This window comes from Amia ocellicauda, chromosome 1 (genome assembly GCF_036373705.1).
Source record: "Amia ocellicauda isolate fAmiCal2 chromosome 1, fAmiCal2.hap1, whole genome shotgun sequence".
NCBI lineage: Eukaryota > Metazoa > Chordata > Actinopteri > Amiiformes > Amiidae > Amia > Amia ocellicauda.
In genome coordinates this window covers 63,523,636-63,578,716 of record NC_089850.1, presented here as the reverse complement: position 1 = coordinate 63,578,716, position 55,081 = coordinate 63,523,636, and the positions used below count along the sequence as shown (strand labels likewise).

Here is a 55,081-nt window from a genome sequence, read left to right as displayed (position 1 = left end):
TCGCTTTGGAGAGGGAGAGGGGTTCGAACACGTCACGACCGTAACCGCCTGTCCTGCGGGGACCACCTCTCTCTTCCGCTTTGCTTCAATACTCCCGGCCGTTTCAAACACGACCCCCTGTCTGTCCGTCTGTCCGTTGCGCCCCTCTTACCCGGTCCCTCTTACTTCCGGAAGCCCAAATATGAAGCGCACAGGGCGGGAGGGGCGCGCAGGCCGCGCACTTAATGGCGTCCGGTGGGAAACAAACAGAGCGTCGGTTCCGGGCGCCGTACGGGGTGCAGTGTGTGACACCCTCGGTAATGCGTGTGCGATTAATGTAACACTGCTACTATACATTGTGATCTTGTTATTCCTGCTACTACTACTAGAAGCTGTTGTAGTGTTTATACAGTCATTACATCAATACAAAACAACACATAGATATAGTGCAGTGTATCCGTTTTGTCAGTGTGTCAGTTTTAGTCTCTACTCTGAAAAAATGCCATGCAGTTCCCATTTCTCACCGCAGGATGGAAGCGGAGAGAGTCGCTCATTACCACTCCCATGTACTGAGCACTGCCACTGTCATTGATTGATACTGTGTGATACACTATACTGCACTACACAACACTACACTACACTACACAATACTGCACTACACTACTACGCACTACACAAAAAACAAGGCCCAAGTCTAACACAAAGGTATGAGGCGGCACTTAGAAGAGGTAGACGGGAGCACATTGGATACAGAGTCAGTTGAAAATGGATGGTTATATTTTAAGAATATACTACTTGAGGCTCAGGAGCAATTTGTACCAAAACTTAGCAAACTGAGGACCAAAAAACAGTGGCCAAAATGGTTTAATAGAGGTATGCAAAAAAATATAAAGAGAAAGAAAATGTTGTATAGCACATACAAAAGGGACGGAGATTAAACAAAATACAAAGAATATGTTGAGCTGCAAAGAGATCTTAAGAAAGGGATCAGGAAAGCAAAGAGGGAAATGGAAAGAAACATAGCTCTGGAGCTAAAACCAATGCAAAGAGTTTTTTTTTCAATATTACAACAGCAAGCGGTCAATAAAGGAGGAAGTGAAACAGATAAAGGGCAAAAATTGAGGTATCTTGGAAAATGAACAAGATGTCGCAAATATTCTCAATGAGTATTTCACAGAGGTTTTTACAAAAGAAAAAACAGATTACATGCCACAGGTTGACAATCAGTCCAGTCAAACCCTAAGATAGATCAGGATAAATGAGGAGGAGGTACTAAAGGGACTAGCAGAATTAAAAACCAACAAATCTCCTGGGCCAGATGGTACATTTCCAACAGTACTTAAAGAAATGAGGGAAATTATTTATAGGCCGCTAACTCAAATATTCAACATTACACTTAGAACAGGGGATGTGCCGACTGACTGGAAGACAGCAAATGTCATATCAATCCACAAGAAAGGGGACAAAACTGAGCCAGGAAATTACAGACCAATCAGTCTCACCTGCATCACCTGTAAAATGTTGGAAAAAATGATTAGACAGAAAACAGAGGAGCATCTCAATGAAAACCATATTCTTGGAGATAGACGACATGGGTTTAGACGAGGCAGATCATGTCTTACTAATTTATTAGAATTTTTTGAACATGCAACTGCAGCTGTAGATCACGTGAAAGCATATGATATGATATACTTAGATTTTCAGAAAGCTTTTGATAAGGTTCCTCACCAAAGACTGATCCTCAAATTGGAAGCTGTAGGCATTCAGGGTAATGTAAGTAGATGATTATGAACTGGTTGATGTCTAGGAAACAGAGGGTGTCGATTAGAGGAGTCGCTTCTAACTGGAGTGAGGTTGTTAGTGGAGTTCCACAGGGATCAGTACTAGGGCCTGTGCTGTTTCTAATCTATATTAATGATCTGGACTCTGGGATAGTTAGCAAACTTGTCACATTTGCAGATGATACTAAAATAGGTGGCTCAGCAGATACAATATTGGCAGCACAAGCTATTCAGAGGGACACATTAACACTGACTGACTGACTGGACACTACAGCACATTAACACTGACTGACTGACTGGACACTACAGCACATTAACACTGACTGACTGACTGGACACTACAGCACATTAACACTGACTGACTGACTGGACACTACAGCACATTAACACTGACTGACTGACTGGACACTACAGTACATTAACACTGACTGACTGGACACTACAGTACATTAACACGGACTGACTGGACACTACAGCACATTAACACTGACTGACTGGACACTACAGCACGTTAACACTGACTGACTGACTGGACACTACAGTACATTAACACTGACTGACTGGACACTACAGTACATTAACACTGACTGGACACTACAGTGCATTAACACTGACTGACTGACTGGACACTACACTACATTAACACTGACTGACTGGACACTACAGTGCATTAACACTGACTGACTGACTGGACACTACACTACATTAACACTGACTGACTGGACACTACAGCACATTAACACTGACTGAATGACTGGACACTACAGTACATTAACACTGACTGACTGACTGGACACTACAGCACATTAACATTGACAGACTGGACACTACAGCACATTAACATTGACAGACTGGACACTACAGCACATTAACACTGACTGACTGACTGGACACTACAGTACATTAACACTGACTGACTGACTGGACACTACAGCACATTAACACTGACTGACTGACTGGACACTACAGTACATTAACACTGACTGACTGACTGGACACTACAGCACATTAACACTGACTGACTGACTGGACACTACAGCACATTAACAATGACTGGACACTACAGTACATTAACACTGACTGACTGGACACTACAGCACATTAACACTGACTGACTGACTGGACACTACAGCACATTAACACTGACTGACTGGACACTACAGTACATTAACACTGACTGACTGGACACTACAGTACATTAACACTGACTGACTGACTGGACACTACAGCACATTAACACTGACTGACTGACTGGACACTACAGTACATTAACACTGACTGACTGACTGGACACTACAGTACATTAACACTGACTGACTGACTGGACACTACAGTACATTAACACTGACTGACTGACTGGACACTACAGCACATTAACACTGACTGACTGGACACTACAGCACATTAACACTGACTGACTGGACACTACAGCACATTAACACTGACTGACTGACTGGACACTACAGCACATTAACACTGACTGACTGACTGGACACTACAGCACATTAACACTGACTGACTGACTGGACACTACAGTACATTAACACTGACTAACTGGACACTACAGTACATTAACACGGACTGACTGGACACTACAGCACATTAACACTGACTGACTGGACACTACAGCACGTTAACACTGACTGACTGACTGGACACTACAGCACATTAACATTGACTGACTGACTGGACACTACAGCACATTAACACTGACTGACTGACTGGACACTACAGCACATTAACACTGACTGACTGGACACTACAGCACATTAACACTGACTGACTGACTGGACACTACAGCACATTAACACTGACTGACTGACTGGACACTACAGTACATTAACACTGACTGACTGGACACTACAGTGCATTAACACTGACTGACTGACTGGACACTACACTACATTAACACTGACTGACTGGACACTACAGCACATTAACACTGACTGACTGACTGGACACTACAGTACATTAACACTGACTGACTGACTGGACACTACAGCACATTAACACTGACTGACTGACTGGACACTACAGCACATTAACACTGACTGACTGACTGGACACTACAGCACATTAACACTGACAGACTGGACACTACAGCACGTTAACACTGACTGACTGGACACTACAGCACATTGACACTGACTGACTGACTGGACACTACAGCACATTAACACTGACTGACTGACTGGACACTACACTACATTAACACTGACTGACTGGACACTACAGCACATTAACACTGACTGACTGACTGGACACTACAGCTCATTAACACTGACTGACTGACTGGACACTACAGTACATTAACAATGACTGGACACTACAGTACATTAACACTGACTGACTGGACACTACAGCACATTAACACTGACTGACTGACTGGACACTACAGCACATTAACACTGACTGACTGGACACTACAGTACATTAACACTGACTGACTGGACACTACAGTACATTAACACTGACTGACTGGACACTACAGTACATTAACACTGACTGACTGGACACTACAGTACATTAACACTGACTGACTGACTGGACACTACAGCACATTAACACTGACTGACTGGACACTACAGCACATTAACACTGACTGACTGGACACTACAGCACATTAACACTGACTGACTGGACACTACAGTACATTAACACTGACTGACTGACTGGACACTACAGCACATTAACACTGACTGACTGACTGGACACTACAGCACATTAACACTGACTGACTGACTGGACACTACAGCACATTAACACTGACTGACTGACTGGACACTACAGCACATTAACACTGACTGACTGACTGGACACTACAGCACATTAACACTGACTGACTGACTGGACACTACAGTACATTAACACTGACTGACTGGACACTACAGTACATTAACACGGACTGACTGGACACTACAGCACATTAACACTGACTGACTGGACACTACAGCACGTTAACACTGACTGACTGACTGGACACTACAGTACATTAACACTGACTGACTGACTGGACACTACAGTACATTAACACTGACTGACTGGACACTACAGCACATTAACACTGACTGACTGACTGGACACTACAGTACATTAACACTGACTGACTGACTGGACACTACAGCACATTAACACTGACTGACTGACTGGACACTACAGCTCATTAACACTGACTGACTGACTGGACACTACAGTACATTAACAATGACTGGACACTACAGTACATTAACACTGACTGACTGGACACTACAGCACATTAACACTGACTGACTGGACACTACAGTACATTAACACTGACTGACTGGACACTACAGTACATTAACACTGACTGACTGGACACTACAGCACATTAACACTGACTGACTGGACACTACAGTACATTAACACTGACTGACTGGACACTACAGCACATTAACACTGACTGACTGACTGGACACTACAGCACATTAACACTGACTGACTGGACACTACAGTACATTAACAATGACTGGACACTACAGTACATTAACACTGACTGACTGGACACTACAGCACATTAACACTGACTGACTGGACACTACAGTACATTAACACTGACTGACTGGACACTACAGTACATTAACACTGACTGACTGGACACTACAGCACATTAACACTGACTGACTGACTGGACACTACAGCACATTAACACTGACTGACTGACTGGACACTACAGCACATTAACACTGACTGACTGACTGGACACTACAGCACATTAACACTGACTGACTGACTGGACACTACAGCACATTAACACTGACTGACTGGACACTACAGTACATTAACACTGACTGACTGGACACTACAGAAACAGAGGGAGGGAGAGAAACGTTTAATTGTACTTAGATTCAAGATACTGCCAATGAGTTACGCGTAACGTAGGAGGTGTGTAGGGAGGGAGCGATGATAGTAAATATTTATATTGTGTTATGACACGAGAGAGAGAGGGAGAGAGAGAGATCGAGCGAGCGAGAGAGAGAGACGTTGCAATTGTTACAGCCAGTTAAGTTTTTAACATTCAACATGTGTCGCCTCTGACAGAGAGAGAGAGGCAGAGGGAGAGAGAGAGGGAGAGAGAGAGGGAGAGAGAGGTTGACGGTTGCTAGGCGACGGGGTGCATATACGGAATTTTAACAAAAGATCGGGGGGGAAAGGAGAGAGGGGGAGAGAGAGATAGGTAGGTAGAGAGAGAGAGAGAGAGAGAGAGAGAGAGAGAGAGAGAGACGCGAAATTGAAAAATAAATTAATACCTATCGGGCCTATATATTCGTCTATGGAGAAATAGGGAGAGAAGGAAGGAGAGACAGACGCTTAAGCGAGTGACAGGGGGACAGAAAGAGGAGAGAGAGGGAGAAAGGATGGGAGACCGCGGGGGACACCGAGAAAGATGCGTGACTGGCTGACCGGTGACAAGCCACAGTAAGTGATCATGTTTATATGATATTCTGTCTGTTTTGTCATCCCTCTCTCTCTATCTCCCTCTCTCCCTCCCTCTGTCTGCCTCTCTCTCCCCGTGTGGCAGTCTGTCTGTGTGTCTGTCTGTGTGTGTTGTGTCGCGTTGTGCATGGGGGCTCGGTGTTTACAGGACAGTGTGGTTGGCGTTGTGTTGGCGGAGGGTGGGAGGGAGAGAGAGAAGAAGCGGCCGTCGCGCGGGGCTTTGACCCCTCTGTCATTGCTGCGCGTGCACACACACACACACACACACACACACACACACACACACACACACACATACACACACACACAGACACACACACACACACACAGACACACACACACACACACACACACACACACACACACATACACACACACACACACACACACACACACACACACACACATACACACACACACAGACACACACACACACACACAGACACACACACACACACACACACACACACACACACCACACACACGCACACACATACACACATACACACACACACACACACACACACACACACACACACACAGACACACACACACACACACACACACACCACACACGCACACACACACACACACACACACACACACACACACACACACACACACACACACACAGACACACACACACACACACACACACACCACACACACACAGACACACACACACGGTTTTGTGTCAGCGCGAGGCTCGTCTCGCGGAAGATTAGCGCAGAAAATAGCGGTCGATCAGAGAGAGAGAGAGAGAGAAGGAGGGGGAAAAATGATAGATAGACGTACATATATATATATATATATATATAAAGAGATAGATGCATTCATAGAAATAGACACAGACACAAACACAAGGATAGATACACACACACAGATACACACTCTCTCTGTCTCTCTCACACACACACATACACACACATTCACACACAGATATGCACTCTCTCTCTCACACACACTCACACACACACACACATACTCTGTCTCTGACACACACACACTCGCACACAGAGATATGCACTCTCTCCCTCTCTCTCTCTCTCTCTTTCTCACACACACACAGTGACTGACACTACTAGTGATCAGTATAGGACAGTTTATCCTAACTGGTGTGATAGTGTGGAGTAATCTGGCAATCAATAGACAATCAATATTGATCGATCAGTAATTAGAGATCAATAGCAGACCATTGACTGTGATTTTTGTGCTCTGGTGTGAGCAGACTGGTAGTGGAAGAGTAGTATAGGAGCAGTTGTAAAGTTTGTAGTAGTAATACATTGCTAGTAGCTGTAGAGATATATATGCTTACTGTAGTAGTAGTACAGTGTTAGTAGTTGTAATAGTTTATATGATTGCTGTAGTAGAAGTACAGTGATTGCATTAGTTGCACAGTTGGCAGTGGTTATAATAGCAGTAGTAGTAACAGTTGCAGTAGTAGTAGTCAATGTTGTTATAGTAGTTTTATAGTAATATAGTATAAAGGATCATTTGTGATCTTTCTCTCCGTGTCCAGTGGAAGCAGTTGTGCTGTCCAGCTGGCTGTGTCTCTGTGTGTCAGACTGTTCACACACTGTCTGATAGCGCTGCCTGACTGGAGTGTGGGAGAGGAGAGGGATCGGAAAAATAATCTTTTACACAAATATGTTTGTTTATATAATGATTTCATCTTTTTCATCTCTCTCCCTCCCTCCCTCTCTCTATGTATCTCTCCCCCTTTCAATATCTCCTTTTCTCTCTTGCTCTCTCCTATAATTGTAAGCAGTAGGGAGGTCGTTAGAACATGATGGTAATTACCTCTAATTAGACTAGACAGGTAGTTGTCTGTAATATCAATGAGCTGTGAACAAGATACACATACAGTACAGTACAGTGCACACCTGTCTCTATAGCAACAGCACAGTGCACACCTGTCTCTATAGCAACAGTACAGCACAGTGCACACCTGTCTCTATAGCAACAGTGCAGCACAGTGCACACCTGTCGCTATAGCAACAGTGCAGCACAGTGCACACCTGTCTCTATAGCAACAGCACAATGCACACCTGTCTCTATAGCAACAGTACAGTACAGTACACACCTGTCTCTATAGCAACAGTGCAGCACAGTGCACACCTGTCGCTATAGCAACGGTGCAGCACAGTGCACACCTGTCTCTATAGCAACAGTGCAGCACAGTGCACACCTGTCTCTATAGCAACAGTGCACTGCACACCTGTCTCTATAGCAACAGCACAGTGCACACCTGTCTCTATAGCAACAGTACAGTACAGTACACACCTGTCTCTATAGCAACAGTGCAGCACAGTGCACACCTGTCGCTATAGCAACGGTGCAGCACAGTGCACACCTGTCTCTATAGCAACAGTGCAGCACAGTGCACACCTGTCTCTATAGCAACAGTGCACTGCACACCTGTCTCTATAGCAACAGCACAGTGCACACCTGTCTCTATAGCAACAGCGCAGTGCACACCTGTCTCTATAGCAGCAGTGCAGGCCTGCCCTCTGGGTGCAGCACAGTGTTTACAGAGTGTTTACAGAGTGATCTGTGCTGTTCAATTGTGTATTACATTGTATTGACCGACCTACATTGATTAGTGCATCAGTAGTAGTATTTAATGTGTGATTATGCTGCAATTTATGTATCTCTCTCCCTCCCTCTCCCACTACTCACCTCTCTCTCTTCTTTCTTTCTCCCCATCCACCTCTCCCACTCTCTCTCTCTCCCCTTCCCCCTCTCACTTCACCTTGGTTCCTCTCTCTCCCCCCTACCACTCCTGTTTCTCTCTCTCCCTCTCTCTCTCACTCTCTCTCTCCCTCTCTCACTCTCACCTTTTTTATAAATCATTTTCTCTAAGGACTCTTCAGGGTCAAAAGACCAGCTGAACAGAGAGAAAGAGAAGGAGAGAGAGAGGGGGAGAGAGGGAGAGGGAGGGTGAGGAGGTGGTACACACAGAAAGAGAGAAAGTGTGAGAGAGACAGAGAGCAGGGAGGGAGAGAGACACTTTGGGGATGAGCATTTACTTTATCTGTCTGTCTGTCTGTCTCCCTCTATCTGTGGTAATACTGCTATTGATAATATACTGTAGTGTCCAGTCAGTCAGTCAGTGTTCATGTACTGTACTAACCCTTTTTCTCTCTCCTTTCTTTACAGATTATATCAACTCTCCCTTACATGTAGACACACAGACACACACACTCTCTCTCTCTCTCTCTGCCTGTGTGTGTATTAAACTTCGCCCCTTCCCGTGGCTCCTTCAACAAACTCAAACCCTGGATCTCTCCACTTCTGCTATCCGGCTCTTCCCCTCTTCCCTCCCCCTCCCTCCATCGCCATGTCCACCAGCCAGGGCGCTTCCCCTCAGCCTGCCCACCCCTCCTCCTCCTCCGCCCCCTTCCTGGCTCGGCCCTTCCCAGCTCGGCTGCTCCTCCCTCTCCTGCTGCTGGCCCTGTGGCCTGGCTGGGGGGAGCGGCCGGGGGCTTGGCTGGCAGGTTCCTCCCCTGCGATATTAGGCAGGCCACGGGAGAGGGAGAGCCAGCGAGAGAGGGAGCGAGAGAGGGAGCGGGAGCGAGACCGAGACATCGCCAGCCCCAACACATTCATAAACATCGCTGTCGTCTACTCCTCCTCTTCCTCCTCCTCCTCCTCCCTCCATCCTGATGGCACAGCCACAGGAGGTGCAGGGACAGGAGCGGCAGGAGGAGGAGGAGGAGGAAGTGGAGGAGGAGGAGGAGCAGGAGGAGGTGGAGTGGTAGGAGGACGAATTCTCTACCCCAGTCTGGGCATCGGCAGCAGCAGCAACAGCCACCCTTCCAACAGCGGCGGCACCATCAGCCTGGGCCCGGGGCCCGGGCCTGGGGCGGGCCTGGGAGCGGGGCCCAGCACTGTGGTGACGCCTTGGGGCCCTGTGAACGTGCTGTGGGTGCCGGTGAATGACAGCAGCCCGCGCTCCCTCCTGCTTCAACTGTGCGGCCTGCTGGCGTCTCGGCCGCTGCAGGGGCTGGTCTACGAGGAGGAGCGCCCCCCCCCGCCCCCCCGCGGCCCCCTCGCCCCACTGCTGGAGTTCGTGTCCGCCCAGGCCGGGCTGCCAATCGCCGCCGTCGGGGGGGGAGGCGCGCTGGGCCGGGCGCCACAGGTGAGCACCTCTGGACAGATGTGTTCTGTGAGAGAGAGGGAGGAAGAGAGGGAGGGAAAGGGAGAGCGAAGGAGGTGTGCGTCTGTACTGTAACCACCATCTCTCTCCCCCTCCCTCTCCCTCTCCCTCTCCCTGTCTCCCTCCCTCTGCAGGAGACGGGCTCTGTGTTCCTGCAGTTCTCCTGCCCCACCCCCCTGCAGCTGCAGGTGATCTTCGAGGTGCTGGAGCAATACGATTGGACGGCCTTCTCGCTCGTCACCTCCCGTCACCACGGCTACCAGGACTTCCTGTCCAGCGCGGAGGGACTGACTGACGGCTCCTTCATCGGCTGGGAGAAGAAGAGCGTGGTGATGCTGAACCTGACAGACGACCCGGGGGGCGCGCGCACACGCAGGATGCTGAAGGACAATGAGGCCCAGGTATGGAGGGAGGAGGGGGTGAAAGAGAGGAGGGGCGAGAGAGGGAGTGAGGTGCGAGAGAGATAGTGGAGGGGGCGAGAGAGAGAGTGAGGGGCGTGAGAGAGTGATTTTAGGAATCTACTTGTGTTATTTATATTATTTATGTATTTAATTATGATTGACTTATTTCTCCAGTTATGTTTGTGTTTTAAATGTATTATTGTGAGCAGTTGAGTCTCAGGCTTTGGCAGCAGCAGCCCTGGGAGGTGGGGAAGGGGAAGAGAAGAAGGGAAGAGATACAGAGTAGAAGAGAGATAGAAAGTGACATAGAGAAGGGGAGAGAGAGTGAGATAGAGTAGGTGAGTCAGTCAGTGTTATTCACACCTCTCTCTTTCTCTCTCTCTCTCTCTCTCTCTCTCTCTCTCTCAGGTCAGGCTGCTGTACTGTTCCAGGGAGGAGGCGGAGCTTGTGTTCAAGGCGGCTTGGGGGGCGGGGCAGGCTGGCCCCTCCCATATGTGGTTTACCGTTGGCCCAGCCTTGGCAGGCATTGACTCCGACACCCTCCCTCGCTCACTGTTTGCTGTCAGACCTCAGGTGATCCCTCTGTCCCTCTCTTTCGTTCTCTTCCTTTATGTCTATCCCTTTATCTCTCTTTCTCTCCCTCTCACTCTCTCTCCCTCTTTCTCCCATTCTCTCTCTCTTTCATTTGACCTCTCTCTCCCTCCATGTCTCTCCCTTTATCTATCTCTCATTCGCTCTATGTTTCTCTCTCCCTCTGTCTTTCCCTCTCTAATTCTGTGTGTGTTTCAATGACAGGGCTGGCGTGACGAATCGCGTCGCCGCATTGCAAGGGGCGTGGCCATCTTGGCCCAGGGGGCGGCGGCCATGCGGAAGGACTATGGAGGGACGGAGGGGCCAAACTTTGGCTCGGGCAGCTGCCAGACAGACAGCAACCAGACTCAGAGACTGGGAGGAGGGCTAATCCGGTAAGAAAGAGAGAGACAGAGAGAGGGAGGGGGAGAGGAGAGAAGGGGAGGGACATAATAGATATTATTGATATACTTTATACTGTACTGTAATTTTGTTGCTTTTACATCATAAACCTCTATATACCACAGTACACCACACTACACTTTACTACCCTTTACAATGTTTTTACCATGACATGTCGCAACTACAAGTCCGATCGTATTACAACACACATAACCCAAAACACAGTGTGTGTGTGTGTGTCTGCTGTTATGATTCATGTCTGTGTATTAAGCGTGTGAACACGTCTCTCCCTGCGTCTGCTCTCCAGCCCCACGTGGATCCCACTTGGCCACAGTGCTGACACTGCACTGCTGTCACAGGGACAGAGGTGTCACAGCCTCATCTTGGATCCATATGCTCACCTTATCCATTGTCAGTGTTTCAGTGTTTGTCCATTGTCAGCTGTTTTGTTGTTGGAACAGAATAATACAAATAATAATAATAATAATAATAATAATAATAATAATAATAATAATAATAAGGTATTAGTAATAGTAATAGTAGTAAATTATAATAACATGAATCAAAATGTTTACTGATGACAAGATGAGGATCCTTACAGGGACAGTGTGAAGCCTTAGTTTATGACAAAGAAGTTTTGTAGCGCAAGAGCTGTGACAGAGTGATTGTTGAAACTTAAATAGTATAATAGTAAAATAAATAGTAAAATAAATAAATAATAATAATCGTTACTGAAGCTCCTTACATACTGATATTATTTCACATTGTGATATGTAGCGCAAGATTAAGGAGCTAGTAATTTTCCAAGTGGTGAAATTATAATAATTAAAAATAATTAAAATAGTCTTGCAAAAGATGAAGACTATGATCTCAAAGCAGACGAATAACTGAAAAAGAAACGGACAGCCCCCTGGTGTCCACACTGTCACTGCAGCCTGTAGTCAATAGACACACACAGCACTGCCCCCTGGTGTCCACACACTGTCACTGCAGCCTATAGTCAATAGACACACACAGCACTGCCCCCTGGTGTCCACACACTGTCACTGCAGCCTATAGTCAATAGACACACACAGCACTGCCCCCTGGTGTCCACACTGTCACTGGAGCCTATAGTCAATAGACACACACAGCACTGCCCCCTGGTGTCCACACACTGTCACTGCAGCCTATAGTCAATAGACACACACAGCACTGCCCCCTGGTGTCCACACACTGTCACTGCAGCCTATAGTCAATAGACACACACAGCACTGCCCCCTGGTGTCTACACTGTCACTGCAGCCTGTAGTCATAGACACACACAGCACTGCCCCCTGGTGTCCACACTGTCACTGGAGCCTATAGTCAATAGACACACACAGCACTGCCCCCTGGTGTCGACACACTGTCACTGCAGCCTGTAGTCAATAGACACACACAGCACTGCCCCCTGGTGTCCACACTGTCACTGGAGCCTGTAGTCAATAGACACACACAGCACTGCCCCCTGGTGTCCACACACTGTCACTGCAGCCTATATTCAATAGACACACACAGCACTGCCCCCTGGTGTCCACACTGTCACTGGAGCCTATAGTCAATAGACACACACAGCACTGCCCCCTGGTGTCCACACTGTCACTGGAGCCTATAGTCAATAGACACACACAGCACTGCCCCCTGGTGTCCACACACTGTCACTGCAGCCTGTAGTCAATAGACACACACACAGCACTGCCCCCTGGTGTCCACACTGTCACTGCAGCCTATAGTCAATAGACACACACAGCACTGCCCCCTGGTGACAGCAATTTGGGTATGTCTGCCTGAGTTTTTGAGTTTTTGTCAGTGTATTTGTGATGTATTTTGCTGTCTCTCCCCCTCCTTCTCCCTCTTCCCCTCTCTCCCCTCCACCACAATCTTGCTACTCCTCCCTCTCTTTTCCTCTCCCTCTCAATAATACTCAATAATAATACTGCAATAATAGACAAACTAATAAACAATAGTAGTAATAAAATAATAAATTTCAGTAATGATATATACTGTAATATATAGACACATCTCACCCCCTGCAGTTCCCCTGTGCTGAGGGTTCACCCCGTGTCTCTCAGGCTGTGACAGGCAGCTAGTGGGGCAGTGTGTCCCTCTCCCAGGAGCACAGCCAGTTTCTGTAGCTCTGTCTTGTTTGGGAAATGTGGGAGAGAGACATTGATTTTGCGGAAGAATATGTCTCTCGTTTCTTTGTATTTATTGCAGTGTAGTAGGAAGTGCATCTCTGTCTCCACTTCTCCTGTCTCTCAGTGACCACAGCGCCGCTCCTCTCTGGGCAGCCAGCTCTGCCTGTGTTGGCCCGTCTCTGTGGCCAGGCTGTGGTCACTGAGCCTGTACTTGGCCAGGATTCGCCTTTGTCTTAAATCATTTACCTCGGTTAGGTATTTTGCTGGGATGTATTTTCTGTTCAGGGCCCGATAGCACTCCATTTTGTTTTGTGTTTTGGTTTCATTAGTCCAATGTTGGCTTTGATTTGTCGTGTTTGTGCAGTGCTGTCCTGAAGCTGATTGATGTCCGTGTGGCTCAGTGCGGTGAGCTTCAGGACTAGTTGGCTGAGGGGACTCTTTAGTGAGCTGAGCTCTTGGCTTCGAAGGGCCTTGTAGTGGTATGAATCTGGGTTACTGTGTTGTAAGTGAAGCCAGTATTTTAGTGCATGCATTGTCTGGGGTGTTTCTGTGCACCTGGAGTACTGATTTACAGAATTCTGCATGCAGGACATCTGCTGGGTGATTGTCCCATTTTTGGTTTTCCTGGTCTGTGAGTGGACCACAGATTTCGGTACCACAGAGGGCAATTGGTTCGAATATTTTTACCCAGATTTTAATTGGGGGATTTATGTCATAGAATCTCCTCTTGATAGCACAGAATGCCCTTCGTGCTTTTTACTTTAGTGCCTTCACTGCCAGGTTAAAGCTCCCTGACGCACTGATGGTCAGACCCAGGTATGTGTATGTAGTGCTGTGCTCTAGGGGCATGTTTCCTACATTGAAGCGGTACCTGTTTGCCTGAGATCTGGGTTTCTTTTGGAAGATCATGACTTTGGTTTTGTCCAGATTAACTGCCAGGGCCCAGGTCTGACAGTGCTGCTCCAACAGAGCCAGGCTCTGCTGAAGCCCCTGTTCACTGGGCGACAGCAGCACCAGGTCCTCTGCATAGAGCAGGAATTTACTTTCTGTAGAGTGAGGTCAGGGGTGTCAGACTGCTCTGACACCATGGCCAATTCTCTATATCTTCCTCTGTTCGGCTTCCTCTCTATGAAATTTAAATTGAGATTGATAGTGCTACATTGGCCTGACCAGCATATGTGTTGCCAAAGCATCCGTGACAATTGCCAAACAACTTCACTTTTTTTTTTACCTTATATAACCACCAAATAGCAAATATAAACAGATCAATTTAAATAAAATAAATGCATTTAAAAAGATTAAAGGAATTATTGACTCTCTCTCTCTCTCTCTCTCTCTCAGGTATTTTAGTAACATCACTCTGGCTGGTCGAGATTATTCGTTCAACAGCGATGGCTTCCTGGCCAATCCCTCGCTCGATGTCATATCCTACAACCATGGGCGGGGCTGGGAGGAGGTCAGTGCCCTCCCTTCCCCCCTTCTCTCTCTCCCTCTCTGTCTTCCTCCCTCTCCCCCTCTCTCCCCGTCCCTTCCACAGTCAGTCAGTGTGTCAGTCAGTCAGTCAGTCTCTCTCTCTTGTAATCACTGACCTGTCCCCCTGCCCTCCTCTCTCTCTGCCTCTCCCTGCTCTAGGTGGGTACATGGGAGGGAGGCATGCTGCGGCTGCGGTACCCCCCCTGGTCGCGGTATGGGCCATTTCTGCGCCCCCCTGACGCGGCGCAGCACCTGCGAGTGGCCACCCTGGAGGAGCGGCCCTTCGTGGTGGTGGAGCCGGCTGACTCCCATGGCACCTGCATCCGCGACAGTGTGCCCTGCCGCCGGCCCCTGAACAGCAGGTCTGTGTGTGTGTGAGCCTGTCTGTCTGTGTCCCTGTGTTTCTGTGTCTCTGTGTCTCTGTGTCTGTGTGTCTCTGTGTGTCTCTGTCTGTGTGTCTGTGTGTCTCTGTGTGTCTCTGTGTCTCTGTCTATGTGTCTGTGTGTGTGTGTCTGTGTGTCTGTGTGTCTCTGTGTCTCTGTCTATGTGTCTCTGTGTGTCTGTGTGTCTCTGTGTGTCTCTGTGTCTCTGTCTATGTGTCTCTGTGTGTGTGTCTCTGTGTCTCTGTCTGTGTGTCTGTGTCTTTGTGTCTCTGTGTGTCTCTCTCTTTCAGTGAGTCAGTGCTAATGTCAGTCAGTCAGTGTGTGCATTAAGCCCCTCTCTCTCCTCTCCCCTGCAGTGTGGTGCTGGAGGGTCTGGTCCCGGTGAAGCAGTGCTGTAAGGGCTTCTGCATCGACATCCTGAAGCGCCTGGCCAAGATGGTGGGCTTCACCTACGACCTCTACCTGGTGACCAACGGGAAGCATGGCAAGAAGATTGATGGAGTGTGGAACGGGATGGTGGGCGAGGTCAGAAGTCACCTGTGCTGCCTCTCTCTGCCTCTCTCCCCCTCTCTCTCTCTCCCTCCCTCTCTTTCTCCCTCTCCCTCAAATTCAGAGGTTGCTTTATTGGTCTTTATTGGAGCTGTGCTGTTTTACACAAGAGCAGCAATAATTAAAATACATAAATATATAATATATATTTATTAACAACTTAACAGGTAGTGATACAATCCCATTGAGTGCCGGCCCGAGTGGACCAGGCCAGCCGATCACAGCCATCGCCTGCTCACCGAAACCCCAGTATTGTTATAGCTGAGCAGCTCCTCCCACAGAACCGCATTCATCCTCTCTGTGTGACATGGCTGTGTGGCTCAGAAATGTAAGTGCCTCACCCCACTGTGCACATGGCCCGCAGCACCCAGCCGTCAGCCTGGACTGGTTCTGACTGGTTTAGGGGGTCTGGACGGAGTGCAGCCTGGACTAGTTCTGATCAGGCGCGGCTCCTTCTTATGGGCAAGTGGGGCAGAGCCCCTCTAAAAAATGAATCCACCCAAAACCATAGTTGTTCATAAACTCATTATCCACAGTTTCTGTACAATCAATTAATCAAGTTAGACAAGAAGTATCGATATTTCAGAGATAAAATCGCTATCTCAGGGATTCGGTCTCAATCCAGCTCTTGCACAGCATTGGGGCGGGGGAGCTCAGCGCCCCACTCCAGTAGCCGGTTTATTATGGTGCTATGTGGTCAAATATGGGAACTGCAGGCAGCGCTAATAGAAGCTCGTAGGGGGAGCCGTGCGTCTGCCCCTCACACTGCACAACTCTGAGCCCTCCACCGGTCTCGTGTGTCAGTCTGCATGGATATGCGCCTGTAAAGCTATTGTGTGTAACTGTAGTTTCTTAAAATACACAACATTTGAACGAGTACAATTACAGTTAGTAATTAAGCAGCTTGGCCCCAACAGACCAGACATTCAAATTACTCAACAAACAAAGGACCAAGGGAAAACATAAAACAAGACATTTTCAAGTGTATGGTATGATGAGAAAACACGACTCTGTGGCTGTTCTACATGGAATACACTATTCCTGGTCATTGTTAGCAGCAGATATATGGACTAACACAGGGGTGAGAGATCTGAAACACTTTTCAAAACGTGCTAAGAAACATGAAACACAAGAATAAACTGAAAAAAGACCGGACCCTCTTTCTCCAGAAGGCTGATCCTATCTCTCGTCAATTTAAAAACTGACATATCCTTCTCATTGCTGTGAAAATAAGTTTAAATTAGAGTAGGCTATTTTTAGACTTTATTCTATCCTTGTGCCTTTTTTTGTCGGGGGCACTTGGGTTATATGATAAAGGAAATCCATCTTTTAAAATATATAGGCAACTTCAGCGTTTCGTGTGCTACTAGCTGCAATAGTCTCAGTGGGCTATTTACTGTCTATTCAATTCAGTTTTCATTTCAATTTCTGGAGCTTTATTGGCATGTCTAATTGAGACAATATTGCCAAAGCAATGATTGAACATTCTATCAACAATTAACATGTAAGACAGAAACAAATACAATAAATAACATTTACGACAACATCACAATATAAATAAACTAATCAACCACATTATAAGATATATATTGAATGAATATATAGTTGTGTGCGTGTATATACCACACTTGTAGTCAAGTCACCATGGTTCGAGTCCGAGTCCGAGTCACCATGATCCTTGATTTTTTTGACTCAAATCTAAAGTTGAATTTAATTTAGGGACAACAGCCCAGATGACAAAGATTAAAGCTTAGTTGGTCAGTTTTTGCTCTTCTGTTTATTGTTTAGTCATGTTTCATAACATTATCAATATGAAATAAAATAAACTCTGTAGGAGACCATTTCCACTGTCAGTTTTCCTAAAGATGTACTTAGCAGTAGTTAATAAAATTTATCAAAAGGATTTTTTCTATACAAACACAAAATTGTTGCATGTTGTATACTATTATGCAATTATATATTATATATCACCTTGTATTTTAGTGTTTGAGAAGCCTGTAAGCAGAGCTTAATTTGTGCCGGAACAACCCGGATCTCGGGTTTTGAGTGTCTCTGTATTTACGCCAATCCTGTCGCAACCTCCCTCCCCCCCGCTCTCAAGTTTTTTTTACCGTTGCTCCCACCCACCCCTGCTCTCACGTTTTGCATTGTTCCGGGACTAGTGCCTGCCTCGTCAAACCTCCGCTCTCATATACACTTTGCGTTCCGGCACCTTCGGATTTACAAATTGAGCACTGCCTGTAAGCTCTGGACTTCAGCCAAATAATAAACAAAAACAGTGATTTTTTCTTCAATTAACCCCTGTTGGCCCTCTTGGTACACTTAGTTATTAGTTGTGATCAGAGGCCACTTGCAGGTCTGGGGGTGAAAGATGCCTATTGTTCACAGCTTTTCTTCAATCTTTCTCCGGCAAAAATTGCATTCAGCACTTGATTTTAACAACGCTGCATTTGTAAAGTCATAAGTTAAGTTACCCTAATACAGGGATGGCAAACCTTTGTTTACGTCACTATGTTCCAAGGGTGTCAATGATAAATTAGGGAATACAATTTGTATACAGTTTTAAAAGTTTATAAAACTATATTTATATTTATTTATTGTTGTAATTAAATTATTTTGCAAACATGCCAACAAAACTAACAGCAATCCACAATACAAGATGTGTATAGATGAACCCCCCCCCCCCGATCACTCTGCTGTCTGGAGAGCACATGAGCTCCAGTCTGCTAATGGGACTAGAAAAATACTGCACAGAAAAATACTGACCAACAAGATAATAAATATGCAGGTTATTTTTGTCCCTCATTCAATTTTTGTTCACATGTCCCTTTTTATTTTGGGCAATGATTTAATCTGCATTCAAATAAGATTAATCAATTTTAATTGTATATAGTAGAACACCTTTGAGGCTTATAGTGCTAAAGTACATTGAAAATAAACAATCGCAATGCATTACACTGCAGCAGAGGGACCCATGGTTGGTGACATCACACACGTACACTCATCGCTAGCTTTCTATCACATGCACACCCCCTTGCGAGTCCAACACACAATGTCCCACAGATTTCCCATTGCCCTGCCGTTACAATACAATAAGTAGTTGTTCATTTGGTAACCCTTCCCAAGGTGTTACGAAGGATCCCGCCGCACATGTTGCAGGTGTGACACCTTTATTTAGCCAGACATCTCGGGGGTTCTAGTGGAACATGATTACATTTCATTATTATTATACACCGATCAGCCATAACATTATGACCACCTGCCTAATATTGTGTAGGTCCCCGTTTTGCAGCCAAAACAGCCCTGACCCGTCGAGGCATGGACTCCACTAGACCTCTGAAGGTGTGCTGTGGTATCTGGCACCAAGACGTTAGCAGCAGATCCTTTAAGTCCTGTAAGTTGAGAGGTGGGGCCTCCATGGATCGGACTTGTTTGTCCAGCACATCCCACAGATGCTCCATTGGATTGAGATCTGGGGAATTTGGAGGCCAACACCTTGAACTCGTGATTCATCAGACCAGGCCACCTTCCTCCATTGCTCCGTGGTCCAGTTCTGATGCTCACGTGCCCATTGTAGGCGCTTTCGGCAGTGGACAGGGGTCAGCATGGGCACCCTGACTGGTCTGCGGCTACGCAGCCCCAGACGCAACAAACTGCGATGTACTGTGTGTTCTGACACCTTTCTATCAGAACCAGCATTCACTTCTTCAGCAATTTGAGCTACAGTAGCTCGTCTGTTGGATCGGACCACACGGGCCAGCCTTCACTCCCCACGTGCATCAGTGAGCCTTGGCCGCCCATGACCCTGTCGCCGGTTCACCGCTTTTCCTTCCTTGGACCACTTTTGATAGGTACTGACCACAAGAGCTGCAGTTTTGGAGATGCTGTGACCCAGTCGTCTAGCCGTCACAATCTGGCCCTTGTCAAAGTCGCTCAGATCCTAACGCTGCCCATTTTTCCTGCTTCTAACACATCAACTTTGAGAACAAAATGTTCACTTGCTGCCTAATATATCCCACCCACTGACAGGTGCCATGATAACGAGATTATCAGTGTTAGTCACTTCACCTGTCAGTGGTCATAATGTTATGGCTGATCAGTGTATATTACTATTATTTATTTATTAGCAGACGCCCTTATCCAGGGCGACTTACAAAACATAAGAGGGTAGAGTACAGTGTATAATTACAGATCAAAACATAGTACAAATTACAAGTTCAAAATGACATACATGCATAAGAAAAAATACAGTTAATACAGGTCCTACATCCTTGTGAGCTAATCATTGCAGACAAGATGTGAAGTCATAGTTAGAGCTCAGGGGCATAGGGGAGATCAATATAAACAACACGAGATTGTATTGGACTACACCAACACACTTATATAGAGCAACATTATTGTAATTATCCATATAATCGTTGTGGGAGACAGCTGTCTAGTGGGACGTATTGTCAGACAAGAATGGATTTTTAAAGAAATAAAACCCTGTCCTGGCTACACCTCACGCTATATCTTTAAAATGGCTCTTGTGTGAGCTAATGGGAGGACCTGAGCGGGCACGTGATTGATGACCGATCTCACTGTATGTGGAAGTATCTCACTGTATGCAAGGTCGAGTCCGAGTCCGAGTCTTTGACCCTGGGCTCGAGTCTGAGTCCGAGTCACCAAATCCACGTCTCGAGTCCGACTCCCGGACTTGAGTGCTACAAGTCTGATATATACATACACATACATGCACACACATATCATTATTATTATTATTATTATTTTATTTATTTGTGTTTCTCCCCCTATGTGAGGGGCCTCAGTGTCCCTCTCTATCCCTCTGACAGGCGCTTGTGAACTCTGTGATGCAGCTGCTTTCCTCTCCTAGGAGGATGGGCAGTTGTTCATGGTCAGGCAGGTCTGGGAACTGTTTGCAGAGGTTCTCTGGGAAGAAGGCTTCCCTTAGTGTGCTGTATTTGGGGCACTGCACTAGGAAATGTGGACGCACAGGCGCTCCTCTCTGGGCAGCCATGTCTGCCTGTGCCAGCCGGTCCCGATGGCCAGACTGTGCTCACTGAGCCTGTACCTTGTTAAGGTCTGTCTCTGTTTATAGTCTCTCACCTGGGTCAGGTATTGAGCCGCGATGGATTTTCTTTTTAGCCCCGATAGCATCCAATTGACTTTGTGTTTTAGAGTGTGTCCCAATGGGAGAGGTGTTCCTGTGTTTTGTGCTATAATGTGGCTGACTCTGATTGTCTGTGTTGGAGTGCTGCTGTCAGTGTGGGTTTGCGTAGTTCTCTTACAGCCTAAAACTCAGTCACAGGTGACTCTCCACTGGCCTTAATTCCATTTGGTTTTCACGTCATTATTCAAATAACGAGTTCAAAAGTGGGTTAGAGATTCTGGGACCGCCCCACCAACATTAATGGACATGAGTTGCTGCTGGTTCTGACTGGTTCAGATGGTCTGGACGGAGCACAGCCTGGCAGCGAACTCGGCGATCAGGCTGTCAGCGCACAGGTCTCATGGGCTGACTTTGCACACTGACAGAATCGTGCCTCTGTTTCCATAGCACCAATCCAATCCTACGCATCTTTACAGCCGCAGCACCAGGTCTATCCTCGTCTGTCTCTATTGTTTCCACTCCACAGTCTGAATCTGCCTTTGTTTCGCACACTTAGTCCCTTTCCCTCGCTGGGCTGCTGCTCTTTAGCTGCTTCTCACCATGTTCAGCATTTTTGTTATTAATTTACTGACCAATACCTGCTGAGGGTAAGTGGTTATTAAATATAGCACACACTGTGTGTCTTATTTTATTTGTTTATGATATTTTGTATGTTTTAAATCCTGATGGTTGTTTGCCTTTATTATTCTAGACGTTTTAAAGACATTCTTCGCTGTTTGAGTAAATCAGTCCCTGTCAGATCTGTTTTCTTTTCTTGAATTTGTTTCTAGTTCTTTTTAAATATTATATCAGTCCTTTCTACCACGACTGGCTGTTTGAAAAATAGTGCATCTGCCTCTGAGGTCCCCCCTGGACCAGGTTCTGCTGCAGCCCCAGTTCTGTGGGCGACAGCAGCACCAGGTCATCTGTGTAGAGAGTGATGCCAGGGTCCCTGTCTCTCGCCGCCTCTCTTGCTGTCTCTCCCCTGTCTCTTTTTGTCTGTCTCATTCCCACTCACTTCCTTTCCCATTCTCACTCTCTGACTGTCTCTCTCTCGGGCAGGTGGTGTATAAGCGAGCTGACATGGCGATTGGCTCCCTGACCATCAACGAGGAGAGGTCAGAGGTCGTGGACTTCTCTGTGCCCTTTGTGGAGACGGGCATCAGCGTCATGGTCTCCCGTAGCAATGGCACGGTATCCCCCTCCGCCTTCCTGGGTACGAGATGAGCTGTGCTGTCCTGCACTGTGTTGTGTTGTGTTGTGCTGTGCTGTGTTGTGCTGTGCTGTCCTGCACTGTGTTGTGTTGTGTTGTGCTGTGCTGTCCTGTACTACATTGTACTGTGTTGTGTTGTGCTGTGCTGTGCTGTGCTGTGCTGTACTGTATGTTGTGTTGTGCTGTCCTGCACTGTGTTGTGTTGTGTTGTGCTGTCCTGCACTGTGTTGTGTTGTGCTGTGCTGTCCTGCACTGCATTGTACTGTGTTGTGTTGTGTTGTGCTGTCCTGCACCCAAGTTGTGTTGTGTTGTGTTGTGCTGTGCTGTCCTGCACTGCACTGTGTTGTGCTGTGCTGTGCTGTCCTGCACTGCACTGTGCTGTGTTGTGTTGTGTTGTGCTGTGCTGTCCTGCACTGCGTTGTGTTGTGTTGTGTTGTGTTGTGTTGTGCTGTCCTGCACTGTGTTGTGTTGTGCTGTGCTGTCCTGCACTGTGTTGTGTTGTGTTGTGTTGTGCTGTGCTGTCCTGCACTGTTGTGTTGTGTTGTGTTGTGCTGTGCTGTCCTGCACTGTGTTGTGTTGTGTTGTGCTGTCCTGTACTACACTGTACTGTGTTGTGTTGTGTTGTGCTGTGCTGTGCTGTCCTGCACTGTGCTGTGTTGTCCTGCACTGTGTTGTGTTGTGTTGTGCTGTCCTGTACTACATTGTACTGTGTTGTGTTGTGTTGTGTTGTGTTGTGTTGTGTTGTGTTGTGCTGTGCTGTGCTGTACTGTATGTTGTGTTGTGCTGTGCTGTGCTGTCCTGCACTGTGTTGTGTTGTGTTGTGCTGTGCTGTCCTGCACTGCATTGTACTGTGTTGTGTTGTGTTGTGCTGTCCTGCACCCAAGTTGTGTTGTGTTGTGCTGTGCTGTGCTGTCCTGCACTGTTGTGTTGTGCTGTCCTGCACTGTGTTGTGTTGTGTTGTGCTGTGCTGTGTTGTGCTGTGCTGTCCTGCACTGTGTTGTGTTGTGTTGTGCTGTGCTGTCCTGCACTGTGTTGTGTTGTGTTGTGCTGTGCTGTCCTGCACTGTGTAGTGTTGTGTTGTGCTGTCCTGTACTACACTGTACTGTGTTGTGTTGTGTTGTGTTGTGCTGTGTTGTGTTGTGCTGTGCTGTGCTGCACTGTACTGCACTGTGTTGTGTTGTGTTGTGCTGTGCTGTGCTGTCCTGTCCTGTCTTGCACTACACTGTACTGTGTTGTGTTGTGTTGTGTTGTGCTGTGCTGTCCTGCACTGTGTTGTGTTGTGTTGTGCTGTCCTGCACTGTACTGTACTTTACTGCATTGTGTTGTGTTGTGTTGTGCTGTCCTGCACTGTGTTGTGCTGTGCTGTGCTGTGCTGTGCTGTACTGTACTGTGCTGTGCTGTGCTGTGCTGTACTGCACTGTGTTGTGTTGTGTTGTGTTGTGCTGTGTGGTGCTGTCCTGTACTGTACTGCACTGTGTTGTGTTGTGTTGTGCTGTGCTGTCCTGCACTGCATTGTACTGTGTTGTGTTGTGTTGTCCTGCACCCAAGTTGTGTTGTGTTGTGCTGTGCTGTGCTGTCCTGCACTGTGCTGTGTTGTGTTGTGTTGTGTTGTGCTGTGCTGTGCTGTCCTGCACTGCACTGTGTTGTGTTGTGTTGTGTTGTGCTGTGCTGTGCTGTCCTGCACTGTGCTGTGTTGTGTTGTGTTGTGCTGTGCTGTCCTGCACTGTGTTTTGTTGTGCTGTGCTGTCCTGCACTGTGTTGTGTTGTGTTGTGTTGTGCTGTGCTGTCCTGCACTGTGTTGTGCTGTCCTGTACTACACTGTACTGTGTTGTGTTGTGTTGTGCGGTGTTGTGCTGTGTTGTGTTGTGCTGTGCTGTGCTGCACTGTACTGCACTGTGTTGTGTTGTGTTGTGCTGTGTGGTGCTGTCCTGTCTTGCACTACACTGTACTGTGTTGTGTTGTGTTGTGTTGTGTTGTGCTGTGCTGTCCTGCACTGTGTTGTGTTATGCTGTCCTGCACTGTGTTGTGTTATGCTGTCCTGCACTGTATTGTGTTGTGTTGTGCTGTCCTGCACTGTACTGTACTTTACTGCATTGTGTTGTGTTGTGTTGTGCTGTCCTGCACTGTGTTGTGCTGTGCTGTGCTGTGCTGTACTGTACTGTGCTGTGCTGTGCTGTGCTGTGCTGTACTGTACTGCACTGTGTTGTGTTGTGTTGTGCTGTGCTGTCCTGCACTGCATTGTACTGTGTTGTGTTGTGTTGTGCTGTCCTGCACCCAAGTTGTGTTGTGTTGTGCTGTGCTGTGCTGTGCTGTCCTGCACTGTGCTGTGTTGTGTTGTGTTGTGCTGTGCTGTCCTGCACTGTGTTGTGTTGTGTTGTGTTGTGCTGTCCTGCACTGTGTTGTGTTGTCCTGCACTGCACTGTACTGCACTGTGATGTGTTTGTGTTGTGTTATACTATGTTACTATCCTCTCTACCCTCCGGTCACCATGATGCGCCGCGGTGCCCTCCAATCCTCCGTCTGTGCCTGCCGTGGACTTGCCGTGGACTTGCCGTGGCGCCGCAGAGCCCTACAGCCCGGCGGTGTGGGTGATGATGTTCGTCATGTGCCTGACGGTTGTCGCCGTAACCGTCTTCATCTTCGAGTTCTTCAGCCCGGTGGGGTACAACCGCAGCCTGCAGAGCGCCAAACGTGAGCTGTCAATCACTGTTCCCTCACCGCAGCCAGCCAGTCAGTGTGTCAGCCAGTCAGTGTGTCAGCCAGTCAGTCACTATCCCCCATCTCTCCTCAGGTGTGGGCGGATCTAAGTTCACCATAGGGAAGTCCATCTGGCTGCTTTGGGCTCTGGTGTTCAATAACTCTGTGCCCGTGGAGAACCCGCGCGGCACCACCAGCAAGATCATGGTGCTGGTCTGGGCCTTCTTCGCTGTCATCTTCCTGGCCAGCTACACTGCCAACCTGGCCGCCTTCATGATCCAAGAGGAGTACATCGACACCGTGTCCGGCCTGAGTGACAAGAAGGTACTGGCAGGACTGGACACTACAGTACATTAACACTGACTGACTGGTATAGCGGGGTGTGGGGGGGATGTCTGGAATTGTGGGTAGGCGAGTTGGGAGAGCGTTACAATTCACACAAGGGGGGAGAAAAAGGACACTGAAAACTGTCCAGAGTCCGGTGCCTTTCTCAAAGTCTGCACAGGCTATTGGTTTCCTGGGCAGCTAAGCTGTTTACCAGGACAAACACTCCAGAAACAGTAAAGCATTTATTTAAGGTTTTAAAGTATCTACATAGCCCAGGTTTGATGGGCTGCAGCTGTTTGTGTTTTCAGTAGATTGAATGAGACACAGCCCTTGGAATGCCTCCTGCTGCTGTCCGTGGTCCTGTTGGCCAGAAAAGAGAGATACCAAGCAGGCACATAGCAATGATCCTGCCATCCTGCTTCACACCTCCCCCCTCAGCTCCGACCCCGGGGACGGAGCTCACTCAGAAAACATGGAGTGCATCTGGGACGGGGTGTTGGCGTTACCATGAGCGGAGCCCGAGTGGTGAACCAGCTGGAAATGAAAGGCCTGCAGGGCCAAAAACCAGCGGGTTACTCCACGTTATCAAAGTGAGTGGTCCATGGTCAGTCATCAAGACAAATTTATGACCCAAGACACCATATTCAAGAGAATCAAGTGCCCATTTTATTGCCAAACATTCTCTTCCACCGTGGAATGAGTAACAACGTCCGGCTGATGAATAGGATTTGGTGTTCTTCATTGTTGAAGTCCTGCAAGAGCACGACCCCAATCCCAGAATCAGACGCATCAGTCTGTACTATGAATGGGCGAGAAAAATCAGGTGAATACAACTCCAGGGCAGTACACAGGGCGTTCTTCAGGCCAATCGTGTACCCCAGATACTTTGCCTAACTCACCCCTAAAATCCACTTCTTTGGATTGGCCATCAATCCCACCTGTTGCAAGGCCCCCGATCACTGCAGTCAGGAGTTCCATGTGTTCCACCAAAGTATGGCTGTGGACTATGATGTCATCTAAGTAGGCCACCGCGTATCCTGGTATGGACGGAGGATCCAGTCCATCATTCTCTGGAAGGTGGCCAGGCCTCCATGAAGCACAAATGGGAACATTACATACTGGAATAGTCCGTATGGTGTAGAGAATGAGGTCTTCTCACAAGCTGTGGGGGTTAACGGGACTTGCCAATATCCCTTGGGAGACACATCCCCTATGGCTACCTCTTCTTGGCTCCTGTCCGATAGTACCGCTACAGATGCACACTATTGTTTGTAAAAAGTACAACAGACCAGTACCTCTTGAGCCACTTTTTCAACAGATTCACATGATAAATTTGCTCTGGTTTTCTTTGTCCGGCTTATCTTATGAGATACTTGACTGGTCCCACTCATCTCAACACTTCGTAAGGGCAGTGCAAGGTGACTAGAAACTTACACTCCATTGTAGGAACCAAGACAAGGACCCGGTCTCCTGGAGCGAATTCCCGGGGTTACACTGCATATTCTCTGTTGGCCTTCTTGATCTTGTAGTAAGTGTTCCTTTAACATTGGCATCACTCAGTTTATGTGCGCCCTCATTTCCTCCATGCGCTCAATAACCATGCTATACAGACAGGGCTGTTGTTCCAAATTCTGATTAGTTCTGCCAAGTAAACCACGTGGTCTTTGGGGAAAAAGCAATTCAAATGGTGAAAACCTTGTGGATGCCTGGAGTACCTCATTGATGGCAAACAGCTGGTCCCAGTTGCACCCATCTCATTCCATGGTCTGTTGCAGCATGGATATGTAAGAGAATTTGGAATGCTTGGTTTTTCAGTCAATCTAAATAAATAGTTGAACTGAAAACTCATAGGTCAATTGGTTTCTCTTTTAAGATTATTTTTAGAGGGAAGATGCGGTCAAGTCACAGATGTGCAATAATCATTTATTTTGACAAAAATAGGAAACTAATATCATTCAATTATATTACTGAAAATAAGTAATATTAAGCTTCTGCTGGATTACAGTAAGAAACAGATAATACCCATTTACTTCTTTCTCCTCACAGTACAGCTTATAGGCCAGTCTGGTCAGGCAGGAAGCGGTGTGTCTCTCTCTGTCTCTCCTCTCCAGCTCTGTCTTGTGTCTCGTTGCAGGATGAAGAAGTTCTCTTTGTTTTCCCTTTTATAAGGTTTCCTTCCAACCAATAGCATTTTGCCACCACCATGACTTGGGTGCCTTATGCTAAAGTAATTTAGAAGTGGGGGTCATTTCGAATTTGTCTAGGAGCCAATCAGAGGACAGGTCCCTTTTGGTCTCTGGTCATAAAGATAGGGTTACCAGGGCTACCAGGGCTACCAGGGAACTTAGATAAAAGGGAGGAGGACTGTTTCCTCTACCAAACCAGATGGTATAGAATTTCCCATAGAAAAATATATTCTAACAAATAATATCTTACAGTCCCCACCTTGGGAGGGAAAAACATTCAACAGATGTTTGACCTTTCAGTAAATAATAAAATAATATAAAAAGAATGCAGAACAAAACAAAACAAAAAATAAAAATAAATAAAAACAGGAATTACAAAATACAAATAAACATTTAGTCAATGCACCTATTATATGTAGTTGTGAGGTAGATTGGATTTACCAAGCTTATTACGTGAAACTAATGTCTCACGCCGAATGGTGATAACATCACTATAATAAGTACATATTAGAGGACATAGGTAATAAAACATACACATAGTAACAATTAACACAGATAAGAAAGTAGCACCTTTAAAAGCAAAATCCCACCAAGAATGCTTGTAAGTGTTCTCCATATTTCCATCAGAAATCAAATGTTGTGCCCCCTGTTGAACTGTTTTGTGATAGATTTTTTTTTTTTTTTTTTTTGAGAAGAATTATATCAGAAAGTTCCTATAAATTAATAAGACCTTCAGGATCAACAGGTTTCAGGATCTCTGCAAACATAGGTGCAAAATTTAAGTCTTGCGGAATATAAGGCAAGGTCAGATCACCAATCTTAATTGCACTTCTGGTTTGAACACAGAAAGTGGAGTTAGTTATTTGACATTCCAAATTATTGTACAAATAATAACGGTTTGTTGTAATGCACTACGTGTGATTGCCTACTAGTCGTGCTTGCAAATATCCTATTTTATCCACAGGTACAGCATGTAAGGTTGATAACTTGGTTATGTCATTAACCCTAAACTGTAATGAGTCTCCAGTAACGTAACATGTACACAACATAGTAGAGCGATAGGTGATTCAACATTCAGTATGATCAACAACATTCCATGAGGTTCTCATTTGACCTACAAATGGAGGTAATTGTCGTAGAGTTAATACTTTTCCATGTGCAATAATACCTAAATCATACATATTATGCAGGAACTTCATCACATTTTCAGCTGTATACAAAATAAAAACAAAACCTATAGTCTTAGTGTCTATATGTGGTTTCAATTGGTAACACTAACAGTTTTCAACAGTTATGGAAATTCAAGTGGCAGGGATTGACAAGTTTGTGCATCATATACATCACAAACCAAGTGTCTACTAACTACAGATCCAGTAACACATATTATAGTTTAGATGAGGATAACACACATGGATACTATTACAGCAGTTTCTCCTGCAAATGCCAATGAATATTAGTCTGGATGTCTGAATCTAATTTTTGAATCTCAAAAAGAGACTGTGACTGGCAGAGACATTTTCATTGGTAGGCAATGGATCTGGCAAATGCCACGGACCACAGTATCTAGCAGCAAATTTAGCACACCAATCAGCTTAATCATTTCTAATATGATGTTCACCTCTACAATCCTTTCTCACAATTTCGCCTGGTCTCGACTGAATAGAAGACCAGATATGCTGTAGTAAGGTAGCATGTTTCAAGGGACGATCATCTGATGATCGTAAATTGTTTTTGCCATAGAGAGGTAGCAAGGTACATGCAGTAACAACATAAGCACTATCTGTATAAATATCTGCAGAATCATCAGTTATCCTAAGGGCTTCTAGCAAAGCTGCCAATTCAGAATATTGTGACGATTGTCCTGGACAAGAAAATTTAACAGTGTACTCGGGGAACAATACTGCAAAACCTGCTAGCAATCTACCAGAGTTCTTACAAATGTATGCTGATCCATCAATTTACACATTCGGAACCTGTGAACGCGGCTCAAAAACAAAAGGATTAGGCAAGATATCAGTGTCAGGCAATGGACACTCGTGGTTTACCCTGCATAAGCAACGTTTGTGGAATCAATGTGGTTCGTTTACAATCAAGGTCTAAATCACGTTGCAACATTAACAAAGTCCAATGCGAAAGTCTCTGTGATGAAACTAAAGTATCTGTGGCCTTCAATAACAAGTTCAGTGGAGTATGTGGTGTGTGCAGCACCACTTTGTTCAGTCCAGTAATATAAGTGAAATGTTTCACTGCCCAAAAAGTCGCAACAAGTGTCTAGTGCACGTATCATACTGTCTCTCAACACCCTGAAGACACCGTGAAGTGAAGGCTACTGGTTTCAGCAAACCGTGGTGTTCTTGACAAAGCACGGCAGTCAGTGCTTCTTTGGAGGAGCCCACCTCTAGGTGAAAAGGTAGTGTAGGGTTTGGAGTTAGCAGCACAGTAGCTTGCACCAATGCTTGTTTTAACTGTTCAACGGCTTTAGTGTGGTTCTCTGTCCAAGTTTCAGTACTGTAGAAATCTTCAGGCACCTCTTTTCTCAAAAGTTCATATAGTGGCTTTGCAAAAGTAGCAAACTCTGGAATAAAGTCTCGTTGGTATCCCATCAAACCTAGGAAAGAATGCAATGCAGTTTTAGTGACAGGCAAAGGCAACTTTGTGATTAGCTGAACCTTGGCATTGTCAGGTGATTTCCCCTCTGGAGTGAGAGTAACACCTAGATATGAAACAGAGTCTCGAAACAATTGCACTTTCTTTGGGTTGATTTTCAAACCTGCTTATGAAAGGAGACTTAAGAGTTCATCAAAGAGCTGAAGATGTTCTTCTTCTGTAGTTGTAGCAAGCAGTAGATCATCGACGTATTGGACAAGGCACTCAGGTCTGGAAAAACCTTATATAGCCTCAGCCATCCGCAAGTGGAACGCTCCAGAAACCATTGGAAAAGTCCAGCACTGTGAAGACCTTACTGTCAGTTGGGACACGGGACAGTAGAGTGGCAGTGTCTCTTCCAATCGGTGCACAGGTAGGTGTCACAGCGTTGAGTCGCCTGTAGTCCACAGTCAGTCTCCAGGATCCGTCTGGCTTCCGCACAGGCCAAATAGGAGAGTTTGTTGTAGAAGTACAATGTCTTATGACTCCTTGCTGTAACAGAGAACTAATAACAGTTGCAACAGATTCGTGACTTTCAGTGGGGATCCCATATTGTTTTTGAAATTCATGAGGAGGACCATTGATGTCTTCCTCCTGACCCACATTACCACAATCATGCTTATGCCTGGCAAACACATCAGAGTATTTTGCTATTATTTGCCTCACTGCATAATTTTCATTGAATGGAAGCGGTAATTCACCTGGTGACTTAATAGTACATACTGCATGTGAATCACTAACAGTGTACGCAACATTTCTGCCTCTGTTAAACCAAATCTGATTATTAGCGTAATCAAGTATTACACCTTCTCTTCTCAAGACATCCGAACCAATAATTGACTGACCCTCAGGTAAAGGCATTAATATAGGAGACCAAGTTGTTTGATAATCACCTATTTTCAAATTACATTTTATACCCTTCATAGCAGTAGTCATGTCTCCCTTAAACCCAGATACATTAGCTGTAATACCTGTAGATAATGTGTGTGTGTGTGTGGAGATTGAGCATGTAGGACAGACACAGAAGCACCAGTGTCTAAGAGCATGCATTGCTGTGGGCCTCCGTCAACAGCTGCTCTTAAGATCGGCCTATTCCATCTGTCCCGATAGAGCTTCGTTTCTACCTTCAGGGAGGCCACGCACCCCTATGCGTGCTGTGCATGGGCTGCTTTCCCTATGAGATCAGTGCGCAGTTGTTGCACTTCCTGACGCAGGAGCTGTAGCTCTTTCTGCGGATACAGGGGAGGAGTTGAGTACTGAGGAGGAGTCGGTGCTGCCTTTGACTCATCATATGTGAGAGGAGTCACGTTAGGCACCGCCCCTCGGGGTGTCCCGGCCTGTCTGTGTGACTTGGGGTCGGTGTGAGTCTGATCTCCAGCGCGGTCACTTCTGCCCCTGTTACGCTTGTAACCAGAGTTATGTTTCTTTTCCCAGTGAGGATTATGAGGGGGACAACGCCCATATTCAGGCTCAGTGTTTAAGAAAACATGAGGCCCCTCGACCTGGAATAGTTTTTCACGGGATTCTTTTTCAGTTTTCCCCTTATTATCAATTTTAACACATTTCCAAGCTCCTTTTTTCACTAATTCCTGTGCTCTGCAAATTTTAGGAAACAAATTCTCCCAATCCTCGGTTGCATCAGCTGAGATGCCCAGGATTGCCTTTAAATCAGGGTGTAATCCATATAAAAAGGATTTCTTAAACTGTTCATCATATATATCATCATCAATTGTATCCAGAAACAAATAGAGAGCTCGTTTTCTCAGAGCATATGCCCTTACATGTTCGCCTTTTCTCTGTGTTGCAGAATAAAATTTACTTCCCCAATCTGCTGCATCCCAGCCACAAGCTTCGCTTATTAACTCTAAGACCTCAGTCCACGAACTTGCTCTCCCCACTTCATCAACACTTAACAGGGATCTTAAAGTTGGAGAACAAGCAGCTAAAACTATTGTTTTCCAATGCAGGTCGTTCAGTTGTGGGTGTAACTGAATGCAAGATAAAAGTCGAATTATTAATTCCTCTAAATCTGTCTCTAGAGTAATTGGACCCAAATCATCTTTGAATGCTCTCAGTTCCAGAGCAGTCAGACGCTTAGTTGTCTGAGGCTCATTACTGACTCGAGGATCATCAGAGCTGTCTGTGTTTCTGAATGACTTCGTCTTCTCGTACTTTCATGTATTGGACTCGGCTCTGTGTCGCTCGTCCTTAACATCCTGCGTTTCACTGCAGCCCGAGTGCGAACCACACAGACGGGAGCGGATTCAGGATTGAATTCACAGTCCCACGCCTCTCTCTCTAGCTCTTCCCAATATTCATCATCATCAGAGTCCAGTTCAGGACAACACGGACCTCCGACAGCTGCAATGATACCAGTTTTCATGCCTAGTTTGGTTTTTAAGCGCATTACTAGCTGTTTACATGCGGTGTGATTACTTTGGGAAACTTTGGTTGCAGTGTGTCTGAGAGCTGCCTGGCAATCATTGAACTGTTGCTGTAAAGTGCGATTCTCTTTTCTCAGACTCTCATTGTAAGATCTGCGCTGCTCTTCATCGAAACACAGCATTATTGCTCACTGTCTGCATCTGCATTTTGTAAAAGCAGGGCAGATTTCTCATCGCTAACAAGTTTCAATTTAGTTTCTACCTCGGCAGAATGATCAGATAAGATCTTAACACACTGAGCTAACCCATACAGAGCAGATAATTTCACTTTTTCGTTTGTTAACTCCGCTAAACAGGACTCTAAGTTCTGTAATGAAGTGCTCGCACACTTCTTTATCGCGTTTTTAATTCGGTCCTTATGGACACACCGGCCTTCTGTGCCTTCTGACACAGATGATCCATGTTTGCCTCTGTTCACAGAAGGTCACTTTTCAATCACTCGCCCACACTTTATGTGGTTTTCCTCCTTGGAGTTGAAATCACTACACACTCCTAAGGTCAATGATCAGCTCGTACAATCCTGGCTTTGCTGACGACACCGTTACGCGAGGTTCGTCTTTCAGGCAAAGTCGGATATACAGCGCTATTCTGTCAATGATGCACATTAATACTGCAGAGCAATCTGTGACTTGTAGCAAATATCTGTCATCATCCCCGTATTGGCCACCACTATGTAAGAGAATTTGATACGCTTGGTTTTTCAGTCAATCTAAATAAATAGTTGAACTGAAAACTCATAGGTCAATTGGTTTCTCTTTTAAGATTCTTTTTAGAGGGAAGATGCGGTCAAGTCACAGATGTGCAATAATCATTTATTTTGACAAAAATAGGAAACTAATATCATTCAATTATATTACTGAAAATAAGTAATATTAAGCTTCTGCTGGATTACAGTAAGAAACAGATAATACCCATTTACTTCTTTCTCCTCACAGTACAGCTTATAGGCCATTCTGGTCAGGCAGGAAGCGGTGTGTCTCTCTCTGTCTCTCCCTCCAGCTCTGTCTTGTGTCTCGTTGCAGGATGAAGAAGTTAAGAGAAAACTCAAATTCTCTTTGTTTTCCCTTTTATAAGGTTTCCTTCCAACCAATAGCATTTTGCCACCACCATGACTTGGGTGCCTTATGCTAAAGTAATTTAGAAGTGGGGGTCATTTCGAATTTGACTAGGAGCCAATCAGAGGACAGGTCCCTTTTGGTCTCTGGTCATAAAGATAGGGTTACCAGGGCTACCAGGGCTACCAGGGAACTTAGATAAAAGGGAGGAGGACTGTTTCCTCTACCAAACCAGATGGTATAGAATTTCCCATAGAAAAATATATTCTAACAAATAATATCTTACAGATATCAGTGTCCTGTTGAATCTTTCTACTATGCTGTCAGTCTGAGGATGGTAAACAGAAGTGTACAGCTGCATTATCTAGAGTAATTTATGTTCTTAGTTTTGGCACTGTGCAGGGGTACGGTCTCTGGGTACCTGGTGGCATAATCAACTATGACAAGAATGTGTTGAAAACCCTTGGCAGACTAGTGTAGGTAGGGGACCAATGAGATCCATAGCTATTCTTTCAAAGGGCGTTAATAATAGGTAACAGAATCAGCATATAACTATAAGAGGGGACGGGATCAGTCCTCTGACAGTCCAGGCAACTTTGACAATACCTGATGATGTCTGCGTGGACTCCAGGCCAATAGAAACGTTTTTGCAGCCGCTCTGTTGTCTTTACTGTTGATGTCCTCCTAGCAGGTGACTGTGGGCTAAATTCAGGACGGTCTTCCTGAAGGGAGCCGGCACCAGCAGTTGCTCCACAATGATGTCCTTTGGCTATGGCTTGACTCGGTACAGAACACTCTTTTTAATGCCAAATGAGGGAAAGTTAGTACACACACAGGATCTACCAGAATTCAATGTATTACCTTGACAGATACACACAGCAATGGAGATCTTCCAACTGTGCTGTCCCTAATCTTCCCTTATGTTGAGAAAGACCAGGATGGAAATATTCATCTTCCAGAGCACCTGGCCCATCCTCCTCTTCCTCCTCCTCTCTGTCTGTGGCTTCCAGTTCATCCTCCTCCACCATTTCAGGTTCTGTTCTCTCATTTTCAGTCTCCCCCTCCAAGGCCGGCAGTTCATCTACCTCATCTCCCAGACAGATCGGGGTTGTCACTGGGCCAGTTGTATTGGTAAGCTGCGATTGCCTTGCTTTCCTTTGGGGAAGTGGCTGAAACTTATTTTCCTTCTCTTCAAAGAGTCCCCTCCACAGGCCTTCATAGAATGGAGAATCTCATCCTAACAAAATTGGATAAAGTAAATGGCTTACCAAGCCTACGTGTCCCAGGAAGCGTCCCCTCTTGGTCATGATGTTAACTTTAACTGTGGGGTTTTGTGTCACCATGAACACATGTGATTGACATCGGCGGGAGATCACTGATGTGAGGAGAGAAGGAGTCATGAGGGAGACCATACTTCCTGAATCTAATAGAGTTGCCACTTCTTGGCGTTGTACCACACCAGGTCGAGATGGGGGGGTGCTGATCCATCTGAGCATGCGCAGAGATGTGTTATGAGTGGGGTGGACCATCCCTGTCAACTGGGAGGTCTTCTAGCATGCGGGTTCTTTTCTCTGGCCCATTGTGGGTGACCATTGGGCGGACCGTCCCCCTCTTTGGGATTTCTTTTTGGGAATGCTTTCTCTCCCTGTGTTGGCTGTTTTGGCTGTTCTTCTTATGTTCTTAAGTCATAGGGCAGAGCTTGGATAAACCTCTGGTTTGAGCCATTTCCTGGCCAGATGAATGAGATCAAACATTTGTGATCTAGGAGCTTTCCCCATGTGGAATTGCCAGCTATGAAAACGCTGATAACCCCCAAGCGAGCTAGAATTTCCTTTTTAGTTTCTCATAGTCGTTAGCATCCCCCTCTTCCAAGTCAGACCAGGCTTTGTCTGCCTCCCTACATAGGAAGGGAGCAATGATGCCAACCCATTCAGTCTTTGGCCAAAACTCCCTTTCAAACAGTATGTTTGAAGGTTTTTAGGTAGGCCTCGACATCATCAGCTGGTGTCATCTTCTGGAGGAAATGATTGGCTATAATAGAGACGTTGATATGTTGTTGAATTGCTTTGTCAGAAGCAAGTTCAGTGGCAAGTTTTTGCATTTCCTATTTAGTATGTAGTTGGTACTTCCTCTGTTCTTCAAACAAGAGGCAATTAGTCTTGGCTTGTTGTTGGTTGACCTCCTGCTGTGTAATATTGGCTGTGACTAGCTGTTTCAATAAATCTTCCATGTTTATAGGTGTGGCTGTCCTTCTGTTAGTGCAGGTCCTCACAGCCTTGCCCGCATTCTCCACCAGCTGTAAAGGGGTGTGGGAGGGGATGTCTGGAATTGTGTGTAGGTGTAGGTGTGTAATTGTGAGTTGGGAGAGCATTACAACACACACAGCGGGGGAGCAAGAAGAAGTTGAAATCCGGTCAAAGTCTGATGCTTTATTCAAAGTCCGCACAGGCTATTGGTTTCCTGGGCAGCTAAGCTGCTTACCAGGACAAACACTCCAGAAACAGTAAAACACACACAGTTCTCTCTGTCAGAAAATCTATTATCAGGTCACAGGCCAGGGTTGATACCAGAGGGGGTTGACTGACTGGACACTACAGGACAATAACTCTAATTGCACACTACAGTCACTCATTCTCTCTCTGTATTTACCATTTCTCTCCTCTCTCTCCCTTTCCCTGTCTCCAACTCTCCCTCCTGTTCTCCCCCTCCCCCTCTCCCTCCCTGTCTCGCTCCCCCTCTCTCTCCCCCTCCCCCTCTTTCCCTCCCTCAGTTCCAGCACCCTACAGAGCAGTACCCTCCTCTGAAATTCGGCACAGTGCCCAACGGCAGCACGGAGAAGAACATCCGCAGCAACTACCCCGCCATGCACGCTTACATGGGCAAGTACAACCAGAGGGGTGTAGAGGAGGCCATCACCAACCTGAAGACTGGGTAAGAGAGCGCGAGGGGAGGGGGAGGGTGAGAGGGGGGGGTAGGTGGAGGGAGAGATAGGGAGTGGGAGGGAGAGAGCAAGAGAGAGAGGAATAGAGAAAGGGGAACAGAGAGGGTGTGGTAACAGAGAGATGGAGGATGAGAGTTAGTCCGAAATATACAAGACTAACACTCTCACCCTATTGCTCACTACCCCTCCCTCTCCTCCTCCCTCCCCCTCCCTCAGGAAGCTGGACGCATTCATCTACGATGCAGCGGTGCTCAACTACATGGCACGGAAGGACGAGGGCTGCAAGGTCATGACCATCGGCTCGGGGAAGGTGTTCGCCACCACAGGCTACGGCATCGCTCTGCACAAGGGCTCGCGCTGGAAGAGGCCCCTCGACCTGTCCCTGCTGCAGCTGGTGGGAGACGGTGAGAGAGAGGGGGAGGGGGGGCTGTTGACACACTGACTGACTGACACACTGACTGACTGATACACTGACTGACTGATACACTGATTGACACACTGACTGACTGACACACTGACTGACTGACTGGTCACTCTGCCTGCATGCTAGAGAAGGATTGGGGAAATGAGGTAGTAATTGGGAGAGAAAGAGAGATGAAGAAATATATATATAAATAGAGAGAGTGAGATGGAGAGTGAGAAACAGAGAGACACAGAGAGAGAGACAGAGAGAGACAGAGAGAGAGACACAGAGAGAGAGTCAGAGAGAGAGAATTCTTGTACAATTACAGTACCTTCTGTTCCTCCTCATCCCTCTATTTCTGCATCCCTCTTCCTCTCCTTTAGATCTCCCCTTCTCCTTCCCTCTCCCTCTTCTCTCCCTCTCCCTCCCCCCCTCCCCCTCCCCTCCTCCCCTTCCCTCCTCTTCCCCTTCCTTCTCCCTTTCTCTCCTTCCCCTTCTCTCTTTCCCTCCCTCAATATGTCTAAACTGTCAGTGAGTCAGTCAGTCAGTGTCTGTATTATCAACCTCTCTCTCCCTCTGTCTCTCTCTCCCTCTCTCTCCACCACCACCTCCTCCCTTTCCGGCCTCCCTCTCTCTCCCCCTCTCCTCTCCCTCCCTCTCCATTGCTGTGTGTATCTGTCTCTGTCTCTCTACTTCTTTACCTCATCTCTCCTCTCTCTCCCCTCTCCCTGTCCCTCCATGCAATACCACTCTTCCTCTCTCCATCTCTCCCTCTCCCTTCCTTCCTCTGTCTCTCTCCCTCCACCCCCTCCCTCCCTCTCTCCCTCTCTCTCCAGATGAAGTGCAGACTCTGGAGCGCCTGTGGCTGTGGGGTATCTGTCACTGCAGCTCTGAGGTGACAAGTGTCACAGACAGACAGACAGACAGACAGACAGACAGACAAAAAGTGATAATGTACTGTAGTGTCAGTCAGTGTGTGTCAATCAGTCAGTCAGTCAGTCAGTCAGTTAATGTATCCGTCAGTCGGTCAGTCAGTCAGTGTTTGTCAGTGCATCAGTCTGTGTATCATTCAGTCAGTCGGTCAGTGTGTCAATCAGTCAATCAGCCAGTGTGTCAGTCAATGTGTCAGTTGGTCAGTCAGTGTGTCACCAGTCAGTCAGTCAGACAGTCAGACAGTGAGTGTGTCAGACAGTCAGTGTGTCAGTCAATGTGTCAGTTGGTCAGTCAGTGTGTCAGCAGTCAGTCAGTCAGACAGTCAGACAGTGAGTGTGTCTGACAGTCAGTGTGTCAGTCAATGTGTCAGTCGGTCAGTCAGTGTGTCAGCAGTCAGTCAGTCAGACAGTGAGTATGCCAGTCAGTCAGTGTGTCAACCATAAGTCAGTGTGTCAGTCAGTCAGTCAGTCAGTCAGTGTGTCAGTTAGTGTGTTAGTCAGTCATTGTGTCAGTCAGTCAGTCAGTGTGTCAGTTAGTGTGTTAGTCAATTAGTCTGTCATTCAGTCAGTCAGTCAGTCAGTGTGTCAGTTAGTGTGTTAGTCAATTAGTCTGTCATTCAGTCAGTCAGTCAGTCAGTGTGTCAGTTAGTGTGTTAGTCAGTCATTGTGTCAGTCAGTCAGTCAGTGTATCACTGTTTCTCTCAGCCCTATTCCCTCTGTGACTAACCCCACACCTGTCTCCCCCTACTCCTTTTCTCCCAATCCCCTTCACCCTCCCCTCCCTCAGACGAGATCGAGATGCTGGAGAGACTCTGGCTCTCGGGGATCTGCCACAACGACAAGATCGAGGTCATGAGCAGCAAGCTGGACATTGACAACATGGCCGGCGTGTTCTACATGCTGCTGGTGGCCATGGGGCTGAGTCTGCTGGTCTTCGCCTGGGAGCACCTGGTGTACTGGCGGCTCAGACACTGCCTGGGGCACTCAGGTCGACTGGACTTCTTGCTGGCCTTCAGCCGGGTGAGGGGACGGGATGCCATGCTGACTGGACACTACAGTACATTAACACTGACTGACTGACTGGACACTACAGTACATTATCACTGATTGACTGGACACTACAGCACATTAACACTGACTGACTGGACACTACAGCACATTAACACTGACTGACTGACTCGACACTACAGTACATTAACACTGATTGACTGGAAACTACAGCACATTAACACTGATTAACTGGACACTACAGCACATTAACACTGACTGACTGGACACTACAGCACATTAACACTGACTGGACACTACAGCACATTAACACTGACTGACTGGACACTACAGCACATTAACACTGACTGACTGGACACTACAGCACATTAACACTGACTGACTGACTGGACACTACAGCACATTAACAGTGACTGACTGACTGGACACTACAGCACATTAACAGTGACTGACTGACTGGACACTACAGCACATTAACACTGACTGACTGACTGGACACTACAGCACATTAACACTGACACCATTGACACCAGCCTTGATAGCGTTTGTAAAGTAGAAATGTTTACTTTCATATATGTAGATGTTAATTTATTTAATAAATAAACTAGACATTTTTATACTATGTACAGATAGATCTATATACTACAGGATATTTCATATTTTATATACATAATATTATATGTATAGATATGTCTTTCTTTGATATAATATTATATCATTTGCATTCCCATGCAGACATTTTGCATTAAACTTTTGTTGGCAGCTAAATAAATAAAACGGCACAGAGCAGAGAGCAGCGTGGCAGTGACTGAGCTGCTTTTGCATGACATACAGACTCAAACAGATTACAGTAAGCCCTTGCCAGCCGCACAATTAGGTTTTCCTGTTGTACACTAGTTTGCCCACCATGGCAGGTACAGCTATGTACACACAGTTTTATAACAAGTTGGGTGGACCTGGTACTGGAGGAGAGACCAGAGACTGGGATATGGTGTAATGGACATAGTTGCCTGTTTTATAAAGTGAGTAGTAGGTCATTTTCCTTCAGGGCCTCTAAAAGGGTGGAGGAGGTGGAGCAGCATTTCCTCCTATGGTACTGGCTCCAGCAGGGTTGGTGGTCCATGCCGAGGGTAGAGCTCCTCCCAGTGGACTCCTCTGCACTCGCAGCACTGAAGCCCACCTTATATTAGCCTCCCGCTCATTAGGAGAAATGCTGTCAGCTGCTCCTCTGGTCTCTTGTTGGCCTCTGGTGTCTCTCCATGGTGACAGCTGACAGCAGGCAGGAGCTGGGAGCTGTCCGGTACAGAACCAGGTCATTCTTCCTGCCGGAGCCCGCATTCTCCACCTGTGTCGCTCTGGTGGATGGCCTTGTGGGCCCGAGTGGGCAGCATCGTCGGCCTTTATACGTTCCTTTACACAGTATGTTATAGTATTTGCATTGTTTTTATGTCGCTGTGTTTTTCATTGGTGTGTATCAAAGGAAAATGCAGCCTAAGGTTTTGGGAAGTGTGACTGTGGCCATGGAGAACCTAACCTCCTGTTTCCCCTGAGCACTATTGTTTCCCCGACTGCGGCAAAGGATTACTGTATGATAATAACTGTTGACAGATGCTGCATGATTGATGTCAGCCCTCTTAGGGAAAGTTCAGCTCACTGACTGTGCATTTCTCATTGCTGTTATCTTCAACAGCAATGGGTTGTATTTATAAACAACAACAACAATAAACTCTGAATGTCCTCAGCATCACCCAGGCCGATGTCTAAGGCTGCCCAGATGGATTCTGGGTCCTTTCTAAACTCATCTCAGCTATATTCTTAGCCAAGAGCTGTCTCCTTTTGGGCACCGCCACGTTTGCTGGTGGCTTCAAAAGTTCAGATATAAACCTACATCATTTCCACTTCCAGGTCAAACCTGCCCTGTGTGGGGAGGGGCACTGGACAATGCTGATGCGATGCTGGCGGGTGGGCGTCCTGGGGTTGTGCAGTACGGGAACACTTCAGTACTTTAACGCTCTCTTTCTCTCTCGCTGTCTCTCTCAGGGCATGTACAGCTGCTGCAGCTTCGAGGATGAGACAGCAGTCGGCACGGCGACCAAAGTCCCACCCCTGCCCTCCCAGCACCACCACGCCTACCAATCACAGCAGCCGCCCCACTCCGTCATCACAGCGGCGGCCCTGCAATCACAGCAGCAGGCTCCGCCCCCCTCCCAGACGCAGCTGCAACCTCCACAGTCCCAGAGCTACCTGTCTCCTCTGCTGCCCGGCTCTCCTCCCACGCTGGGCCCACACTCGGCCAACGCTCCCCCTCTCCTCGGCGCTCCCCTGCCATGCTCCACCTTCCTGCCCCGGCCTGACCGCAGGCTAGCAGTGGTGGACCGTTGGCGTCTCCCCAAAGGTGGTGTTGGGAAGTCTGTGGGTGTCAGGAGTGCGATAGCGGAGCTGGGGCCCTTTGCACAGAAGGTTGGGCAAGGCTGGGGCGGTGGCGGAGGGGCGGGAGGAGCCGGGGGGGGCGGGGGAGGTGGCGGGGTAGGAGGTGGAGGGGGCCTGGATGGGTACAAACGCTACTATGGCCCCATCGACCCTGAAGGCCTCATTTCCTGTGTGGACGCACAGGCTGGAGGTTCCCAAACCCCCAAGGTCCCCCAACTTCACCCACAGGCATCTCTCTACTACCAGGCCGAGGTAGGCCTGGACTCTGGGGGCAAGAAGGGGAAGGCAGGAGGGGCTGTGCTGGCTGGTGGGGGTGTGGGAAAGCCCCCCAAATCCCTTTCTACCCCCCGGTTGCCCCCCAAATCCCAGCAGGGCACCCCCCTGCCCCCTCCCCCTCCGCCAACTCAGCCCACCCCCCTCCCTTCCTCCTCCTCTCCCCCGCTCCCTCACCCTCACCCTCACCCTCACCCTCACACTCACCCTCACCCAGCCTCTCTCCCCCCTGCCTCCCTGCCCCTGCCCCTGCCCATGCCTCTGCCCCCTCCCTCCTCTTCCTCCGCCCCACACACCAGAGAGAGGGAGAGAGAGAGGGACATGTGGAGGGGGAGGAGACGGCCACGGAAGGACAGGGAGGGAGCAGGGAAGGAGGGAGGCGGGAATGCAGGGCCGCTGTACGAAAATATTCTTCCTCTGGGCAGGAGAGTGGGAGGAATGGAGGGAGGAAGTGGAGGAGGAGGAGCAGCAGGGGGAGGGGTTCACAGAGGGCATTACAATCACCCCTCCCACCAACACTACACTTCTCCCTCCCGCTCTCCCTCCCTCCCCTATTCCTCCCCCTCCCCCTCTCCCTCCTCCTTCTCCTCCCATTCTTCTCCCTCCTCCTCCTCTTCCTCTCCCTCTACCTCCTCCGCCTCTTCTGCCTCCTCCTCTCCCTCCTCCTCCTCCTCTTCTTCCTCCTCCTCCCCTTCCTCTTCTCGCAGCCCCTCTGCAGACAGAGGGCGGGCGGGAAAGGGAGAGGGAGAGGGGGAGGAGGAGGAGGAGGAGGAGGAGGAGGAGGGAGAGGAAGGGATGATGGAAGAGTCTAGTCTTCTGCTAGTCTCTCCACCCTCCATCCCTCGCTCCCTCCACCCCCCTCCTCCCCCCATCCCCCCCCGTAAACCCCGCACTGGTGGACGACGGAGGCAGGGAGAGAGGGAGCATGAGAGAGAGAGAGGGGGAGGAGGAGGAGGACAGCTGGCACAGTTGCAGCAGTGGTGGGCGGCCTGGGGAGAGAGGGAGCGAGGGAAAGGGGGAGGAGGAGGTGGGGATGGCAAGAAAGAGAAGAAACAGCGACGAGAGAGAAATAGGGACAGGGAGAAGGGGAAAGAGGGAGGAGGGGGAGGAGAGGAGTTGTTGGAGGAGGAAGAGGTAGGAGGAAGGAAGGAGAGGAAGAAGAAGAAGACGAGGAAGAAGAGGAAGAAGAGAAAGAAGGAGGAGAAGGAACGGGAGCGTGAGAGGGAAAGGGAGCGGGAGAGGGAGCGGGAGAGGAGGAGGAGCAAGCGGAGGAAACAGCGGAAAAAGAAGAAGGAGAGGAGGAAGAAGCGGAGGGAGCAGGAGGAGGAAGAGGGTGGGAGGAGGAGGAGAGCGAGGGAAGGAGGAGGAGGAGGGGGGAGGAGGTCGTCTGGGGCAGATGACGGAGAGGGGGAGGCAAGTAGGGAAGGAGAGAGAGAGATTGTGACATACCCCTCTTATCTGTGGCAGGGGGAGGAGCGGGGGATGGGGGAGGGGGAGAAGGAAGAGCGGGAGGAGAGGGGGAGGGAGAGGGAGAGGGGGAGGGCCCAGAGGAGCGATGCCCATAGCCACACCCCCAGCCAGGCCCCCAGGCAGCGTCGCTACCCCAGTCTGCACAAGCTGCCTGCCTCCGTGAAATTCTGGGTCAGTGGAGTCTCTGATTCGCTCTATCCCACTCCTCCTCCTCCCTCCTCCTCTTCCTCCTTCTTCCCCTCTTCCTCCAAGCGCCGGAAAGGGGGAGGGGGAGGGGGAGGTGGGGGCGAGAAGAGACCCTTGCTTCTGAGGTACGAGAGAGGAAGGTCCCAAACACGGCAGGGCCTGTCCTTCCATGAGTGGGACTCAGAGGAAGAGGAGGAGGAGGAGCAAGGGGAAGGGGAGGGAGAGAGGGAGGGAGGGAGAGCAGGAGGGGCAGGGGAGGATATTGAGAGGGGAAGGAGGAGAGGAGGGGCAGGGGCAGTGTCAGAGTCAGAGAGGGAGAGGGGGAGGGGTAGAGGGAGGGGGTTCTCGGAGGAAGAAGTGGGGGAGGAGGATGATGACGGAGAGGAGGAGGAGGAGGAGGAAGGGTCATCAGGGGAGTTTGGCAGGTTCGAGAGGTACTGGGATGGAGGGGGAGGTAGTAGTGGGGGGGCAGGGGGGTGGTTTTTTGGGACCTACCCTGCCAGGGAGAAAGGAGGGAGTGTGAACAGCAGAGACGATCCACTGGGGGGTGGGGGGCCACTGGGGGGGTGGGGAGAGAGCGAGGGGGTTGGGGGGGGAGGGAGTTGGGGGGAGGTGGGGGAGGGGCTGGCGGGGGAGTGGGGGGCGTCCACTCCGTTTTTGGTGCCGCGGCGCTATTGGTCAGTGGACAAGCTTCCTGTGAAGGATGAGAAGAGGGGGAGGAAGGAAGGGGGAGGAGGGAAGAGCAAAAGCAAAGGTCGAGCCAGAGAGAGGGAGAGGGACAGGGAGAGGGACAGGGACAGGGACAGGGACAGGGAGAGGGGACAGACGTCTGCTACTCCGCCCTGCTCCTGCCCACATGCCCAACCCCGCCAAGCCTTCTCCCAGCATGCACCACTCCAGCACAGGCCCCTCCCGCCCCGCCACCCCCACAGGGGCCCCAGCTCCCGCAGCCAGGAGGAGCTCCTGCTGCCCCACTGCCGCAGCCTCAGCGGCCCCGGCAAGCCCAGGCTAAGCCGGGGGCGCCACAAATCCGGCAGCCAGTCCAGCCTCCACGTGGGCCGCCCCTCCTCCCCACCCCAGCCCCTGCCCCCTTCCTCCTCCTCTCCCCCCCTACCCCCTCCCCCTCCCCAGGTCCAGCCGGCCCCGCCCCCCCCCTCCTCAGCCTCCTCCTCCTCCCTGCCTCCTCCCCCTCCTCCTGTCCCACCGTCTCTCTCCTCCTCCCATCCTGCCCCAGCCGCTGCCCACGCCCAGAACCCTGCCTCCCAGGCCCCTGGCCTGTCCACGCTGCCCTCCTCTGGTCCCCCCGCCCCTCCCTCGTCCTCCAACTCCTGCGCAGTCCCCCCCGGGGGCAGCGGCGGGGGCAGTAGCGCACGGCTACAGTACCAGAGGCTGCGCTCCGTGCCACAGCCCCACCCCCGCCCCGCCTTCTACTCCCCCCGCCTGCCACTCAAGGCCCGCAGCTTGTGCTCACGCAGAGGCTCTGCCCACTTCTCCAGCCTGGAGAGCGAGGTGTGACAGGGAGGGGGAGACAGGGAGAGACACAGAGACACTGAGACACACAGACGGACACAGAGGGACACACTGAGACACAGAGGGACACAGAGGGTCACAGAGGGACACACTGAGACACAGAGGGACACACACAGAGGGACACAGAGGGACACACTGAGACACAGAGGGACACACACAGAGGGACACAGAGGGACACACTGAGACACAGAGGGACACACACAGAGGGACACAGAGGGACACACTGAGACACAGAGGGACACACACAGAGGGACACAGAGGGACACACTGAGACACAGAGGGACACACACAGAGGGACACAGAGGGACACACTGAGACACAGGGGGGGACACACAGAGGGACACAGAGGGACACAGACAGAGGGACACACTGAGACACAAAGAGACACACACAGAGTTACACGAACTTGTTAAGACTTACTACCTAAAATGTAACCTGGAACCGAAACAGGTTTCAAAACTGTGAAACTGCAGCTACTACTACTGCTACTACTATTGCTACTGCTACTGCTCACACAGTGGTACTCGCTGGCAGAGAGATCCAGAGACTGTGTAATTGCAACACAGACAACGAGCAACAGAAAATATTACTTTACCCTTACTACTACTGCTAATACTACTGCTGCCAACACACCTCTTACAGATACTACTCCTGATGCCAATGTTACTACTGTTACACTGACTGTTTGTAGGACTACTCTTGTACTACTACAGTACTACTATTACTACTACACTGAAAAGACATTGAGCTTTAGAAAGACTCTATTGTAAATTTAGCTACTCTTACTCCTACTGCTACTCCTGTTCCTACTCCTACTGCTACTGCTATTGCTACTACTTCTGTTACAGTTAGTAACTTTGATGTGCAAAGAAAGATAGTCCTTGACTAAGAATTTTAGACTACTTCTACTACTACTGCTACTGCAACTGCTACTATTTCTACATCTACTACTACTACTGCTACTGCTACTGCTTCTACTACTACTGACATCCTGCTACTCCATTTCTCCTCTCCTCCATGTGGAATGGTGAATGATGATGTCACCCCTGCCCTCCCCCAACGCCTCCCTTATCCAATCAGAAGTCAGAACTATGACATCGTTTTCAACAACAACAAGCAAGACAACCAACACCACCACACTCAAGCTCCTCCCACCTCCTGCTCTCTCTCTCTCAGCCAATCAGAGCAGCGAACTGTGATGTTGTGTGCGCTGTGGTAATGATGTCATTGTCCTTCCCAGTCTCTGACCAGCTGTAGCCAGACCCAAACTGTAGCAACATATGTTTTGTTATTTATTTTTTCTAACTCTCTGCCTTTCTTTCTCTCCATTCCTGCTCCCACCCCCCCAGCCCCCCTTCCCACTCTCTCTCTATCTGTCAATCACTGTACTGCAACACAAACAGTAGATGCCTTGTATCTTGTAGCTATAACAGACTGAGAGAGCGAGGGAGAGAGAGAGGGCAAGAGCGGGTGGGGGGTGTCAGAGAGAAAGAGAGAGAGACAGAAGTAGTCTCTCCATCTCCCTCTCCCTCTCCCTCTCTCCCTCTCTCTCTCTCTCCCTCTCCCTCTCTCTGGCTTATTAGTAATATACTGTGATCTTGAATGTAGCATATTTAACAGCATATCATAAGTGCAGAAACTGTGAATATTTTGTATGTATTTAATGTATTCCTTAGACTGTGATACTGATGCCTAGAAAGCTACATTATAACCATATTGTGTGGACTGTATGTGTGTGTGTATGTATGTATGTGTGGATCTATCTATTAAGTTGTTTCCTAATTCAAACACACACAATGTTATATATATATATATATATATATATATATATATATATATACAGTAAGATATTGGAGTGTGAGTGTGTGTGTGGGTGATTCTCAGTATGTGTGTGCGTGTGTGTGTGTGTGTGTGTATAATTGTGTTTTATCTTTAGACTGATGTGTACATTTGCTGGGTGATTTTGCACACTCAGTACATGTCATCTCTCCCTCTCTCCCTCTCTCCTTTTCTGCTTGTGCCAGTGTATGTGCATCTCTTTCCCACTACTCTTCTCACTCCATTCTCTCTCTCTCTCTCTCTCTCTCTCTCTCTCTCTCTCTCTCTCTCTCTCTCTCTTTTCTCTGCCAGTGTTCTCTACAGCAGTTCACCTGACTCTGTATCCTGTATCGCACATGTCTGTCTTTCGTTTGCTTAAGCATTCTCTATTCTTCTCCAGCCTGTATTCTCTCCTCTCTCCTCTCTCTTTTCCAGAGCCTCTATTCTGCATTCCTATTCTTCTTAATTCTCAAGTCTCTATTCTATGATCTATTCTATTATTCTATTATGTATCCTATTCTCTATTCCATATTCTATTCTTCTACTTAGCAAAAATAAGAGACCATTAGATACTGTGCTTCCCCCCCCACCCCCTGTCTCCCGCTGTACTGAGCCCCCGATAGACCACCGCACTGTAGTGACACAGTCTCTCCACAGGGCAGCGCTGTGCCCCAAACTCCCCCACCCCGCCCAGGATCTGTGTCTTTTTACACTGTTGAGCAGAAAACATTAAAATCTGACTCTGTTTCACTATGACTGTGTGCTGCCTCTCTGTCGGTGGGGGGGAGTCTCTGTGTCTAAATCTGTTTGAGTGTGTGTGGGAGTGTGAGAGTGTGTAAGTCTGTATGTCAGTATGTGTGCCTATGGTGAGTGTGTGTGTGTATGTGTGTGTCTCTCTCTGTGTCACACACATACACACACACACTCCATCACTGACACCATTTCTAATCTAACAATATTACTAATTATAATTATTAATTAACTTGCTGCCTCACTCTCTGTCAAGAGATTTCTGACCTACATTAGACTAATTACTCCTCTCCCCCTCTTTCTATCTTTCTCTGCAGTGTCACTCTACTGTAGTGTCCAGTCAGTCAGTGTTAATATGCTGAAGTGTCCAGTCAGTCAGTCAGTGTTAATGTACTGTAGTGTCCAGTCAGTCAGTGTTAATGTGCTGTAGTGTCCAGTCAGTCAGTGTTAATGTGCTGTAGTGTCCAGTCAGTCAGTGTTAATGTGCTGTAGTGTCCAGTCAGTCAGTGTTAATGTGCTGTAGTGTCCAGTCAGTCAGTGTTAATGTACTGTAGTGTCCAGTCAGTCAGTCAGTGTTAATGTGCTGTAGTGTCCAGTCAGTCAGTCAGTGTTAATGTACTGTAGTGTCCAGTCAGTCAGTGTTAATGTGCTGTAGTGTCCAGTCAGTCAGTGTTAATGTGCTGTAGTGTCCAGTCAGTCAGTCAGTGTTAATGTACTGTAGTGTCCAGTCAGTCAGTGTTAATATACTGTAGTGTCCAGTCAGTCAGTCAGTGTCAATGTACTGTAGTGTTCAGTCAGTCAGTGTTAATGTACTGTAGTGTCCAGTCAGTCAGTGTTAATGTGCTGTAGTGTCCAGTCAGTCAGTGTTAATGTGCTGTAGTGTCCAGTCAGTCAGTATTAATGTACTGTAGTGTCCAGTCAGTCAGTCAGTCAGTGTTAATGTGCTGTAGTGTCCAGTCAGTCAGTGTTAATGTGCTGTAGTGTTCAGTCAGTCAGTGTTAATGTACTGTAGTGTCCAGTCAGTCAGTCAGTGTTAATGTGCTGTAGTGTCCAGTCAGTCAGTCAGTGTTAATGTGCTGTAGTGTCCAGTCAGTCAGTCAGTGTTAATGTGCTGTAGTGTCCAGTCAGTCAGTCAGTGTTAATGTGCTGTAGTGTCCAGTCAGTCAGTGTTAATGTGCTGTAGTGTCCAGTCAGTCAGTGTTAATGTGCTGTAGTGTCCAGTCAGTCAGTCAGTTTTAATGTGCTGTAGTGTCCAGTCAGTCAGTGTTAATGTGCTGTAGTGTCCAGTCAGTCAGTGTTAATGTACTGTAGTGTCCAGTCAGTCAGTCAGTGTTAATGTGCTGTAGTGTCCAGTCAGTCAGTCAGTGTTAATGTGCTGTAGTGTCCAGTCAGTCAGTCAGTGTTAATGTGCTGTAGTGTCCAGTCAGTCAGTCAGTGTTAATGTGCTGTAGTGTCCAGTCAGTCAGTGTTAATGTGCTGTAGTGTCCAGTCAGTCAGTGTTAATGTGCTGTAGTGTCCAGTCAGTCAGTCAGTTTTAATGTGCTGTAGTGTCCAGTCAGTCAGTGTTAATGTGCTGTAGTGTCCAGTCAGTCAGTGTTAATGTACTGTAGTGTCCAGTCAGTCAGTGTTAATGTGCTGTAGTGTCCAGTCAGTCAGTCAGTGTTAATGTGCTGTAGTGTCCAGTCAGTCAGTCAGTGTTAATGTGCTGTAGTGTCCAGTCAGTCAGTGTTAATGTGCTGTAGTGTCCAGTCAGTCAGTCAGTGTTAATGTGCTGTAGTGTCCAGTCAGTCAGTCAGTGTTAATGTGCTGTAGTGTCCAGTCAGTCAGTCAGTGTTAATGTGCTGTAGTGTCCAGTCAGTCAGTCAGTGTTAATGTGCTGTAGTGTCCAGTCAGTCAGTGTTAATGTGCTGTAGTGTCCAGTCAGTCAGTGTTAATGTGCTGTAGTGTCCAGTCAGTCAGTCAGTTTTAATGTGCTGTAGTGTCCAGTCAGTCAGTGTTAATGTGCTGTAGTGTCCAGTCAGTCAGTGTTAATGTACTGTAGTGTCCAGTCAGTCAGTGTTAATGTGCTGTAGTGTCCAGTCAGTCAGTCAGTGTTAATGTGCTGTAGTGTCCAGTCAGTCAGTCAGTGTTAATGTGCTGTAGTGTCCAGTCAGTCAGTGTTAATGTGCTGTAGTGTCCAGTCAGTCAGTCAGTGTTAATGTGCTGTAGTGTCCAGTCAGTCAGTCAGTGTTAATGTGCTGTAGTGTCCAGTCAGTCAGTGTTAATGTGCTGTAGTGTCCAGTCAGTCAGTGTTAATGTGCTGTAGTGTCCAGTCAGTCAGTATTAATGTACTGTAGTGTCCAGTCAGTCAGTCAGACAGTGTTAATGTACTGTAGTGTTCAGTCAGTCAGTGTTAATGTACTGTAGTGTCCAGTCAGTCAGTCAGTGTTAATGTGCTGTAGTGTCCAGTCAGTCAGTCAGTGTTAATGTGCTGTAGTGTCCAGTCAGTCAGTCAGTGTTAATGTGCTGTAGTGTCCAGTCAGTCAGTCAGTGTTAATGTGCTGTAGTGTCCAGTCAGTCAGTGTTAATGTGCTGTAGTGTCCAGTCAGTCAGTCAGTTTTAATGTGCTGTAGTGTCCAGTCAGTCAGTGTTAATGTGCTGTAGTGTCCAGTCAGTCAGTGTTAATGTACTGTAGTGTCCAGTCAGTCAGTGTTAATGTGCTGTAGTGTCCAGTCAGTCAGTCAGTGTTAATGTGCTGTAGTGTCCAGTCAGTCAGTGTTAATGTGCTGTAGTGTCCAGTCAGTCAGTGTTAATGTACTGTAGTGTCCAGTCAGTCAGTGTTAATGTGCTGTAGTGTCCAGTCAGTCAGTCAGTGTTAATGTGCTGTAGTGTCCAGTCAGTCAGTCAGTGTTAATGTGCTGTAGTGTCCAGTCAGTCAGTGTTAATGTGCTGTAGTGTCCAGTCAGTCAGTCAGTGTTAATGTGCTGTAGTGTCCAGTCAGTCAGTGTTAATGTGCTGTAGTGTCCAGTCAGTCAGTCAGTTTTAATGTGCTGTAGTGTCCAGTCAGTCAGTGAGTGCTAATGTACTGTAGTGTCCAGTCAGTCAGTGTTAATGTGCTGTAGTGTCCAGTCAGTCAGTGTTAATGTACTGTAGTGTCCAGTCAGTCAGTGTTAATGTGCTGTAGTGTCCAGTCAGTCAGTCAGTGTTAATGTGCTGTAGTGTCCAGTCAGTCAGTGTTAATGTGCTGTAGTGTCCAGTCAGTCAGTGTTAATGTACTGTAGTGTCCAGTCAGTCAGTGTTAATGTGCTGTAGTGTCCAGTCAGTCAGTCAGTGTTAATGTGCTGTAGTGTCCAGTCAGTCAGTCAGTGTTAATGTGCTGTAGTGTCCAGTCAGTCAGTCAGTGTTAATGTGCTGTAGTGTCCAGTCAGTCAGTGTTAATGTGCTGTAGTGTCCAGTCAGTCAGTCAGTGTTAATGTGCTGTAGTGTCCAGTCAGTCAGTGTTAATGTGCTGTAGTGTCCAGTCAGTCAGTCAGTTTTAATGTGCTGTAGTGTCCAGTCAGTCAGTGTTAATGTGCTGTAGTGTCCAGTCAGTCAGTGTTAATGTACTGTAGTGTCCAGTCAGTCAGTGTTAATGTGCTGTAGTGTCCAGTCAGTCAGTCAGTGTTAATGTGCTGTAGTGTCCAGTCAGTCAGTGTTAATGTGCTGTAGTGTCCAGTCAGTCAGTGTTAATGTACTGTAGTGTCCAGTCAGTCAGTGTTAATGTGCTGTAGTGTCCAGTCAGTCAGTCAGTGTTAATGTGCTGTAGTGTCCAGTCAGTCAGTCAGTGTTAATGTGCTGTAGTGTCCAGTCAGTCAGTGTTAATGTGCTGTAGTGTCCAGTCAGTCAGTCAGTGTTAATGTGCTGTAGTGTCCAGTCAGTCAGTGTTAATGTGCTGTAGTGTCCAGTCAGTCAGTGTTAATGTGCTGTAGTGTCCAGTCAGTCAGTCAGTTTTAATGTGCTGTAGTGTCCAGTCAGTCAGTGTTAATGTGCTGTAGTGTCCAGTCAGTCAGTGTTAATGTACTGTAGTGTCCAGTCAGTCAGTGTTAATGTGCTGTAGTGTCCAGTCAGTCAGTCAGTGTTAATGTGCTGTAGTGTCCAGTCAGTCAGTCAGTGTTAATGTACTGTAGTGTCCAGTCAGTCAGTGTTAATGTGCTGTAGTGTCCAGTCAGTCAGTGTTAATGTGCTGTAGTGTCCAGTCAGTCAGTCAGTGTTAATGTGCTGTAGTGTCCAGTCAGTCAGTCAGTGTTAATGTGCTGTAGTGTCCAGTCAGTCAGTGTTAATGTACTGTAGTGTCCAGTCAGTCAGTGTTAATGTGCTGTAGTGTCCAGTCAGTCAGTGTTAATGTGCTTTAGTGTCCAGTCAGTCATTGTTAATGTGCTGTAGTGTCCAGTCCGTCAGTCAGTGTTAATGTACTGTAGTGTCCAGTCAGTCAGTGTTAATGTGCTGTAGTGTCCAGTCAGTCAGTGTTAATGTGCTTTAGTGTCCAGTCAGTCAGTCAGTGTTAATGTGCTGTAGTGTCCAGTCAGTTCTCTCTCTCTCTCTCTCTCTCTCTCTCTCCAGAGATAGGTAACCCAGATTTGAAATGAGAAAGTGGCCAAATCTGTCTCCATCCCTCCCTCTTTCTCGCTCTCTCTCGCTCTATAAATAAGACTCGTTTTTTGGAGGAGTGTCACCAGTCGATTTGTATGCACCTATCCATCTCTCCCCCTCTCCTTCTCTCTCTCTGTCTTTTCTCCATCAGCTCTCCAGCCTGCTCCTACATTCATTCTGTCTGGCTTGACATTTTTTTGAAACGATTGTGTGTATCAGGATTCTTATTGTCTGTATTTGTGATGGACAGAGCGACTGAGACAGACAGAGAGAGGGAGAGAGAGACATAGACAATACTCACGTTATCTCCCTCTCTCTCTCTCTTGCTTTTTTCTTGTTCTTGTGTCTCTGTCCATTCTTGGTACTGAACTGTTTGCAGCTCTCTGTACCTCTCTCTCCATCCCTCTCTCTCTCTCTCTCTATCCCTCTCTCCCTACATCACTCTCTCTTTATCCCTCTCACTCATCTTCCCTTGTTCCTTACCTTGTAAGAGATTGCCTGTTTTAATTTATTTTTCAATTAATTTGATATACATTTTCAAAATCTCTGGATTCCACTCTCTGGAGTTGGAAACGAAAGAGAGAGTGAGAGAAGAACAAGGAAAGAGAGAGAGAGAGAGAGAGAGTCTTCGAAGGAAAAGCTCAGAGACAGGTACTGTGATTGAATTATCTGTTATTGGTTATTGATTATTGATGTGATTGGTTGTCTTGTCTCTCTCCCAACCCTCCACTCCTCCTCCTCTTCCTACTTCATTCTGTATCTCTCATGTTCTCCCTCTCTTTTTACCTCTCTCATTCTCTCTCTCTCTGTCTCCCTGTATAGTACATAGTATAGCATAGTATAATACTACAGTATAGTATACTATATTACCATTGTATAGCCCAGTGTATAGTGTATAACATAGCACAGCGTAGTATAATACAGTATAGTGTAGTGGTACAGTTCAGTAGGAGGATGTTTTATAATATAATTGTAGTGCACTGTGTTGTAGTGTAGTGTAGAATAGTGTAGTATAGGACATCACAATGTAGTATAGTACAGTATGGAATAGTCTATAATAATACAAACACTGATAATCACACCCTGACTGTGTGGCTCGCTCACCCTGACTATGTCATATCATCTGTTTAATCCTTGAACTCCCCTCCACCTCTCTCTCCCCATTCCACTCCTCCTACTCCCTAATCTACACTGTGCTTTACTGCTTTACTATACAGCCTGTATTGACCTGATTGTCCACCCCTCCCCGTCTGCTCCTCTCAGCCATGTCCACCCCAGTGTCCCCGTCCCCCTCCATGTCCCCCCTCTCGCTGTCCTCCCCTGCCCCCTCCCCCTCCTCCACCGCGCCCTCCACCCCCACCCCCGCACCCGCCCCAGCCCCGCTGCCTTGCCCCCTCTCCCCCCCGCCCAGGCAGCCAGTGTTCCAGCGCCGGGGGGCCGTGAAGCACAAGAAGATCGTAGAAGTGAAGGATCACCAGTTCACTGCACGCTTCTTCAAGCAGCCCACATTCTGCAGCCACTGCACTGACTTCATATGGTGTGTGTGTGTGTCTGTACTGTGTGTGTGTGTGTGTGTGTGTCTGTACTGTGTGTATCTGTACTGTGTGTGTGTGTGTCTGTACTGTACTGTGTGTGTCTGTACTGTGTGTACTGTGTGTGTGTGTCTGTACTGTAATGTGTGTGTGTGTCTGTACTGTGTGTATCTGTACTGTGTGTGTGTGTGTCTGTACTGTACTGTGTGTGTCTGTACTGTGTGTGTGTGTGTCTGTACTGTACTGTGTGTGTCTGTACTGTGTGTGTGTGTGTCTGTACTGTGTGTGTCTGTACTGTGTGTGTGTGTGTACTGTGTGTGTGTGTCTGTACTGTGTGTGTCTGTACTGTGTGTGTGTGTGTACTGTGTGTGTGTGTCTGTACTGTAATGTGTGTGTGTATCTGTACTGTGTGTGTGTGTCTGTACTGTGTGTGTGTCTGTAAAGTACTGTGTGTGTGTGTGTCTGTACCGTGTGTGTGTGTACTGTACTGTGTGTGTCTGTAAAGTACTGTGTGTCTGTACTGTACTGTGTGTGTGTATATGTATGTGCTGTGTGTGTGTCTGTACTGTGTGTCTGTACTGTGTGTGTGTGTGTGTGTGTGTGTCTGTACTGTGTGTCTGTACTGTGTGTGTGTGTGTGTGTGTCTGTACTGTGTGTGTGTGTGTGTGTTTGTACTGTTTGTGTTTGTGTGTTTGTACTGTACTGTACTGTATTGTGTTATTTGATTAGTAACAGTATTAATGTTAATACAATGTATTGTATCTTGTTTTCTATAGGGGAATTGGCAAACAAGGATTTCAGTGTCAAAGTCAGTATTCTCCTTCTTCTCCTTTTCCTCCTCATTCTTCTTCTTCTTAGTATTATTATTAGGACTAACAATCTCCCTCTCTCCCTGTCTCCTTTCTCCCTCTCTCCGTCTCTCCCTCTCTCAGTATGCAGTTTTGTCGTACACAAGCGATGTCATGAATTTGTAACGTTCACCTGCCCTGGAGCGAACACTACCCCCAAACCTGAGGTACCTTTCTCTCTTTCCTCTCTCTTCCCTCTCTCACCCATCTCTCATCCCTCTCACCCTCTCTGCCAGGCAGTCAGTCAGAGGGGGAACAAGAGGGAGAGACCGAGCCATTGGCAGCCCAGTCCGGCCACCTGTCACAGCCTGAGGGAGAGGCAGA

The 55,081-nt window shown here is 47.6% G+C and overlaps 2 protein-coding genes across 2 annotated transcripts in view; both read left to right on the top strand.

Annotated features, from left to right (window-relative positions):
- The first annotated feature begins 5,948 nt into the window (after positions 1-5,948).
- Positions 5,949-45,186, top strand: grin2db (glutamate receptor, ionotropic, N-methyl D-aspartate 2D, b). Its single transcript, XM_066690442.1, has 15 exons — positions 5,949-6,197; positions 9,375-10,356; positions 10,509-10,775; positions 11,184-11,348; positions 11,571-11,740; positions 15,248-15,362; positions 15,539-15,741; positions 16,119-16,287; positions 22,523-22,676; positions 25,239-25,364; positions 25,465-25,694; positions 36,799-36,959; positions 37,186-37,373; positions 39,092-39,324; positions 41,353-45,186. The coding sequence occupies exons 2-15, from the start codon at positions 9,556-9,558 to the stop codon at positions 45,184-45,186; spliced, it is 6,816 nt and encodes a 2,271-aa protein (XP_066546539.1). The 5' UTR covers positions 5,949-6,197; positions 9,375-9,555.
- Positions 45,187-53,642: 8,456 nt separating this feature from the next.
- Positions 53,643-55,081, top strand: part of prkcg (protein kinase C, gamma) — an 18,138-nt gene continuing 16,699 nt past the window's right edge. The window contains exons 1-3 of the mRNA XM_066712587.1: positions 53,643-53,914; positions 54,686-54,717; positions 54,842-54,924. Of these exons, the coding sequence (XP_066568684.1) occupies positions 53,643-53,914; positions 54,686-54,717; positions 54,842-54,924 (387 nt within the window). The remainder of the gene's footprint in view (positions 53,915-54,685; positions 54,718-54,841; positions 54,925-55,081) is intronic.

Excerpts from the sequence above, each read along its gene's own strand:
- grin2db (XM_066690442.1), top strand. The coding sequence starts at position 9,556 with ATGTCCACCAGCCAGGGCGCTTCCCCTCAGCCTGCCCACCCCTCCTCC. Across the intron at positions 10,776-11,183 it reads TGAAGGACAATGAGGCCCAG|GTCAGGCTGCTGTACTGTTC; the intron begins GTATGGAGGGAG and ends TCTCTCTCTCAG. Across the intron at positions 25,695-36,798 it reads CCGGCCTGAGTGACAAGAAG|TTCCAGCACCCTACAGAGCA; the intron begins GTACTGGCAGGA and ends TCCCTCCCTCAG.